This window comes from Phyllobates terribilis, unplaced genomic scaffold (genome assembly GCF_046119375.1).
Source record: "Phyllobates terribilis strain yellow unplaced genomic scaffold, ASM4611937v1 Scaffold_12__6_contigs__length_324123572, whole genome shotgun sequence".
Lineage (NCBI taxonomy): Eukaryota > Metazoa > Chordata > Amphibia > Anura > Dendrobatidae > Phyllobates > Phyllobates terribilis.
Window position 1 is genome coordinate 301,391,855 of NW_027362772.1, and position 72,089 is coordinate 301,463,943.

The 72,089-nt window shown below is 50.1% G+C and overlaps 2 protein-coding genes across 3 annotated transcripts; one reads left to right on the forward strand and one right to left on the reverse strand.

Annotated features, from left to right (window-relative positions):
- Positions 1–15,048: 15,048 nt before the first annotated feature.
- On the reverse strand, positions 15,049–35,782 carry MTHFR (methylenetetrahydrofolate reductase). 2 transcript variants are annotated; one of them, XM_073657235.1, is made up of 12 exons: positions 25,868–25,918; positions 23,667–23,899; positions 23,341–23,579; positions 22,855–22,965; positions 22,583–22,776; positions 22,241–22,491; positions 21,775–21,909; positions 21,508–21,688; positions 21,234–21,416; positions 20,207–20,308; positions 20,010–20,129; positions 15,049–17,339 (listed from the first exon to the last, which is right to left on the reverse strand). In XM_073657235.1, the coding sequence occupies exons 2-12, from the start codon at positions 23,876–23,878 to the stop codon at positions 17,142–17,144; spliced, it is 1,926 nt and encodes a 641-aa protein (XP_073513336.1). In that variant the 5' UTR covers positions 23,879–23,899; positions 25,868–25,918; the 3' UTR covers positions 15,049–17,141. The 2 variants fall into 2 exon arrangements, with proteins under 2 accessions (XP_073513336.1, XP_073513335.1); XM_073657234.1 differs by lacking the exon at positions 25,868–25,918 and adding an exon at positions 35,638–35,782 and having other exon boundaries at positions 15,054–17,339.
- On the forward strand, positions 35,738–59,162 carry CLCN6 (chloride voltage-gated channel 6). The gene is made up of 23 exons (XM_073657233.1): positions 35,738–35,959; positions 40,000–40,059; positions 42,554–42,619; positions 43,498–43,563; positions 43,953–44,019; positions 44,161–44,267; positions 44,345–44,471; positions 44,727–44,794; positions 44,989–45,047; positions 45,433–45,565; positions 45,640–45,753; positions 51,583–51,749; positions 51,825–51,951; positions 52,561–52,690; positions 52,786–52,939; positions 53,028–53,187; positions 53,567–53,673; positions 53,808–53,994; positions 55,279–55,436; positions 55,607–55,763; positions 55,837–55,944; positions 56,227–56,352; positions 57,101–59,162. Exons 1-23 carry the CDS (start codon positions 35,885–35,887, stop codon positions 57,179–57,181), a joined length of 2,604 nt encoding a protein of 867 aa, XP_073513334.1. The 5' UTR covers positions 35,738–35,884; the 3' UTR covers positions 57,182–59,162.
- Positions 59,163–72,089: the final 12,927 nt, after the last annotated feature.

Here is a 72,089-nt window from a genome sequence, read left to right on the forward strand (position 1 = left end):
ACATAGAGGGCAGTATTATAGTAGTTATATTCTTGTACATAGGAGCAGTATTATAGTAATAATATTCTTGTACATGGGGGCAGTATTATAGTAGTTACATTCTTGTACATAGGAGCAGTATTATAGTAGTTATATTCTTGTACATGGGGGCAGTATTATAGTAGTTATATTCTTGTACATGGGGGCAGCATTATAGTAGTTATATTCTTGTACATAGAGGGCAGTATTATAGTAGTTATATTCTTGTACATAGAGGGCAGTATTATAGTAATAATATTCTTGTACATGGGGGCAGTATTATAGTAGTTATATTCTTGTACATAGGGGGCAGTATTATAGTAGTTATATTCTTTACATAGGGGCAGTATTATAGTAGTTATATTCTTGTACATAGGGAGCAGTATTATAGTAGTTATATTCTTGTACATAGGGCGCAGTATTATAGTAGTTATATTCTTGTACATAGGGGCAGTATTATAGTAGTTATATTCTTCTACATAGGGGCAGTATTATAGTAGTTATATTCTTGTACATAGGGGCAGTATTATAGTAGTTATATTCTTGTACATAGGGGCAGTATTATTGTAGTTATATTCTTGTACATGGGGGCAGTATTATAGTAGTTATATTCTTGTACATAGGAGCAGTATTATAGTAGTTATATTCTTGTACATAGGGGGCAGTATTATAGTAGTTATATTCCTGTACATAGGAGCAGTATTATAGTAGTTATATTCTTGTACATAGGGAGCAGTATTACAGTAGTTATATTCTTGTACATAGGGTGCAGTATTATAGTAGTTATATTCTTGTACATAGGGTGCAGTATTATAGTAGTTATATTCTTGTACATAGGGGCAGTATTATAGTAGCTATATTCTTGTACATAGGGGCAGTATTATAGTAGTTATATTCTTGTACATAGGGGCAGTATTATAGTAGTTATATTCTTATACATTGGAGCAGTATTATAGTAGTTATATTCTTGTACATAGGGGGCAGTATTATTGTAGTTATATTCTTGTACATAGGAGCAGTATTGTAGTAGTTATATTCTTGTACATAGGGGGCAGTATTGTAGTAGTTATATTCTTGTACATAGGGAGCAGTATTATAGTAGTTATATTCTTGTACATAGGGAGCAGTATTATAGTAGTTATATTCTTGTACATAGGGGCAGTATTATAGTAGTTATATTCTTGTACATAGGAGCAGTATTATAGTAGTTATATTCTTGTACATAGGAGCAGTATTATAGTAGTTATATTCTTGTACATAGGAGCAGGCTGATGACCGGATCATACAGCTTTATATGATAATCCCGACTTATTATAATTGCCAGACCTGAAATAACAAGCACTTTCCACCTATTGTGTTCCCCCATTTCCATGTAGATTGTAAGCTTGCGAGCAGGGACCTCACTCCTGATGTAACTGTTAAACTGTCTCACCTTGTATTGAATTTATTGTTTGTACATGTCCCCGCGTAATTGTAAAGTGCTGCGGAATATGTTGGCGCTATATAAATAAAAATTATTATTATTATTATTATTGTACATAGGGGGCAGTATTATAGTAGTTATATTCTTGTACATAGGGTGCAGTATTATAGTAGTTATATTCTTGTACATAGGGAGCAGTATTACAGTAGTTATATTCTACATAGGGGGCAGTATTACAGTAGTTATATTCTTGAACATAGAGGGCAGTATTGTAGTAGTTATATTCTTGTACATAGGGAGCAGTATTGTAGTAGTTATATTCTTGTACATAGGGAGCAGTATTATAGTAGTTATATTCTTGTACATGGGGGCAGTATTATAGTAGTTATTGTAACATACCTGGCGGCGTCCTTGCATGGTGGTCCATTTCCCACTGTGCAAGAGGGCGCACTTGATCTCCTGTCCAGAATGTCTCTCTGGCTTCCCTCCATGCTGTCTGTTTGTGTCTGTTTCTGCTGCTTAAGGGCGGCGCCCGATCACTTCCTGCCTTTTGTACCTGCTGTGGGTCACACCCCTTGTGCGTCCTCAGCCTATTGCTGTCTGTCACTTGGTATATAGCTCAGCAGCTCCCTTCTATCCCTGCCTGAGCATAGTGTTTTCTTCAGTGTGTGCTTGCACTCTGAAGGTGCCAGGTCCCGTCTCTTGTCTCCTGCTTTTTGTATCAGTTCCCGTGTCTGAACTGAGTCCTGTATGTCTCCTGCCTTGCGGTATCAGCTCCCGTGTCTGAACTGAGTCCTTTCTGTGTTCTCTTGTCTGTCCTGTCTGAACACGCTCCTAGCCTGTTCCTCCTGCCTTCTAGGGGCCGATTACCTAGACCCGTTCCTGTATCTTGTCTGACCTGTCTGAACTCGCTCCTAGCCTGTTCCTCTCGCCTTCTAGTGGCCGATTTCCTAGACCCGCTCCTGTGTCTGGTCTGTCCTGTCTGAACACGCTCCTTGCCTGTTCGTTCCGCCTCTCTGGGGGCCGTATTCCCAGACCCGCTCCTGTATCCCTCTGCAGTGTCGGTCTCCTCCGTACACTCAGTTCCAGTCTGAACTCTCTCCTGTCCTTTACCTGTTTTGCCTCTATGTCCGTTCCCTTCCTTTTTCTGCAGAGTCTGAACTCGTACCTAACTCCTGCTTGTTGTCTCTGCAAGTACTGTGTGAGTATCTGGCTCTGTCTTTCCCTTCCTGTCTGTTCCGTGTGAACAGAGCCCTGTCCTCCCTGCTCAGCCTTGTCTGCACTCTAGCTGTGCTTGCCTGTAACCCTCTGCCTGTATTGTTCCTGAGTCCCGGTGTGTACTGGGTCCTATCCCGCCTGTGTTCCTACCTGCTAGTGCCTCCCTGTCTGCACTCTAGCTGTGCTTGTCTTTACCCCCCTGCCTGCATACCCGCCTGCCTGCATACCAGTCGTGCCTGCCTATACCCACCAGTCTGTGTGCCAGCCTACCAGCCTGTTCCTGTATTCCCCTGTGTGGGTCAACAGCCGTGTCCGGGGTCTGTCCTGGAGTAGCACCTGGTCCCTCTGCTCGGTTCCTCCTTGGTGCACTGGCGTCGTATGCCGTCGTGCGACCCTGGTCGGATCGGGTGAATACCTAGTCACGCCCCTCCAGGCATTCACTCTCCGGCACGGTCCAGTGGAATCACTACCAATCACACGCACACGCCGCTTAGCCCGGGCGTGTGCATAACAGCATGCTCAGGCCATGGTTCCCGTTGAGCCCCACGGCCTTCGCTCTTTGAGAAGTTTTTCCAGCGAATACATGCATTAAAATAAATAAATAAATTTTTTTCCCCCTTTAGCTGAGTTCCAGGCGAATTACGCACCCGTCCAGATGGATCTATCAGCTCTCGTTCCTGCGGATCCGCCACGTTACTATGGGGATCCAAGACAGTGTCGTGCATTTGTGGAGCAATGCATGCTACACTTTAAGGCCTACCCTCTCTATTTTCCTTCCGATTGGGCTAAAGTGGCCTTTATGATTGACTACCTAGCGGGTGATGCCTTGAAATGGGTCACCCCCCTATGGGAAGCATGGGATCCTGTCATCCTTGACCTGCAGGCCTTCCTGGTGGCCTTTCGTATGGTCTTCGAGGACCCTAACTCTGAAGCCCCTGCTGAAGCTTCACTTCCCAATATCCCGGAGCAGCCCCGACGGGTAATGTGTGTGGGTAGCGCAATAGTCCTCCAGCCCAATGAGACTACTGCCCACCCAGAATCCTCACAGGGTGACTACGCTTTCCGGAATACTTCTCTCAACCTCAAGAGGCAGTCCAGACGTGCTAGACTTAGAGGCAAGCCGTCACGCCAGGGTCTGTCCTCCCTGAGACCTCCTGACCCCAACCTTGAAGTCCCTACTGAAGCTTCATCTCCCTGTATCCCGGAGAAACCCCAATGGGTAATGTGCGTGGGTAGTGCACCAGTTCTCCTGGCCGAAGAGACTTCTGCCCATCCAGACTCCACACAGGAGAACTTCCTGCACCCGGCATCAGATGCTTCTTTCTCTTTAACCGGTGTGCATGTCCAAGGATGCTCCAAAGCTGTGGTTACCTCAGAGTCTGTGCACCTCTACTACCTGGCGGAGGATCCCCTGTTGCCTCCTGAACCCTCCGGGATACCACTCGATGACAAATGGAGAGAGACTTCTCTACACCCGGTACTCAATACTTTGTCCGCTTCGTCCTGTGAGCCTGACAATGGGTACCCCAAAGTGGTAGTTACCTCCGAGTCTCTACACCCCTCCGACCAGGCGGAGGATCTCCAGTTGTCTCCTGAACCCTTCGGGGTGCTACCTGGTAGCGAAAGGACAGAGACTCTCCTATACTCTGTACCTGATACCTCGCTCGCTTCGTCCAGTGAGTCCAACCTAGTGTACTCCGAAGCAGAGGTTACTCCTGAGTCTCTACACCCCTCCGACCAGGCGGAGGACCTCCAGTTGTGTTCAGAATCCTTCGGGGTGCCACCTGGTGGTGAATGGACAGAGACTTTCCTATATCCTGGATCTGATACCTCGCTTGCTTCGTCCAGTGAGTCCGACCTAGTGTACTCTGAAGCAGAGGTTACCCGTGAGTCTCTACACCCCTCTGACCAGGCGGAGGACCGCCAGCTGTCTCCAGAACCCTTCGGGGTGCCACCTGGTGGTGAATGGACAGAGACTTTCCTATACTCGGTACCCGATACCTCGCCTGCTTCCTCCAGTGAGTCTGACCTAGTGTACTCTGAAGCAGTTGTTTTCTCTGAGCCTCTGCACTCTTCTGACCCGGCGGAGGACCTCCAGTTGTTTCCTGAATCCTCCGGGATACCACCAGATAACAAAGAGACAGTGACTTTTCCTCATTATGTACCTGATAACCCGTCTATTTCTTCCTGTGAGCTTGACAAGATGTACCTCGAAGCAGAGATTACCCTTAAGTCTCTGTCCCCCTCCAACCCAGTGAACGACTGGTCCTCGAATTCCCTGCGGAAGATTCTGGCAGGCCTGAAGAAGAGGGGGCGTAAGGGGGGAGGTACTGTAACATACCTGGCGGCGTCCTTGCATGGTGGTCCATCTCCCACTGTGCAAGAGGGCGCACTTGATCACCTGTCCAGAATGTCTCTCTGGCTTCCCTCCATGCTGTCTGTTTGTGTCTGTTTCTGCTGCTTAAGGGCGGCGCTCGATCACTTCCTGCCTTTTGTACCTGCTGTGGGTCACACCCCTTGTGCGTCCTCAGCCTATTGCTGTCTGTCACTTGGTATATAGCTCAGCAGCTCCCTTCTATCCCTGCCTGAGCATAGTGTTTCCTTCAGTGTGTGCTTGTACTCTGAAGGTGCCAGGTCCCGTCTCTTGTCTCCTGCTTTTTGTATCAGTTCCCGTGTCTGAACTGAGTCCTGTATGTCTCCTGCCTTGCGGTATCAGCTCCCGTGTCTGAACTGAGTCCTTTCTGTGTTCTCTTGTCTGTCCTGTCTGAACACGCTCCTAGCCTGTTCCTCCTGCCTTCTAGGGGCCGATTACCTAGACCCGTTCCTGTATCTTGTCTGACCTGTCTGAACTCGCTCCTAGCCTGTTCCTCTCGCCTTCTAGTGGCCGATTTCCTAGACCCGCTCCTGTGTCTGGTCTGTCCTGTCTGAACACGCTCCTTGCCTGTTCGTTCCGCCTCTCTGGGGGCCGTATTCCCAGACCCGCTCCTGTATCCCTCTGCAGTGTCGGTCTCCTCCGTACACTCAGTTCCAGTCTGAACTCTCTCCTGTCCTTTACCTGTTTTGCCTCTATGTCCGTTCCCTTCCTTTTTCTGCAGAGTCTGAACTCGTACCTAACTCCTGCTTGTTGTCTCTGCAAGTACTGTGTGAGTATCTGGCTCTGTCTTTCCCTTCCTGTCTGTTCCGTGTGAACAGAGCCCTGTCCTCCCTGCTCAGCCTTGTCTGCACTCTAGCTGTGCTTGCCTGTAACCCTCTGCCTGTATTGTTCCTGAGTCCCGGTGTGTACTGGGTCCTATCCCGCCTGTGTTCCTACCTGCTAGTGCCTCCCTGTCTGCACTCTAGCTGTGCTTGTCTTTACCCCCCTGCCTGCATACCCGCCTGCCTGCATACCAGTCGTGCCTGCCTATACCCACCAGTCTGTGTGCCAGCCTACCAGCCTGTTCCTGTATTCCCCTGTGTGGGTCAACAGCCGTGTCCGGGGTCTGTCCTGGAGTAGCACCTGGTCCCTCTGCTCGGTTCCTCCTTGGTGCACTGGCGTCGTATGCCGTCGTGCGACCCTGGTCGGATCGGGTGAATACCTAGTCACGCCCCTCCAGGCATTCACTCTCTGGCACGGTCCAGTGGAATCACTACCAATCACACGCACACGCCGCTTAGCCCGGGCGTGTGCATAACAGTTATATTCTTGTACATAGGAGCAGTATTATAGTAGTTATATTCTTGTACATAGGGGGCAGTATTGTAGTAGTTATATTCTTGTACATAGGGGGCAGTATTATAGTAGTTATATTATTGTACATAGGAGCAGTATTATAGTAGTTATATTCTTGTACATAGAGGGCAGTATTATAATAGTTATATTCTTGTACATGGGGGCAGTATTATAGTAGTTATATTCTTGTACATAGGGGGCAGTATTATAGTAGTTATATTCCTGTACATAGGAGCAGTATTATAGTAGTTATATTCTTGTACATAGGGAGCAGTATTACAGTAGTTATATTCTTGTACATAGGGAGCAGTATTACAGTAGTTATATTCTTGTACATAGGGGGCAATATTATAGTAGCTATATTCTTGTACATAGGGGGCAGTATTATTGTAGTTCTATTCTTGTACATAGGAGCAGTATTGTAGTAGTTATATTCTTGTACATAGGGGGCAGTATTGTAGTAGTTATATTCTTGTACATAGGGAGCAGTATTATAGTAGTTATATTCTTGTACATAGGAGCAGTATTATAGTAATAATATTCTTGTACATGGGGGCAGTATTATAGTAGTTACATTCTTGTACATAGGAGCAGTATTATAGTAGTTATGTTCTTGTACGTAGGAGCAGTATTATAGTAGTTATATTCTTGTACATGGGGGCAGTATTATAGTAGTTATATTCTTGTACATGGGGGCAGCATTATAGTAGTTATATTCTTGTACATAGAGGGCAGTATTATAGTAGTTATATTCTTGTACATAGGGAGCAGTATTATAGTAGTTATATTCTTGTACATAGGGGGCAGTATTATAGTAGTTATATTCTTGTACATAGGGGCAGTATTATAGTAGTTATATTCTTGTACATAGGGGCAGTATTATAGTAGTTATATTCTTGTACATAGGGAGCAGTATTATAGTAGTTATATTCTTGTACATGGGGGCAGTATTATAGTAGTTATATTCTTGTACATAGGGGGCAGTATTGTAGTAGTTATATTCTTGTACATAGAGGGCAGTATTATAGTAATAATATTCTTGTACATGGGGGCAGTATTATAGTAGTTATATTCTTGTACATGGGAGCAGTATTATAGTAGTTATATTCTTGTACAGGGGGGCAGTATTATAGTAGTTATATTCTTGTACATAGGGGCAGTATTATAGTAGTTATATTCTTGTACATGGGGGCAGCATTTTAGTAGTTATATTCTTGTACATCGGAGCAGTATTATAGTAGTTATATTCTTGTACATAGAGGGCAGTATTATAGTAATAATATTCTTGCACATGGGGGCAGTATTATAGTAGTTATATTCTTGTACATGGGGGAAGCATTATAGTAGTTGTAATGCACACGCTCGGGCTGAGCGGCGTGTGCGTGTGATTCCACTGGACCGTGCCGGAGAGTGAATGCCTGGAGGGGCGTAACTAGGTATTCACCCGATCCGACCAGGGTCGCATGACGGCATACGACGCCAGTGCACCAAGGAGGAACCGAGCAGAGGGACCAGGTGCTACTCCAGGACAGACCCCGGACACGGCTGTTGACCCACACAGGGGAATACAGGAACAGACTGGTTAGGCTGGCGCACAGACTGGTGGGTATAGGCAGGCACGACTGGTATGCAGGCAGGTGGGTATGCAGGCAGGGGGGTACAGGCAAGCACAGCTAGAGTGCAGACAGGGAGGCACTAGCAGGTAGGAACACAGGCGGGATAGGACCCAGTACACACTGGGACTCAGGAACAATACAGGCAGAGGGGTACAGGCGAGCACAGCTAGAGTACAGAAAGGAAGGCACTAGCAGGTAGGGACACTGGCGGGATAGGACCCAGTACACACTGGGACTCAGGAACAATACAGGCAGAGGGGTACAGGCGAGCACAGCTAGAGTACAGAAAGGAAGGCACTAGCAGGTAGGGACACTGGCGGGATAGGACCCAGTACACACTGGGACTCAGGAACAGGACCACAGATGTGGCGGACAAACACAGCAGAGTGAGGCCGCCCAGAGAGATGAGCAAGAACAGGGCAGGACAAGACCGCCTGGAGCGGTGAGCAAGAGCAGAGCAGGACAAGGCCGCCAGGAGCGGTGAGCAAAGGGTCAGAGCTGAGCGAGACTGCCGGAGCAGTGAACAAGAGTAAAGCAGGACGAGGCCGCCTGGGCGGTGAGCAAAGGAGTCAGAGCAGGCTAGAACCGCCGGAGCGGTGAGCAAAGGAGTCAGAGCAGGCAAGGCTGAGCAGGGGGGACAGGGCTCTGTTCACACGGAACAGACAGGAAGGGAAAGGCAGAGCCAGATACCCACAGGGTACTTGCAGAGAAGTAGCGAGTGGACCACAAACGGGAGTACAGAGACAACAAGCAGGAGTTAGGTACAAGTTCAGACTCTGCAGAAAAAGGAAGGGAACGGACATAGAGGCAAAACAGGTAAAGGATAGGAGAGAGTTCAGACTGGAACTGAGTGTACGGAGGAGACCGACACTGCAGCGGAATACAGGAGCGGGTCTGGAAATACGGCCCCCAGAGAGGCAGGATGAACAGGCAAGGAGCGTGTTCAGACAGGACAGACAAGATACAGGAGCGGGTCTAGGTAATCGGCCCCTAGAAGGCGGGAGGAACAGGCTAGGAGCGTGTTCAGACAGGCCTGGAAATACAGCCTCCAGGATAGGCAGACAAGAGAACACAGACAGGACTCAGTTCAGACACGGGAACTGATACCGCAAGGCAGGAGACATAGACAGGACTCAGTTCAGACACGGGAACTGATGCCGCAAGGCAGGAGACAAAGACAGGACTCAGTTCAGACACGGGAACAGATACCGCAAGGCAGGAGACATAGACAGGACTCAGTTCAGACACGGGAACAGATACCGCAAGGCAGGAGACATAGACAGGACTCAGTTCAGACACGGGAACTGATACCGCAAGGCAGGAGACAAAGACAGGACTCCGTTCAGACACGGGAACAGATACCGCAAGGCAGGAGACATAGACAGGACTCAGTTCAGACACGGGAACTGATACCGCAAGGCAGGAGACAAAGAACGGGACCTGGCACCTTCAGAGTGCAAGCACACACTGAATGAAACACTATGCTCAGGCAGGGATAGATGGGAGCAGCAGAGCTATATACCAGGTGACAGACAGCAATAGGCTGAGGACGCACAAGGGGTGTGACCCACAGCAGGTACAAAAAGCAGGAAGTGATTGGGCGCCGCCCTTAAGCAGCAGAAACAGACACAAACAGACAGTATGGAGGGAAGCCAGAGAGACATTCTGGACTGGAGATCAAGTGCGTGCTCTTGCACAGTGGGAGATGGACCACTATGCAAGGACGCCGCCAGGTATGTTACAGTAGTTATATTCTTGTACATCGGAGCAGTATTATAGTAGTTATATTCTTGTACATGGGGGCAGTATTATAGTAGTTATATTCTTGTACATAGAGGGCAGTATTATAGTAGTTATATTCTTGTACATAGGAGCAGTATTATAGTAATAATATTCTTGTACATAGGGAGCAGTATTATAGTAGTTATATTCTTGTACATAGGGGGCAGTATTATAGTAGTTATATTCTTGTACATAGGGAGCAGTATTATAGTAGTTATATTCTTGTACATAGGGAGCAGTATTATAGTAGTTATATTCTTGTACATAGGGAGCAGTATTATAGTAGTTATATTCTTGTACATAGGGAGCAGTATTATAGTAGTTATATTCTTGTACATAGGGAGCAGTATTATAGTAGTTATATTCTTGTACATAGGGGGCAGTATTTTAGTAGTTATATTCTTGTACATAGGGAGCAGTATTTTAGTAGTTATATTCTTGTACATAGGGAGCAGTATTATAGTAGTTATATTCTTGTACATAGGGAGCAGTATTATTGTAGTTATATTCTTGTACATAGGAGCACTATTATAGTAGTTATATTCTTGTACATAGGGAGCACTATTATAGTAGTTATATTCTTGTACATAGGGAGCACTATTATAGTAGTTATATTCTTGTACATAGGGAGCACTATTATAGTAGTTATATTCTTGTACATAGGAGCAGTATTATAGTAGTTATATTCTTGTACATAGGAGCAGTATTATAGTAGTTATATTCTTGTACATAGGGAGCAGTATTATAGTAGTTATATTCTTGTACATAGGGAGCAGTATTATAGTAGTTATATTCTTGTACATAGGGAGCAGTATTATAGTAGTTATATTCTTGTACATAGGGAGCAGTATTATAGTAGTTATATTCTTGTACATAGGAGCAGTATTATAGTAGTTATATTCTTGTACATAGGAGCAGTATTATAGTAGTTATATTCTTGTACATAGGGAGCAGTATTATAGTAGTTATATTCTTGTACATAGGGGCAGTATTATAGTAGTTATATTCTTGTACATAGAGGGCAGTATTATAGTAATAATATTCTTGTACATGGGGGCAGTATTATAGTAATAATTTTCTTGTACATAGGAGCAGTATTATAGTAATTATATTCTTGTACATAGGGAGCAGTATTATAGTAGTTATATTCTTGTACATAGGGAGCAGTATTATAGTAGTTATATTCTTGTACATAGGGAGCAGTATTATAGTAGTTATATTCTTGTACATAGGAGCAGTATTATAGTAGTTATATTCTTGTACATAGGGAGCAGTATTATAGTAGTTATATTCTTGTACATGGGGGCAGTTTTATAGTAGTTATATTCTTGTACATAGGAGCAGTATTATAGTAATATTCTTGTACATAGGGGGCAGTATTATAGTAGTTATATTCTTGTACATAGGAGCAGTATTATAGTAGTTATATTCTTGTACATAGGGGGCAGTATTATAGTAGTTATATTCTTGTACATAGGGGGCAGTATTATAGTAGTTATATTATTGTACATAGGAGCAGGATTATAGTAGTTATATTCTTGTACATGGGGAGCAGTATTATAGTAGTTATATTCTTGTACATAGGGAGCAGTATTATAGTAGTTATATTCTTGTACATAGGAGCAGTATTATAGTAGTTATATTCTTGTACATAGGGGGTAGTATTATAGTAGTTATATTCTTGTACATAGGGGGCAGTATTATAGTAGTTATATTATTGTACATAGGAGCAGTTTTATAGTAGTTATATTCTTGTACATAGGGGGCAGTATTATAGTAGTTATATTCTTGTACATAGGGAGCAGTATTACAGTAGTTATATTCTTGTACATAGGAGCAGTATTACAGTAGTTATATTCTTGTACATAGGAGCAGTATTATAGTAGTTATATTCTTGTACATAGGAGCAGTATTACAGTAGTTATATTCTTGTACATAGGAGCAGTATTATAGTAGTTATATTCTTGTACATAGGGGCAGTATTATAGTAGTTATATTCTTGTACATAAGGTGCAGTATTATAGTAGTTATATTCTTGTACATAGGGGCAGTATTATAGTAGTTATATTCTTGTACATAGGAGCAGTATTATAGTAGTTATATTCTTGTACATAAGGTGCAGTATTATAGTAGTTATATTCTTGTACATAGGGGCAGTATTATAGTAGTTATATTCTTGTAGATAGGGGCAGTATTATAGTGGTTATGGATATTATAATACTTCCTTTTATGCAGATAGGGAATTATATTTTTTACAGCTGCTTTACATGTACCAATTTTGGATTTTAGGAATAAGATGAAACAGTTTTTGATAATGGAGAATGTTAATTTCTTAGGTTGCGTCGTTCTGGAGACATCATGAACCTCAGATCTCTGTCCTGTCCGTGACTCATAACTAATTTGCCTCTCAGCAGCTCATTTGTGTTTCGGTGTGGTGAGATCTTCGGGGGCTTTCTGTCGCCTTTGTATTCTTGCTGCTCTGAGAGTGCAGAAAACGGGGGTAATTTTAGGAAAGTGATGGATTCATCGTGTTCTATGTAAGATTGTGCCATTATCCCGAAGATGAGAATGCAATGATCAGCAGGAGGCGTGAATGGAGGATGAGCCGGACGCCGCAGCAATGGCCGGGGGGGGGTAGTAATGTGTAATCATTATTGGCCATTATGGGGGAAGGGGGGTCTTTAGTCACCTTACTCACTCACTTAAGAGGGATCTGTCATCAGGTTTTTGCCACCTAATCCAGGAGCAGCATAATTTAGAGGCAGAGACCCTGATTCCAGCAATATGTCACTTTCTGGCTGGCTTGCTGTATTTTTGATAAAAATCACAGTTTTATCAGCAGGAGATTATCACTAGAGGACTAGTAAAACTGCTGCTTGGTAGTCCTCCATATTCATGATCTCTGTATAACCCCGCCCCCTCCACTGATTGGCTGCTTTCTGTGTACACTGTACAGAGGTGGGGGGCGGGGTTATACAGAGCTCAGCATTCAGAGCACTGCTAGATCTGCAGCTGAAAAAAAAACTGGGATTTTATGGAAACTATAGCAAGCAGCCCAGTAAGTGAAACATTTCTGGATTCAGGGATTTTACTTTCACTTTAGATTTCAAAAACCTGTTGAGAAATTTCCTTTAAATTTGGAGAACCTGAAATTCTAGACTTGGCCCACAGCTTGAGGTGGCGCTATTGTAGCAGAGGAAAAAAAAAAAGACTTTTTTTTTTTCTAATATGTTTAGAGCAGCCAAACAAGTTGCTCGCCCCGTTCTGAGTATTGTGCGACTTTTTTCTTCTGCTTTAACTACACCGGGAAGTGAATTCTACAAAGGTTTCACTTTTATAGAAACAAGTGGGATTTGGTTCCTTATCTGGTGTGAATGATCCAGATGAGTGTTGACCACAGGCCTTCGATGATGCAGAGGGGTGCGGCGCCTGCACTCCAGCCTGTGGAAATATAAGCAATGCTGGGAACGGCCACAAGAGGGCGCCCAGCCCTGCAAGAGTTTTCTGGTCTCAAAGTTCTGCAAGTTTCCATTTCTCATGGTTTTCAACATCACTGCTTGCTGTCAGTAAATGAGAACATTATACTAATTCTTACAAGGGTTGGATGGTCCTGTTTGCAAAATACAAGTAAACCCACCTATAATTCCCTACACAACACAGACAGTGCAATTGCTTTCTACAATGCCACTCTCGCATCAGCTATTGACTCGCTCGCCCCACTTGTCTATGGCAGAGTGCGACAAATCAATAGACAACCCTGGCACAACAACCTCACTGAGAAGCTTTGGCAAGCGTCCAGGGTGGAGGAGCGGCGTTGGAAGAAAAACACATTCGCAAGATGACTTCACTGCATTCAAATCAGCCCTCACCTCTGCCAAACAGGCCGACTTCACAACCCTCATATCTTCCTCATCCTACAACCCCAAATAGTTATTCAGCACTTAACTCCCTTCTCCCCCCCGGCCTCCCTCATCTCGGCCGAGGACTTTGCCACACACTTTAAAAAGATCGACCAGACAAGGCAAGTCTTTATTGTTCGACCACAACCCCTTTATATACCAGACCAATGTCCTTCCCCAATAACCTCCCTCTCCAACATCACTGAATGAGAGCTCACTCGTCTCCTCTCCGTATCACAGCTCACCACTTGTGCATTTGACCCAATCCCATCCCACCTCCTCCCCAACCTCCTCCCGTCTATCAGCCAAATCCTCCTCCTTCTCCTCTCTCCTCAATGTGCACAAATCTTAACTCATCTTTCCTCCAGCTCACATATCCTCCCCACCTGATCTATCACAATAAACGACATCACACTTTCCCCTGTGCCGGCAATCCGCTCCCTCGGAGTAACCCTTAACTCTGCCCTGTCCTTCAAACTGCACCTCCAAGCTCTCGCCACCTCCTGTCGCCTCCAGCTCAAAAATATTTCCAGAATCCGTCCTTTCCTCAACCCTCAATCTAGTAAACTGCTTGTGCATGCCCTTATCTCCCGCCTCGACTACTGCAACATCCTCCTCTGTGGCCTACCTGCAAACACTCTCGCACCCCTCCAGTCCATCCTCAACTCTGCTGCGCGACTAATTCATCTCTCGCCTCGCTACTCCTCCGCTACCCGCCTTTGCAAATCCCTTCACTGGCTCCCAATTGCCAAGCGTATCCAGTTCATACTACTAACACTGACCTACAAAGCCACCCATAACCTCTCTCCTCTCACGTAACCTCCGGTCCTCCCACGACCTCCTTCACTTATTCGTTCCTCGCCCAATCGCCTCCACGACTTCTCCCGAATATCCCCCGTCCTCTGGCATTCTGTGCCTCAACACGTCCGATTATCCGCCGCATTCGGATCCTTCAGAAAACCCATCTCTTCAAGAAAGCTACAGCCTGAAATGACCACGCTGCCTCCTCACAACTGGAGCTGCTGCCTCACCAACACTGGAGCTGCTGCCTCACCAACACTGGAGCTGCTGCAACCCCCCCAACCTACTGTCTCCTTCCCCCCCCCCCGTTCCTGTAGAAAATAAGCCGCCAGAGGCAGGGACTTCTTCCCTCCGTACCAGTCTATCATTGTTAGTTTGTGTATTGTAAGTGATATCTGTATCCTGTATGTACAGCACCATGGAATCAATGGCGATATAGAAATAAATAATAATGATATAATTACTAAACCTGAGCAACAGTGACACCTGCAGGACATAAAGTGGTACTACAAGCTCCAGCCAGGGAGCAGGATCATTTTTTGGGATAAGGGCTGGGTCACTTTACCTTTCTGATTTGTTCAACCTTATTTTCTATAGGATTTGTAATACAGATTGTATTGTTTCTCTGGATGTGCGCTCCTATGTTTATAGATTCTTTATGTGTTAAAAACACATGTTAAGTAAAAACTTGTATGTATAAAACACAAATTACACACAAAAAAGGGGCAGCAAAACACAAACAAAGATGCAAAAATACACATTGTGCTCCCCCAGGACCTGATAAAAGAACCGGCCAGAGTGGACAACTTGGAGGATCTTCATCTGGAGTTAGACACCTTGTCCTCAGTAGGTTGAATAGTAAATCATCCAAAATAATCTGCCCCTCTCCTTGCAGAGTATAACCTCTATGGACATGCACCCCCCCTCCAGCAGCGTGCGTCATCTCTTCAGAGACACAGGCTAACCTTGACTGTAAGTCCTGGGGTCTCATCCATGGAAGCGGTACTATCTGCCCTAGTTCACACTTCCTTTCAGCGAGGCGTCCTGATGTGGTGGGACAAGTGGACGGATTCTCTAGATCAGAAGACTCCTTCTTCCTCTAGAGGTCAGTCGCTCTCTTCAGTGTTGTGCCTTCGTCTCACTTGAATGTTGAGATGTGATGATGGTTGCAGAACGCCACGGCTGGGAAGAGTCCTTCAAGATCGGACGGACTAGGGTGCCCTGCAGAATCAAAGTCCTTGAACTCCATCCCATCGCCTGAGGTCTAAGATTTTGGACTCAGCCTTTAACAGGTCGCCCAGACGGACTACGTTGACAACAGTGGCCAGGGAGCGGAGCAGCTGTGCTGGATCTAGCCAAGTGTCTACACTGGGTTTCAGCCCTCGCCCCAGTCCACACTCCCGTAGTGGACACTTACATGGCCGATTCCGGGGTCACATATGATTCAACACTAGAGAGCGGTCACTACACTCCGAGGTGGCCACCAAACACGGCTCCAGCTGGGGACCCCCGAATGTCAACCTAAAGTCCCATCTTTCGATCTTAAGAAGGACATTGTGCTGCGATCCTTCCACTCTCCGGGGGAAGATCCTTCCACTCTCCGGGGGAAGATCCTTCCACTCTCCGGGGGAAGATCCTTCCATCTTAGGCTGCAGCCTCCTTGCAGCACTCTGATTTCCTTTTCATTCTTCCAGTGGTTCTCAGGACTGGTGGCATCCAACGCGGCCTTCACCCATTGCATTTTGTCACCGATCTATGATGCCCCCCCACTTGCGTATCTGCATGCGTCTGCACCGGCTTGGTGAGAGCGGTGTCTTAATCTTCCAGTAGAGGCGTTCAATCAATTTTTTTTTTTACGTGGACTTTGGGTGGATTATTCTAAAATAAAAATGACATGCGTAGAGGAAAAGCTGCATGGAAGAGCAGACAATGCACTGGAAAAAGCGTCAGCGAATCCAGTATGTGTGAACACACCCTAAAGGTTATTGAATTTCTTGTAGGAGGAAGATCAGCCGTAAAAACCTTCCCAATGTCATCAGTCCAGACGTTGGATTCCAGACCCCGTACCCCTATAAGGAGGTGGACGATATATTATGTGGTCTATGTACAGAATAAAGCCACATGGGTCAACTGAGCCGCTATGGATCACACAAAGGCAATGGAGGCTGCACCGATCAGTCTTTATAAGCCAATAAAAATATCACAGTTCTTTGTACACAAGATTAAAAACCAGTTTCTGATCTTTCCTATGTGAAGATGAGCTGATCTAGGAATAGGAGCTTCTCCTACAGTATAAGGACGGCTCCGGACGGACACGGCCATAAGACAAATGAGCAACGGTATCGGGATCATCTACTGATACGACGTGATCACGGCCTCCTATAGATGAGGACGATGCTACAGCAGAGGCCGGGGGGTATAAATATGTAAGAAATCCACTGAAAAAAAAAGTGCTAAAAAAAAAAGTTCTAAAAGATATCTCAGGCACAGAAGTTCATCGATCCTCCGCTCCAACTAGTGTGATGATGGTCCAGGCGCCTGGATCCCGGGACGTCAGACTGTAGTGTCAGGATATACGGAGTAATGCATAGAGTATAGCGCCCCCTGTGGGCCAGGGGTGGACATGCTCTTCCATAATCCACGAGGTAGCGAGTGCAGTGTCGGAGGTCCTACAGTCACTGCTCTGTTGGACTATCCAGTTCTTGGAAAGTGTCCTCGATCACCTGCCACAAACAGCTCTCCAGCGGGAAGTCATTGTCCACCAAGTTCACCAGGAAGTAATTGTCATGAATGTACTGGATGATCATGCGGGACGGAGACTCCTCTTCATACAGTTTAGCCCATTGCTCGATCCACAGGGCAAAAGCTTCATCCTGCCAGACAGGAAACCATAAGAGGTGATTACTGAGCCTATTTTATACACCAGAGCTGCACTCACTATTCAGCTATAAATCACTGTGTACATTACTGATCCTGGGTTACATCCTGTATTATACTCCAGAGCTGCACTCACTATTCTGCTGGTGCAGTCACTGTGCACATAGGATCAGTAATGTATGTACACAGTGATTTATAGCAGAATAGTGAGTGCAGCTCTGGAGTATAATACAGGATGTAACTCAGGATCAGTAATGTGAGTTACATCCTGTATTATACTCCAGAGCTTCACTCACTATTCTGCTGGTGCATTCACTGTGTACATACATTACATTACTGATCCTGAGTTACATCCTGTATTATACTCCAGAGCTGCACTCACTATTCTGCTGGTGCAGTCACTGTGTACATACATTACATTACTGATCCTGAGTTACATCCTGTATTATACTCCAGAGCTGCACTCACTATTCTGCTGGTGCAGTCACTGTGTACATACATTACATTACTGATCCCGAGTTACATCCTGTATTATACTCCAGAGCTGCACTCACTATTCTGCTGGTGCAGTCACTGTGTACATACAGTGGGTATGGAAAGTATTCAGGCCCCTTTACATTTTTCACTCTTTGTTTCATTGCAGCCATTTGGTAAATTCTAAAAAGTTCTTTTTTTCCTCATTAAAGTCCACTCTGCACCCCATCTTGACTGAAAGAAAACAGAAATGTAGAAAGTTTTGCAAATTTATTAGGAAAGAAAAACTGAAATATCTCTTGGTCATAAGTATTCAGACCCTTTGCTCATTATTGAGTAGAAGCCCCCTTTTGAGCTAGTACAGCCATGAGTCTTCTTGGGAATGATGCAATAAGTTTTTCACACTGGATTTGGGGATCCTCTGCCATTCTTCCTTGCAGATCCTCTCCAGTTCTGTCAGGTTGGATGGTGAACGTTGGTGGACAGCCATTTTCAGGTCTCTCCAGAGATGCTCAATCGGGTTTAGGTCAGGGCTCTCACTGGGCCAGTCAAAAATGGTCACAGAGTTGTTCTGATGCCACTCCTTTGTTATTTCAGCTGTGTGCTTAGGGTCATTGTCTTGTTGGAAGGTGAACCTTTGGCCAAGTCTGAGGTCAAGAGCACTCTGGAAGAGGTTTTCATCCAGGATATCTCTGTACTTGGCTGCATTCATGTTTCCTTCAATTGCAACCAGTCGTCCTGTCCCTGCAGCTGAAAACACCCCCATAGCATGATGCTGCCACCACCATGTTTCACTGTTGGGATTGTATTGGGCAGGTGATGAGCAGTGCCTGGTTTTCTCCACACATACCGCTAAGAATTATCACCCAAAAGTTCTATCTTCGTCTCATCAGACCAGAGAATCTTATTTCTCATAGTCTGGGAGTCCTTCATGTGTTTTTGAGCAAACTCTATGCGGGCTTTCATATGTCTTGCACTGAGGAGAGGCTTCCGTCTGGCCACTCTGCCATAAAGGCCCAACTGGTGGAGGGCTGCAGTGATAGTTGACTTTGTGGAACTTTCTCCCATTTCCCTACTGCATCTCTGGAGCTCAGCCACAGTGATCTTGGGGTTCTTCTTTACCTCTCTCACCAAGGCTCTTCTCCCACGATTGCTCAGTTTGGCTGGGCGGCCAGGTCTAGGAAGACTTCTGGTGGTCCCAAACTTCTTCCATTTAAGGATTATGGAGGTCACTGTGCTCTTAGGAACCTTGAGTAATGCAGAAATTCTTTTGTAACCTTGGCCAGATCTGTGCCTTGCCACAATTCTGTCTCTGAGCTCCTTGGGCAGTTCCTTTGAGCTCATGATTCTCATTTGGTCTGACATGCACTGTGAGCTGTGAGGTCTTATATAGACAGGTGTGTGCCTTTCCAAATCAAGTCCTATCAGTTTAATTAAACACAGCTGGACTCCAATGAAGGAGTAGAACCATCTCAAGGAGGATCACAAGGAAATGGACAGCATGTGACTTAAATATGAGTGTCTGGGCAAAGCGTCTGAATACTTATGACTGATATTTCAGTTTTTTTTTTTTAATAAATTTGCAAAAAAATTCTACATTTCTGTTTTTTTTAGTCAAGATGGGGTGCAGAGTGTACTTTAATGATAAAAAAATGAACTTTTTAGAATTTACCAAATGGCTGCAATGAAACAAAGTGAAAAAGTAAAAGGGGTCTGAATACTTTCCGTACCCACTGTACATCCTGTATTCTACTCCAGAGCTGCACTCAATATTCTGCTGGTGCAGTCACTGTGTACATACATTACTGATCCTGAGTTACATCCTGTATTATACTCCAGAGCTGCACTCACTATTCTGCTGGTGCAGTCACTGTGTACATACATTACTGATCCTGAGTTACATCCTGTATTATACTCCAGAGCTGCACTCACTATTCTGCTGGTGCAGTCACTGTGTACATACATTACATTACTGATCCTGAGTTACATCCTGTATTATACTCCAGAGCAGCACTCACTATTCTGCTGCCTTTTTACCGATAGTTGATAGGAGCTCTGGTATTAGTGGTGTCTCTATCATAGAGGGGGCAGTTAGGTTTATGTTCACCTGGTGACCGTGTAGAGAGGATATTTTGCATTCAGTGGACACATATCTGTCCGCCCCCCTCAGTAACTCAGCGGCGCCCCCTTACCTTCCAGTACATGAAGCTGACTGGATCCACCACTGTTGGCTGTATGATCTCACGGCCGGGAAAGATGCCCCAGGTGACAGCGTTTGGCTGCAGGTCAGTGGAGTTTGTGATGTTTTTCCCCTGTAGAGATAGAAGAGTGAGTTACCGTTTTTGCCCTTTGGTCCGGACGCCGTTCTTAGCGACGGGTGGTGCCGTACCTGCACGTTCACTATGTGGTAGTTGACACGAGGTTCGTATCGTTTCAGCACTTTGATGAGAGCCGTCACCGTCTCACTGGAGGTGAAGAATTCCAAATACGCCTGTGCCGAAAAAAAAAAAAAAAAAAAGGATCATAGAAAAGCCACAGCCAAGAAGATCTGAGGAATGGCCTGAACCCACCCAATGCCAGGCAGCTGCAGCGAAAGCTGGAACATCAGATTACAGGGGTCCAAGTCCCACTCTCCTCTACTGTCAGCTCAGTCTATGGACCCCACCGGCATTTTATAGCATCTCATCCACATCAGCCCCAAAAAGAGAACACTCAGGTATCAGGGAATAATCTCTACATCTACGGGCACAATCCATAACATCTCCCATGATCACTAGAACTAATGGGGTCCTGGGGTCACACACTTTACGGCAACATCCATGTATACAGCAGGGCTGCCAACGTGAAGCTGCAAGATATTGAGCAGCTTTAAAGAGGATTATAAAATCATGGCAACTTTCTTCCAGAAACGTTGCCACCCTTATAAACAGGTTGTGTGTGGTATTGCAGTTCAGCACCAATGAAGCAGAGCTGCAGTACCAGGTACAACCTATCTACAGATGTGGTGCTGTACAACACTTATTTTTTTGCACTTTGAGGTGGGTCTGACTTCTGGGATCTCCACCAATCCAGGGCACAGAGATCCCATTGTCCTGTGTGAATGGAGCAGTAGTGCACATGCATGACCACCTCTCTATAAACCTTCATAGAAGTGGTAGCACGCATGCGCAGCCATAGACCATGGAGGAGCTGGTGTCCAGCTACTGGAGCTCCCACAAATCCCAAGAATAGAGGTCCTAAAGTCCTGTGTGAATGAAGCGGTGGTGCGCATGCACTTTCATAAACTGCAAATTACCAAGTAGTCACGCATGCGCATTAATGCACCCCTAACTAACCCCGTTTTTTGTGAATGGTTAGTGTGCCACCAATCATATATTGCACAGATGATTGATGCAGATAGTGGACCAGTGTCCTACCTTCTGGAAGACGTAGCCTCGGCTCGGTCCCCATCCCGCCACGGGGTCTGTTGAGGGTTTCCCGTTGACATTCGGCTGGGAGTTAATGGTCAGGATCCCCCTTTTATTAACTTTCTCCAGTTGGTCCTTTAGTAAATTGGTTTCTGGAGCCAGCGGGTCGTCGTTCCAAGGAAGACAAGTCACCTGGAGAGGACACAAGGCCACGTTAGATGCCACATCCACCACAAGGCTGGCCTAGTCCATAGGGTCGGGGGTTTTCGGGTCCTGACCTCACCTTGTGGCCGTTCCGGTTAGGATTTCCCGTAATGTAAGAAGTGAACACCTCGAAGACGCTCTCCTCGCTGCTCTGCTCCTCGCCCCACATCTTCAGTAACTGATCCCGAGGAGACTTGCTCTTCAAGTAGAAGAGGTAATAATCCTTCAGCTCCCCGAAGGCCGGAGAGGAAGAGTTTCCCCTAAAAAAATAAAAATCACAAAAGTCTCAGATTGATCTCCCGGGAGGATGGAGAAGACTAGCACTCTCTTTGGTCAAGATACAAACCAACGTCCATTGGGGAAGTCGTCCCACTCCTGTGTCCTGTGAATATAACTCTTCGGTCGGGAGGCCCAGAAGATCGGACGCACGTCTTCTTCCCTTCTCTTGGGGTGAGCGCTCACCGCCCAGGGCAGGGGTCGTCTGTGGAGACATAAGCCATCCACTATCACCTTATATCATAGTACTTAGGGATCCAAAAATGAATGGCAGCTCTGGATTCGGGCAGCACAGGACGGCCACTAGAGGGAGCACACTGTACGCAGATATATGGGATCATTGAACTTCAATGGATTGTCCAGTGGAAACGAGTTATCCCCGACCCCCAGGAGAGGTGATAACTTACTGGTCGGTGGGAGTCCAACCGCAATGATCGGCTGCCGGAAAAAGTAGAGCACAGCATCCCATAGGCAATGAGAGGATCGGAGGAGTCTCCGTACACTATCAGAGTAAGTCACATGCGTTGGCCACTCACCGTGGATCCTCCTGCCACAAGCCCAGCCGCCGGAGCACGTCGATGGTGGCCACCTCCCGGTTGAGAGTGTAGAAGTGTAAGCCATGCACCAGGCCGCTGTCCAGCAGCTCCCGGCACATGGACACGGCAAGGTCAATGCCGTAATTCCTGATGGCCGCGTCGTTATCTTTGATCGGCTCGATCACATCCATGATTTCTTGCGGTATTTCCAATTTGGAAAGTTTAACCAGTTGTCGTAAGGAACCGTATCCCTGTGGGAGAAGGACAAAAACGTGTTACGTAGGGGAGGGGAGAGTCATCTGACAAGTCAACACGCAAAACCAAAAAAATAGTAACAGACACCTGGATTGGAAATACTCCCGGCAGGATGGGACACGTGATGCCGATCGCCCGACAATCCTTCAGGAACTGTAGGAAGGTCTCTGACCGGAAGAACAGCTGAGTGATGATGAAGTCGGCTCCAGCGTCCACCTTCTCCTTCAGGTGTCGGAGATCAGCGTCACAGCTCTCGGCCTCGGGGTGTCCTTTAGGATAACCTGTACAGATAGAGACAGATTCCCGTTACACCGCCACTCACCTTCCACATCAATAAGATCTTACACGTAGGGAAGTACCGGCAACACAGATGTCAAAGTAGTCGTCAAATTCATTGCGGATATGCTTCACCAAATCCACCGCGTAATTAAAGCCTTCAGCTTCTTCCTCCCACTCCTCACCAAGAGGATCTAAAGCAGAAACAGGGCAGTATTATAGTAGTTATATTCTTGTACATAGGGGCAGCATTATAGTAGTTATATTCTTGTACATAGGGGCAGCATTATAGTAGTTATATTCTTGTACATAGGGGCAGCATTATAATAGTTATATTCTTGTACATAGGGGACAGTATTATAGTAGTTATATTCTTGTACATAGGGGGCAGTATTATAGTAGTTATATTCTTGTACATAGGGGGCTGTATTATAGTAGTTGTATTCTTGTACATAGGGGCAGTATTATAGTAGTTATATTCTTGTATATAGGAGCAGTATTATAGTAGTTATATTCTTGTACATAGGAGCAGTATTATAGTAGTTATATTCTTGTTATTGTTATATTACCCCCTCGAAGAGCCATTATATTTTTCAGCCCGTTGCGTTTCGCCTTCTGTAGATGAGCTGTAATCTCCTCCTTGGTTTGGGTACAACACGTCATGTGCAGAATGGTCTCCAACCCACAGAAATTCACAGCTGTACTTGCAATGATCATGGAGGATGTTTCTTTGTCAGAACCAGGGTCCCCAGCAGGGTGCCAGGTCACGTCGATGAAGAGGGGGCCCCCAGAACCCATCCGATCAAACCTGTAATGTGAGAAGAACCGGTAAGATGAATCCCGATACATCATATACCTGGAGGATCCCCCTGCAGTGCGGCCATTACTCACACACCTGGAGATGAGGTTGACCGCGCCACTTGCTGTTCGTGGTGGGAAGAACTCCAGCGAGAACCACTTGTCTCCAGCTTCAACGCGCCGGCGCATTTTATCCCGCAGATGCTCGTGCCGCTCTACGTCAAGAACCGGGGTGGAACAGCGGGAACTCTCCTTGGAGTTTTCTGTGCTGCTACAGCTGCCGCCATCAATACTGTTCGCGTTCACCATGGTGGGAACCAGAGAACAAACCTACGAGAGGTGGGGGTGGGGGATAAAAAAAAATAAAATTTTTTTTTAAAAAGTACAGTAATTTCTTAATTAGCTCTGTTCCTGGAAAAGTTAGGAAAGTTGGGTGGCCCCAAACTGCACACAACTTTTCCAAACTTTTGGAATTTCTGACAGCCTGACACTCCGGCGCTAATGATGGTGCATACAGTGATGTGATGATCGCCTGATGCAGGGGAAAGGACAATATGCCCAATCGCAGGTTCATCTCCCACACTGGTGGTGTATTAGACTTTAGCCGCTGAGTCATCACTATGCCGGGGTCCTGCGGTTCATACATGGGTGACACGCGGGAACTCTCACTGGAAGCGGAAAGTCAGGAAGCCGCATTATCTGCAGATACACCGCTGCACTGCGATAACACCAGATAATGGGCGACGCGTCCCAGCCATGGACCCGGGAAGGGGACCTCGACCCTTACATCATACGTGGCCAGGGAGCCGAGCAGGGACCGCCCGAATTCTGTGCCAATAGCCACCAATCCGAATTCTGCTTCCTGGCGGTGACCTGTGCACGGAGATCGTCCCAGACCCCTACAAAGAGCACCGAGACCCCAATACAAAAAACGGCTCAAACCTTTTTGCACAACTTTTTGGAAAAATGGAGAAGGAGCCTGGATTAATCATAATTTATGTCAAAACCTGGGGTAAATTAGGATAGAAATCTGCTCCAGCCCCAGACCGGAGACGATTCCTGCGGAGCGACTCTGCATCTCGCTCCAGCGCTCCCTTCATCAAACACTGGGGTACAAGACGATGAATTGGGGCATAAAAGGTTAATATCATACAGGCCCTTTAAGAAGGTAAAACACACCTCCATAGGAATAAAAAAAAAAAGGGAAAAGCGCTTACATAGCAATTCCGTAAAGCAATTGCTTCCATTAGATGCAGGAAGAAAACTCCATCTGGATCCAAGAAGTATGAAACCTACAAACGCGGCCCCTTGTGAGAGGTGCAGGGTGGGCATCTTGTAGGGTGCAGCTGCACTGCCAGTTGTATTGGGGAAGCTATAGGGGTCTGGGCGCACGTGGGTCCTGATTGCCAGCGACACCGCGGCCTTATAATAGAACACGCACCATCTACTCGGCTTACACAATTGGGGGTCCCAAAATGGAGCGGGTGCTATTTAAAGCGCCGGCGACATCTGATCTTTACGCCCTGACGCCTCAGCACGGAGATGTTTGCTCCTTATCTGCGGCACCAGGGACTTCTAGGAGCAGCTCTGCTCAGGTATTTAGCAGGTCGTGAAGGACAAGAGAGGAGGGAAAGGGTTAATCAAACAGCCCCTGGAGCGTTATGCAACAGACTACTTGTACTGTATCTGGGCCACAGGTGGCGGTACATTTAACCATTTGTAGTGTGAAGTAAAGTTGCCCGAGAAGACGAGGGTGGAGAGACTTACATGTTACTCGGACACCACTACGACCACCACCAGCTACCAGGAATTCACGGTGCAGGCAGCGGCACCCCCGGACCGACGCCAGCCGTGCAGGCAGCGGCACCCCCGGCCCCACGCCAGCCGTGCAGGCAGCGGCACCCCCGGCCCCACGCCAGCCGTGCAGGCAGCGGCACCCCCGGCCCCACGCCAGCCGTGCAGGCAGCGGCACCCCCGGCCCCACGCCAGCCGCGCAGGCAGCGGCACCCCCGGCCCCACGCCAGCCGTGCAGGCAGCGGCACCCCCGGCCCCACGCCAGCCGCGCAGGCAGCGGCACCCCCGGCCCCACGCCAGCCGCGCAGGCAGGGAATGAGACGTACCTGCAGACCTGACACTAGTAGTACAAGCAACAGCAGATTCTGCAAGAATTCATTGCCCCTCCGGGGTCTATTATGGGGTCTTTTGCTGCTGGTGGGAAAGGCTCGTTTAATAACAATATCTATAATATGGGCCTACAGGTGAGGTACGAGGACACCACAAGTCACAGCACAGTAATACCTGGCGGCCACGGGCTCGGAGTGACCCGATCTACAGGTACTGCTCCCCACTATATCCTGCTGGTGATATAATCACAAGTAATACAGGTGGCTGCCGGCTCCAATCACTGGGAAAAGTAGGTGAGAAGTCAGCGAGTCCTGGGGCCAAGCCAGGTGCGGTTATAGGATGACATTGTCACAGCCGGGCGAGCCTGAAAGATATGCGGCCAACAACGCGCCCACAGCGGGCACTGCGCCACTCATCAGGACGTCAATCATAGGTCTAGCTTCACATTTGTTGCCCAAACCGCTCTCCTCTCCTGTTTGCTACAATGTATCAGTGTGGAGAACAGATGCAACTGTAACAAACCATCAGCTGTGAGGCGTATTAAAGGGGCTCTCCGGTGAAAAACAGGTCATCACCAATCCATAGGAATGGTGGTAACATATTGATCAGTGGGGGCCCAACTGCTGGGACCAACGGCACTGATCGGGACTCTTTTATCCCATGCGACCTCCTCTCCATTCATTCTCTATGGTCGGGCGTCAGACCTGCTGTGCCATTTTGTAACTGGGATAAAAGTTTCACTATTGGTGCGGGTCCCAATGGTCGGACCCCCACCGATCAGCGAGCGATAAACAGGTTGTCCATCGAAAACAAGCTAAGTCTGCATGAAGACTTAGGCTGGATGTAAAGAAGACAGTTCCCATTTACTGACAGCAAGCAGAGATCTTGAGAAAGGTGGGAATTAGAACGTTCGATGATGCAAACAGGCAACATAATAATAGATACCCGACAGAACATTTTACAGACATTACTGCTCTGAGGTGCCCTCGTCACCCAAAAAGTCTGACTGCAAAGCATTTTGGTCTCATGGGAAAAAGTCATAAGTTACTTACCGGTAACGGGATTTTTCGGAGACCATGACAGCACCACAAGAGAGGGGATCCACCCACCAAGGACAGGAAACCTACAGGCTTAAAAGGGACGGCCCTCTCTCTCGCCTCAGTTTGGATTACAGAGCATTGAGAGGACCACCAGGTTAGTAGACATAGCAAACAACCATAAAAATAATATTTTAATACAACACCACTAAGTGAGAAAAGATAGTAATTAATAGATGAGGAGTGCTCCCATAAGGTGAAGGGAGGGAATATAAGGGTGCTGTCATGGTCTCCGAAAAATCCCGTTACCGGTAAGTAACTTATGACTTTATCGGTCGACCATGACAGCACCACGAGAGAATTGCAGAGATGAAGAGGACTAGGGAGGGACCACAACCTGGAGCACCCTTCTCCCAAATGTGAGGTCAGATGAAACACCCAAATCCAGTCTATAGTGCCTATAGAAGGTAGATGGAGAAGACCAGGTAGCAGCCTTACATATGTCTTCCATCAAGACCCCCATCTTCTCCGCCCACAAGGTCGCCACTGCTCAGGTAGAGTGAGCCTTCAACCTCTGTGGCGCTTCCTCACCGCTGGAGGCATAGGCTAGAGTAATAGCTTCCCTGATCCACCTAGCTATGGTGGACTTAGCAACCTTAAGCCCCTTTCTAACCCCTTGGTAGGAGATGAAGAACTATCTTTCCTGAAAGCCTGGGTGACCGAAAGGTACCTAATCGAACATCTTCTTACATCTAAGGTATGGGATTCTGCCTCTTTTTGGTTACTTGGATTAGGACAGAACGAGGGTAGGATTATTTCTTGGAGTCTATGGAAACGGGAAGCTACTTTAGGGAGATACGCTGGGCCAGTTCTAAGAATTATTCTATCGTCCAGGATCTGAGTGAAAGGTCTCGGGAGAATCCTTTGCGTTCTAACAGAGACCTCTCAAGTTCCACACCGTCAAGTGGAGGCCAGGAGCTTGAGGATGGACTATTGGACCCTGGCCGAGGAGATCCGGAATTTCGGGCAGGACCCAAGGATCGGAAATGGACATGTTCCTCAGGCATCAGAACCAGGGCCTCCTGGGCCAAAAGGGGGCGACCAGAAGGACCCTCGCCTTGTCCTCTCTGATCTTTCTTAGAACCATGGGAAGGAGATTCAATTGGGGGGGGGGGGGGGGGGGCATAGGCCAGGCTGAAATCCCAAGTTACTTGGAGAGTGTCTACTGCCAGGGGGTTTTCTCTGGGATTTAGTGAGCAAAAGAGCTCTGTCTTTCGATTTAGCCTTGTGGCAAAAGATCTACCACCGGAAGCCCCCATTTTCGGACTGTTTGGGAAAAAATATCCTGCTTTAGTTCCCATTCGCCCCGTCTCAGAGAAAAACTGCTTAAGTAGTCTGCTTTTACGTTTTCTTTTCCTTTGATGTGGAGGGCCATTAAGGAAAGGCGATGGCATTCCGAAATCTGAAAAAGATGATCCATCACTCTCATCAGTGATCCTGGACGCGTACCCCCCTGATGGTTCACATAAGCTACCGCTATCCTATTATCTGAAAGGATCTTAAGGTTCTTATCATGAAGGAAAGGCAAGAAATGATTAATCGCTTTATCCACTGCTAGCAGTTCCTTAGTGTTGGTGGAAGCTTGCATCAGTTGTAATTATTTTAGTGACTCTAAACACCCAGGGAACTTCTCGTGACAGGTTCACCATGTTCACCCACCACTGCAAGGACTCAACAGATCGGGGTGACAAGGACATTCGTCCTAAGTGCCCATTTAACAAAACCTCATTATGTAGAACGTCCCATTGTAGAACCCTGGAGTGGTATTATGCCCACAGACCCCACAAGAAGGCAAGATGACAGGGTCCCCAACAAGGACATCGCAGCTCTAACGGACATGACCGGGTTTGATAATGCTTTTTCTACAAGAATTTTAACCTTTTGTTTTTTGGCTTCCGGGAGGAAACTTATTTGAAGGTCTGAATCCAGCATAATACCCAGGAACTGCTGTATTTTTGAAGGCACTACCCTGGACTTCTCTAGATTTAGGATCCAACCCAGACTTTCCAAGATGGAGGATACCAATCTAAGATGATTATCACATTGGGAGTCTGAGTCTCCAACTATCAAGAAATCATCCAGGTAAGGGATAATTAAAATATTATGTTCCCTAACATGAGCCATGACTTCCGCTATAACCTTAGTAAATACCCGGGGGGCTATGGCCAGACCGAACGGTAAGGCTTTAAACTGGAAATGTTTAATTTCTCCATCTATGATCAAAGCCACCCTAAGGTATTTCTGGAAATCCATATGTATAGGTACATGGTAATAGGCGTCTTTTAGATCTAACACTATCATGTAACAGCCTGAAAAAAGTAACTTTATTGTAGATTCAATGGATTCCATCTTAAAGGTGGGAACTATCAAAAACTTATTAAGGGCTTTAAGGTTAATGATGCACCTAAAAGACCCGTCAGGCTTAGAAACCAAAAAGAGACGAGTAGAATCCTAGCCCCCTTTCCGCTGTCAGGGCTTCCACTAGGACCGCTTTACAAACCAAGTCCAGGACTTCCACTTGTAGAGCTGTCTGCTCTAACGCTGAGGAACGGTTTGGGGTCAAGATGAATCTCCCACGAGGAATCTGCCGAAACTAGAACCTCAGACCGGAACCTACCAGATCAAGGATCCAGTTACTAGAAGAAATTTTTGTCCAGGCAGGTAAGAAGCCCAACAGCCTCCCCCCTATCTGGGCTGCGAGTCATTGACTCGGTTTCCGGGGTTAGGAGAAGAGTCGAATAGGAGCCCTCTACCTTTCGGTCTGCGGTCTTCCCATTTCTCCTGACCCTTCTGTAGTCTTTTTCGTAGAAACCTTCTCCTATGGAAAGGACGTTTATAACCGGGAATAGACAAGCTAGGGAAACCTTTCTTTTTGTCACTAGCTTTATCCAGAAGCTCGTCCAGAACAGGCCCCAAAAGATGCTCTCCTTCACATGGAATAGTGCAGAGTCTCGTTCTTGCCTGAATATCACCTGGCCAACATTTAAGCCACAGGGCTCTACGGGCTGCGTTGAACATGGCGGCTGACCTCGCTGCCAATCTGACTGACTCCGCAAAGGTATCCGCCAGGAAGGCTGCTGCCCCCTGTAAGAGTGACCTATCTGATAAAATCTCTTTCCTGGGGGTGTTATTTCTCAGATGGGACTCAAGTTGGTCCAACCATATCATTAGGGACCTGGCGGTACAAGTAGCGGCAACCGCCGGCTTTAAGGCCCCTGCAGAAGTTTCCCAGGTTCCTTTGAGAAAGGTGTCAGCTTTCCTATCCAAAGGGTCCTTAAGAGCTCCCATATCATCAAAGGGGAGAGACGATCGTCTAGATGCCTTAGCTATAGCCACATCTATTTTTGGGGCTTTCTCCCAGGAGGAAGAAGCCGAGTCTTCAAAGGGGTATTTCCTTTTAAAGAACGGAGGAAGAATACCCTTTCTCTCTGGCCTTTTCCATTCTCTACGTATAAAGTCCTGAATTTTATCGTTAAAGGGAAAACTTCTTCTTTTCCTTTGCCCCAGCCCCCTGAACATTACATCCTGGACTGATTTTTCCGGTCTGGCCTCTGTAATACCCATGGTTGACCGAATTGCTTTAATTAAACCATCGACACCATTAAGGGGAAAACAATTCTGACCCGCACCACTGTCTGAGGAAGAGGATGAAGAGGCTGCGTCGTCCGAGTCCAACTCATAAGCCGACGACAGGGAGTCATCAGGGGCTGGGGAGATCTCACGGTCTGTATCCACCTTTCCTTTAGTTTTTTTGGAGAGGATTTTTACTAATTTCAGACCTGACCAAGGTTTTTAATCCCGAGGTCAGGCTAGGGGGGTCTACTCTGCCAGCATTTGATTTATACAGGACTGACAATTTTTTGGGATAAGAGTCGGGAAGGACACAATGCACACTGAATATGCTTGGTCTTGGAGGCACACTTCTTCCCCTATTAAAATTAGAAAGGGAGAAGGGATAGTTCACTTAGTAATGGAGTATCTCGAAGATCACTTATCCAGGTGGCTCAAAAAGGCTGGTACCGATTTGGAGGAAGGACCTTTCTCAGCCAGGGGATCATCCCTGGAGGCTGCAGATTCGTCCATCCTGCTGGAGCCGTGATGACTGGACTTAAACGCCGAACCTCATTTTCCTGAGGACCGGGCATTACCAGTAACACGAGGGCGATGCACTTTTTGGGGCTCCCCAAACAGCCGTTGAGATGGTGGAGATGGCGGCTGCTGCAGTAGCTGCTGCTGTTCATTATCAGACTCCATGATAGGGAGAATGAAGCTGGGAAGCCCCGAATAGCGGTGCCTGGGCCAGTTAAATAGCCCTTGATCCACCCCTCAGCCACCTGCTTTAATCAACTCCTTTTTTTTTTTTTCTTTTTGAACTTCCTACAGAGACACTTGGCGCCCCCTCACCGCGGTTAATACCGCACTAACATCTAGGTGCACAGTTGACCGGACTTCCAGGTTCCGGTCACGTGATCGCCCCGAGGCGCGGTGACGTCATCGGGCCACGACTTACAGGAGGAAGCCGGAAGTGCGCGCCCGCACGAGCCTCGCGCCGGGAATCTTCATACGCCGCCGGCGTTACAAGGTAGGCCCTGCTAACAGCGATGGCCTGCTACCCCAGCCCCCCCCGGATATCCAGCGCGCCGACCTCCGCCGGGTGTCGATGGGGACAACATCCCACGCAACCCGCATCATCTCCAGGGCGATGGTGGGTTTGCCACCCCAGATAGGGGCGCAGTCCCACTGCAATCCGGATCAGACTCCTCCACAGAAAGGGGCGCAAACCTGGCTGAAGCAGATGAAAGGGCTGCCACCCCAGATAGGGGCGCAGCCCCCTGCAAAATGCTGTGCCTTTCCCAGATAGGGGTGCACCCGCATAGGCAGAACGCTGGAGCTGCAGATCCCAGATAGAGGCACTGCTCGACAGCCGTCGCCATCCGGTTCTTCCACGAGCCTGTAAAAAAGGTTCCCTCCATCAAGGACAGGAAACCAAACGGAGGCGAGAGAGAGGGCCGCCCCCTTTTAAGCCTGTAGGTTTCCTGTCCTTGGTGGGTGGATCCCCTCTCTCGTGGTGCTGTCATGGTCGACCGATAAAGTAAATGTTGCATTATCTTCCATGCACACAAATGTCGCTGCCATGGCCCTTTAAAAAGGTGTAAAAATCGGCCGGGGGGGGGGACAAGACCTCAAAAAAATAAATAAATGCACACAGGAGCTCTTCGCTGGGACTTGCTCTGATTTTTAAAGGACCACGAACCCTAAAGTTGGCAGCTTATGATGGTGCAAGTGTCTTAGCACCGGAGATATAGAACAGAATGATGGAGCCTCATCCCAGCCTTGATATGGCTGATAGCATAGGACAATAGACTACATTCAACAACACAGGACATGAGACATTTACTAGCCCTTTAAGAAAGGGACCACTATGAAATTCATGCATTATTGTGGCACTTTAGTCCTCCGGACTCTGCCCTGGCATTGATGCCCGGCTCCAGCTGCCAAGTGCAACACAAAGTCCTGTTTTCATATGACAGAATTGTTTACACTGCTGCCAGCCGGGCAGGTGGGGGCGCAGCACATGACCGGCGGCCCCCGCGAGCCCTTTCCTGGCCTGAGGGTCATTATTAGACCGTTGCAGGCTGGAACCGTGCCACATTTATTAAAGAAAAAAAAAAAAAAAGTGTCAGACACTGTTCACATCTGTGATTTTCTGCTGTCACAGAAGTGACACATGTGGATCCCACCTACTGTGAAGGGGTCTGTCAATGGCGCTGCATGCAACTATGGACGCATCTGTGACTCCAGCGTAGAAGAGTTTTATCAGTCTGCAAAAATGGCGGAAACTGGTAAGTGAACGGCGCCCAAACACTGAGAACCTGCACTCGCTTAAAGGGGATGTGTAAAATAAGTCCAGCTTAACCCCTGTTGCACCAGCTGTGCCTCCGGTCTATAGCTAGAGTCAGTGCTCTTGTACGCCTACATTGGCATCACCGCTGAGCCTAGTGATTGGCTGCAGTGGTCATGTGCACTATAGTCAGGAAATGACAGCTAGCTGCAGAGAGGTAAAGAGTTAAGTAGAGGAACCCGCTGGAATACAAGTGTTGAAACTTTTTAAGTGGCGTTTTTCAAGTTCAATGGCTGGGAATATCTTCCTACTCGCTGGGGGTCCAACTGTTGGGACCCCCACTGTTCACGGAACTGCTCTGCACAGCCCCATTTGAAAGGAGCAAAGGTGGCGTACGGGTGCTGCTGCTCCATTCATTCTCTATGGGAGATAACAGAGCGCTGCACCCACCTGTCCCATAGACTATGGAGCGACGGTGCACACGGGGCTGATGTCAAGATGGGCGGAGGTCCCAGCGATCGGACCCCCAACAATAAAGAAGATATCCGCTCTCTTATCCATCGGGAATACCTTATCAGTGCATTACACCTTTGTTACAAATTACAATTGTATCCAGTCCGGAGAATGAATCACTTTATCCCCATTTCTCACACACAAGGTATCAGTCTGCAGTCCGGAGCTCACAGAGGATACAACTGTAACAAACCCTCAGCTGTGAGGAGAATACAGTCTGTACAGTCTCTGGATGGAGATAACGTTGCCCCCTAAAAAAGATCTGGGGTGCGGGGGTCTTTGTGATTTATCTAAGTAACATTTCATCTTTGTCTTGTGGAATTTGCCAACTTATTTTTGCACCAAACTCTTCAAATGGCGCAGAATCAAAAACACTAAACTCTGGTCTTTAACCGGTTTTCATCAACAGAAGTCATGTTTGTCTAAAAAGGCGCAAAATTGAAAAAGACGCCACAAACATCACCGCGGCGGGGGGGGGGGCTCGCTGCTCCGCCACAAACATCACCGCGCGGGGGGGGGCTCGCTGCTCCGCCGCAAACATCACCGCGCGGGGGGGGGGGCTCGCTGCTCCGCCACAAACATCACCGCGGTGGGGGGGGGGGGCTCGCTGCTCCGCCACAAAAATCACCGCGGCGGGGGGGGGGCTCGCTGCTCCGCCACAAACATCACCGCGCGGGGGGGGGGGCTCGCTGCTCCGCCACAAAAATCACCGCGGCGGGGGGGGGGGCTCGCTGCTCCGCCACAAACATCACCGCGGCGGGGGGGGGGGGGGGGCTCGCTGCTCCGCCACAAAAATCACCGCGGCGGGGGGGGGCTCGCTGCTCCGCCACAAACATCACCGCGGCGGGGGGGGGGGGGCTCGCTGCTCCGCCACAAACATCACCGCGGCGGGGGGGGGGGCTCGCTGCTCCGCCACAAACATCACCGCGGCGGGGGGGGGGGGGCTCGCTGCTCCGCCACAAACATCACCGCGCGGGGGGGGCTCGCTGCTCCGCCGCAAACATCACCGCGCGGGGGGGGGGGGGGCTCGCTGCTCCGCCACAAAAATCACCGCGGCGGGGGGCTCGCTGCTCCGCCACAAACATCACCGCGGGTGGGGGGGGGGGTTCGCTGCTCCGCCACAAACATCACCGCGGCGGGGGGGGGGGCTCGCTGCTCCGCCACAAACATCACCGCGGCGGGGGGGGGGGGCTCGCTGCTCCGCCACAAACATCACCGCGGCGGGGGGGGGGGGGGGGGGCTCGCTGCTCCGCCACAAACATCACCGCGGCGGGGGGGGGGGGGGGCTCGCTGCTCCGCCACAAACATCACTGCGCGGGGGGGGCTCGCTGCTCCGCCACAAACATCACCGCGGCGGGGGGGGGGCTCGCTGCTCCGCCACAAACATCACCGCGGCGGGGGGGGGGGGGGGCTCGCTGCTCCGCCACAAACATCACCGCGGCGGGGGGGGGGGGGGGGGGGGGGGGGGCGCTCGCTGCTCCGCCACAAACATCACCGCGGCGGGGGGGGGGGGGGGGGGGCTTGCTGCTCCGCCACAAACATCACTGCGCGGGGGGGGCTCGCTGCTCCGCCACAAACATCACCGCGGCGGGGGGGGGGGGGCTCGCTGCTCCGCCACAAACATCACCGCGGCGGGGGGGGGGCTCGCTGCTCCGCCACAAACATCACCGCGGTGGGGGGGGGGGGGCTCGCTGCTCCGCCACAAACATCACCGCGGTGGGGGGGGGGGCTCGCTGCTCCGCCACAAACATCACCGTGGTGGGGGGGGGGCTCGCTGCTCCGCCACAAACATCACCGCGCGGGGGGGGGGGGGGCTCGCTGCTCAGCCGCAAACATCACCGCGCGGGTGGGGTGGGGGGGGGGGCTCGCTGCTCCGCCACAAACATCACCGCGGGAGGGGCGGGCGCTGCGACGCTGCTCCACAACATTTCGTCCCTCCACGGCGGATACAGTCGCTCTGCATGGCCGTGACTGGACACCAGTTGCACCGATATCTATGGGGTCTGCAGAGTGAAACGCGTCGGCGCAGAGGAGACAGCGGCTTCACCCCCGCAGAGACGCTGACCATGTGCGCAGAGATTGGACATACAGCGCTGCAGAATATGTCAGCGATATAGAAATACATTATTAGGCCACGGCCCCCCCATCAGTATTTGGTCAGTATTTTTTCTCAGGAGTGGGAGCCTAAACCAGGTGAGGAACAATCAGAGAAAAGGTAGAATAGAAATAAGTCACCAATTCTGCATTTATCACCCACTGCTGAGAAAAAATACTGATAGTGGGGCCGGGGCCTTATTATTTACATGGAAGAAATGTGATTCTGGGGGACTACAAGCGCCAGCATGCTGCAGAGACCACTATGTGTGCATGCCGTGCTGGTGCTTGTAGCCCAGGAGCGCGTCACATTCATTCAATCTCCAACTGACCTAACATAGAGAGCAGTGACCCAGTAGAAGTACACAGGCCTTCGGCCGCCCCCCGCTCCCTCTCACCTCGCTCTCCGCTGATTTCTGTCCTCGCCGACAGCCGGGACACGGATTAAACCTCTCGTGACGTCATCGGCAGCAGCAGGCAGCTCGCGACACCGTAGCACCGCCTTCTTAGGGGCGGAGTGTTCTGGACCTCGCGAGCTGGCCACGTGAGCAGGCCTGGGCGTGTCCTGCGGGAGCCTCTAGCGGGGACTACTAGGGACTGTGGTCATGTGACAGCCGCTGTGTGAAAGGAGGGGGTCAAAGAAAGATGGCGACGTGCGGGGGCTCCGGGTGCTGCTGCTGTTGCTGCGGGGACCGGGAGAGCCGCACCCCGGAGGAGCTGGTGAGGCCCGGGGAGCGGGACATTGCTGACAGGAGGCGGGGCTGTGACTGCCGCCATGTATTGCCATGGTGATGGATCCCTTTGTCATCCTCATCCCACATAACGGCCAGAGAGCTGCCCGTGACATCCCATAACCTGCCCCGCCGTGACATCCCATAACCTGCCCCGCCGTGACATCCCATAACCTGCCCCGCCGTGACATCCCATAACCTGCCCCGCCGTGACATCCCATAACCTGCCCCGCCGTGACATCCCATAACCTGCCCCGCCGTGACATCCCATAACCTGCCCCCCGTGACATCCCATAACCTGCCCCCCGTGACATCCCATAACCTGCCCCGCCGTGACATCCCATAACCTGCCCGCCGTGACATCCCATAACCTGCCCCCCGTGACATCCCATAACCTGCCCCCCGTGACATCCCATAACCTGCCCCCCCGTGACATCCCATAACCTGCCCCCCGTGACATCCCATAACCTGCCCCCCGTGACATCCCATAACCTGCCCCCCGTGACATCCCATAACCTGCCCCCCGTGACATCCCATAACCTGCCCCCCCGTCACATCCCATAACCTGCCCCCCGTCACATCCCATAACCTGCCCCCCCGTCACGTCCCATAACCTGCCCCCCGTCACGTCCCATAACCTGCCCCCCGTCACGTCCCATAACCTGCCCCCCGTCACGTCCCATAACCTGCCCCCCGTCACGTCCCATAACCTGCCCCCCGTCACGTCCCATAACCTGCCCCCCGTCACGTCCCATAACCTGCCCCCCGTCACGTCCCATAACCTGCCCCCCCGTCACGTCCCATAACCTGCCCCCCGTGACATCCCATAACCTGCCCCCCGTCACGTCCCATAACCTGCCCCCCCGTCACGTCCCATAACCTGCCCCCCCGTCACGTCCCATAACCTGCCCCCCCGTCACGTCCCGTAACCTGCCCCCCCGTCACGTCCCGTAACCTGCCCCCGTCACGTCCCGTAACCTGCCCCCGTCACGTCCCGTAACCTGCCCCCCGTCACGTCCCGTAACCTGCCCCCCGTCACGTCCCGTAACCTGCCCCCCGTCACGTCCCGTAACCTGCCCCCCGTCACGTCCCGTAACCTGCCCCCCGTCACGTCCCGTAACCTGCCCCCCGTCACGTCCCGTAACCTGCCCCCCGTCACGTCCCATAACCTGCCCCCCGTCACGTCCCATAACCTGCCCCCCGTCACGTCCCATAACCTGCCCCCCGTCACGTCCCATAACCTGCCCCCCGTCACGTCCCATAACCTGCCCCCCGTCACGTCCCATAACCTGCCCCCCGTCACGTCCCATAACCTGCCCCCCGTCACGTCCCATAACCTGCCCCCCGTCACGTCCCATAACCTGCCCCCCGTCACGTCCCATAACCTGCCCCCCGTCACGTCCCATAACCTGCCCCCCGTCACGTCCCATAACCTGCCCCCCGTCACGTCCCATAACCTGCCCCCCGTCACGTCCCATAACCTGCCCCCCGTCACGTCCCATAACCTGCCCCCCGTCACGTCCCATAACCTGCCCCCCGTCACGTCCCATAACCTGCCCCCCGTCACGTCCCATAACCTGCCCCCCGTCACGTCCCATAACCTGCCCCCCCGTGACATCCCATAACCTGCCCCCCCGTGACATCCCATAACCTGCCCCCCCGTGACATCCCATAACCTGCCCCCCCGTGACATCCCATAACCTGCCCCCCCGTGACATCCCATAACCTGCCCCCCCCCCGTCACATCCCGTAACCTGCCCCCCATCACATCCCATAACCTGCCCCCCCCGTCACATCCCATAACCTGCCCCCCCGGTCACAAGTCGCCGTTTTGCACCCAGGAGTTATGGCGCCGCCCCAGCGCGCCCAGGAGTTATGGCGCCGCCCCAGCGCGCCCAGGAGTTATGGCGCCGCCCCAGCGCGCCCAGGGGTTATGGCGCCGCCCCAGCGCCCCCAGGGGTTATGGCGCCGCCCCAGCGCCCCCAGGGGTTATGGCGCCGCCCCAGCGCCCCCAGGGGTTATGGCGCCGTCCCAGCGCCCCCAGGGGTTATGGCGCCGTCCCAGCGCGTCCAGGAGTTATGGCGCCGTCCCAGCGCCCCCAGGGGTTATGGCGCCGCCCCAACGACCCCAGGGGTTATGGCGCCGCCCCAGCGCGCCCAGGAGTTATGGCGCCGCCCCAGCGCTCCCAGGAGTTATGGCGCCGCCCCAGCGCCCCCAGGGGTTATGGCGCCGCCCCAGCGCCCCCAGGGGTTATGGCGCCGCCCCAGCGCCCCCAGGGGTTATGGCGCCGTCCCAGCGCCCCCAGGGGTTATGGCGCCGTCCCAGCGCGCCCAGGAGTTATGGCGCCGTCCCAGCGCCCCCAGGGGTTATGGCTGCGCCCCCAGGAGTTATGGCGCCGTCCCAGCGCGCCCAAGAGTTATGGCTGCGCCCCCAGGAGTTATGGCGCCGGCCCAGCGCCCCCAGGACTTAAGGGGCCGCCCAAGCGCCCCCAGGGGTTATGGCAGCGCCCCCAGGGGTTATGGCGCCGCCCCAGCGTCCCCAGGGGTTATGGCGCCGTCCCAGCGCCCCCAGGGGTTATGGCGCCGTCCCAGCGCGCCCAGGAGTTATGGCGCCGTCTCAGCGCCCCCAGGAGTTATGGCAGTTCCCCCAGGGGTTATGGCGCCGTCCCAGCGTGCCCAAGAGTTATGGCTGCGCCCCCAGGAGTTATGGCGCCGACCCAGCGCAATGATCAGTGTCCCAAACGATATTACTGTGCCCCCAAAAGTACTGTAACTGTGCAGCCAGAATTCCCTCATCTGTCATGGTGCTGCCCCAGAAGGCCTCCAGCAGAGCCATGGGAGGGTGTCCCCCTGTGGTAATAGTGACCCCACAAGAGCCGGCAGTAAAAATAATTCTCCCTGGAGTACTATAGTACTGGAGTTAGTAATAATGCTCCCCAAAAGTGTCCCCTAGTAGTGGTGCCCCCAATAGTAATGACGCCCCCCAGGTGCCCTCTTCAGTCCTGTGACTCAGCTGCAGGGAGCACGGTGTTGTCATCATCACTTTATCATTGGCCTCCAGATCTAACAGACGACAGTCACGTGATTTGTGTTCACGATGTTCCCCCTCTTGCTGACACAGTGATCATTTAATTGTAGTATTGACAGGGTTAAATTGTTAGGTTTGTCTCCCCCTTAATTATTCCCAAAATCCTTTACAGTTCAATTTTTGAGATTATTTCTGTGACTGTACTGACCAGGAAGGGCGCTAGAGAGGAAGCCGTGTATCGTGTTGTGGGGGTCTTGATACATTGAGTTATATTGACGCGGACCCTGACAGTCCACATAACGACTATTAAACTGGCTGCCACTGGATTAGTGTCCTAGCTCTCGTGTGGGCTGTCATGTGGCCGTCCCCAGCTCAGTACAAGTGGGCACTTGGACAGGAGTATCACTACGGAAGAACTATGCACAGGATGGACAGAGGTACACGCCGGATAGGGGGTCACCTACTGACCCAGCAATCGCCCCTTGCCCCAGCAATTCTAAGAAAGGGGCTGAGGTCGGGCTTGTAAACCCCAGCACCATGGGACCACCAGAGACAGTAGCATGCAGAGTTCATATATTTCCAGCAGTCCCATAGACTCGACTGTGCAGGGCCCCATTCTCGGGATCAGTGGGGTCCCAGCGATTCACCCCCCTCAGTGATCAGTAAGTCACTCTCTATCCTATGGCTCGGGGCTATCTTACAATTGTGGTACAACCCTATTAAAGAGATCAGTGAGGTTTCTTTGAAAACAACTGAGCGACCAGGTGACCACTACTAGATTCCCATTGCTTCCAAAATGGCTTCATATGATTTTGTTTTTCTGTCTTCAGTAGGAAGGACAGCTCTGAAGCACAAACTGCTGTTCTAATAAGTAAAATACTTTGTAGACATACAGAGGACGTTGTTTTTTGTTTTGTTTTGTGTTTCTTATATATGTTTATTAACTATTTTTTGGAAGACTTCTCCTGATTTTAACTTTTACCTTTTATGTTTGTCTTTCAGACCATTTTAGGGGAAACACGTGAAGAAGATGAGGAGATCTTACCCCGAAAAGATTATGAAGTAAGGATGTCTGATTAATTGAAGACACATAGGCGTGCCATTTCCTTGTATACAGCTTAGAGTAGGCACTTGGCACAAGACTATAGCTACTCCTAGGTTCAGAGTGTCTCTCTCAGTAATATAGGTTGGAAGTGAGGTCTGTGTGTCTCTCCCAGTAATATAGGCTGGATGCGAGGTCTGTGTGTCTCTCCCAGTAATGTAGGCTGAATGTGAGATCTGTGTGTCTCCCAGTAATATAGGCTGGATGTGAGATTTGTGTGTGTCTCCCAATAATTTAGGCTGGATGTGAGGTCTGTGTGTCTCCCCCAGTAATATAGGCTGGATGTGAGGTCTGTGTGTCTCCCCCAGTAATATAGGCTGGATGTGAGGTCTGTGTGTCTCCCCCAGTAATATAGGCTGGATGTGAGATCGGTGTGTGTCTCCCCCAGTAATATAGGCTGGATGTGAGATCTGTGTGTCTCTCCCAGTAATATAGAATGGATGTGAGCTGTGTGTGTCTCTCCCAGTAATATAGGCTGGATGTGAGATCTGTGTGTCTCTCCCAGTAATATAGAATGGATGTGAGCTCTGTGTGTCTCTCCCAGTAATATAGGCTGGATGTGAGGTCTGTTTGTCTCTCTCAGTAATATAGGCTAAATATGAGGTCTGTGTGTCTCTCCCAGTAATATAGGCTGGATGTGAGCTCTGTGTCTCTCTCCCAGTAATATAGGCTGGATGTGAGCTCTGTGTCTCTCTCCCAGTAATATAGGCTGGATGTGAGCTCTGTGTCTCTCTCCCAGTAATATAGGCTGGATGTGAGCTCTGTGTCTCTCTCCCAGTAATATAGGCTGGATGTGAGCTCTGTGTCTCTCTCCCAGTAATATAGGCTGGATGTGAGATCTGTATCTCTCCCAGTAATATAGAATGGATGTGAGCTCTGTGTGTCTCTCCCAGTAATATAGGCTGGATGTGAGGTCTGTTTGTCTCTCCCAATAATATAGGCTGGATGTGAGATCTGTGTGTGTCTCCCAGTAATATAGGCTGGATGTGAGATCTGTGTGTGTCTCCCAGTAATATAGGCTGGATGTGAGATCTGTGTGTCTCTCTCAGTAGTATAGGCTGGATGTGAGCTCTGTGTGTCTCTCCCAGTAATATAGCCTGGATGTGAGATCTGTGTGTGTCTCTCCCAGTAATATAGGCTGGATGTGAGCTCTGTGTGTCTCTCCCAGTAATATAGGCTGGATGTGAGCTCTGTGTGTCTCTCCCAGTAATATAGGCTGGATGTGAGCTCTGTGTCTCTCCCAGTAATATAGGCTGGATGTGAGCTCTGTGTGTCTCTCCCAGTAATATTACCTGGATGTGAGCTCTGTGTGTCTCTCCCAGTAATATTACCTGGATGTGAGATCTGTGTGTGTCTCCCAGTAATATAGGCTGGATGTGAGATCTGTTTGTCTCTCCCAGTAGTATAGGCTGGATGTGAGCTCTGTGTGTCTCTCCAAGTAATATAGGCTGGATGTGAGATCTGTGTGTCTCTCCCAGTAATATAGGCTGGATGTGAGATCTGTGTGTCTCTCCCAGTAATATAGGCTGGATGTGAGCTCTGCTCATCTCTCCCAGTAATATAAGCTGGATGTGAGCTCTGTGTGTCTCTCCCAGTAATATAGGCTGGATGTGAGATCTGTGTGTCTCTCCCAGTAATATAGGCTGGATGTGAGATCTGTGTGTCTCTCCCAGTAATATAGGCTGGATGTGAGATCTGTGTGTCTCTCCCAGTAATATAGGCTGGATGTGAGATCTGTGTGTCTCTCCCAGTAATATAGGCTGGATGTGAGCTCTGTGTGTCTCTCCCAGTAATATAGGCTGGATGTGAGCTCTGTGTGTCTCTCCCAGTATTGTAGGCTGGATGTGAGTACTGTGTGTGTGTCCCAGTAATATAGGCTGGATGTGAGGTCTGTGTGTCTCTCCCAGTAATATAGGCTGGATTTGAGCTCTGTGTCTCTCTACTGGTAATATAGGGTGGATCTGAGGTCTGCGAATATCTAGGATGTTTCTCTCTTTATTGACTCCTATATCTGCACAGCTTCTATCCTGCACTTATTTTCCCTTCATGTGTTTTCTGCCCATCTGCAGCATGTTTTCTCTGCCCTCCCTGAGACTATGCATGCTTCCCTCCTTCCTGATATCTCTTAACACTGTGAGAAGAGAAGGGGAAAGCAGCCAGAGTGGGCTGAGCCGGAAATTTGCTTAACTATGTATTTAGGAAGCAAGCGAACAATAAATACAATTCTGTGAGAAGACATACGTAGTGTATAACTCCATCTTCAGCATGCATTATCTGTGGGAGCTGCACAGAAAGCCGATCCATATTGTTCAATGATCAGTCTAAACAGATTTGTGCAGCGTCTTTCCCTCTTCCTCAGGCTCCTCGTTCTCTTCCATCGAGGCCCCGGTTGCTGTCATGTCTTCATCTTCTGTATTGTATTCAGTAATCTGCCTTATTCCCTCTGTGCTGCAGAGTTTGGACTACGATCGATGCATCAATGACCCCTACCTGGAAGTGTTGGAATCCATCACGCACAAGGTAATGTGATGAGGAGAAGCAGCGCTGCCTATGTATAATCCATACCATCCATCCGGGGTGATGTGAGGACGAGCATAGGTGGAGGTGGAGGTCCGCCTGCATGAACCCCCTTCACCGATTAATCAAGGCGCTGGCACCCTGTACCAATGTATCACTAGTCTTTAGATGGGTTGTAAGTGTCTGGGAGTCCGACCGGTCCTGAGAGGGGGGCGTCAGGATTTCTCCCTGTGAATGGGTTGATAGTCGGACCACTGCCCCAATCATCTATAGTTATGACGGAGTACAAGAACGGATCGGCGGTGAACACACGTCTGCCCGTACCCCATCTAAAACTGAGGACGCCATTCTCAGAACTTCTTCATTTTCGGCACGCGTGTCCTATTTTTTTTTTTAGGCTTTGTTAACCAACAAAAAATAAAGGTGCAAAATATGTCTCACAAAAATAATTACTTTATTAATATAAAGAAACACATATAGTAACAAAATTTAGATTAAAAGCACATACATACATTATTTGGAGGGCTAGAATCACAGTATAGCCAGACAAAATGAAGAAGAACTTGCCTAATGTGACTGTCAGAAACCTCCTTAGTGGTGCAGCCCCATCGCCCCGACGCGCGCTTCATCACGGGGGGGGGGGTGTTATGGCAGGAGCAGGAGAGTAAGTATATATAGGTGGGCTTAATCAGCCAAGAACCAATGAGAAATATCAGTATAGGTTTACACTGATACATTGTGACGCACCCTCATCACAATGAGCAGGACTAGGTCAGCAGGGGGTTGCCACCATTGCATGCAGTGATCTCGCATTTGTTATACTGTGATTCAGCTTTCTTTCATTCATTCTTTGTTCTTCTGTTTTTCCGCTCCGTTGACAGAAGTCCCGGCGGTACGAGGCGCTGCGGTGGATCATGGTGTTTGCTATCGGCGTGTGCACAGGACTGGTAACGTTAATCGCTTCTTCTTTTTCAGTGTTTATTTATTTTTTTTTTTTTTTACTGTTTGCACTGATTTCCTGATGGGTATGATCTGGGGCTGGCTCTTTTACACCACATAAGAGCAGAGATGCAGTATAAAGTATGGGAAAGACAACAGCGGCCTGAACCTCTGATAAGGGGATGGAGAAAGATTTCAGATTGAATGCTATAGACAATGCAGCAAGAGCGAGCCACTGATCATAGCTGCCCCCTAATGGGAAGTGAGCATCTGTATGGGATATGTGGGGTTAATCTAGTCACTCTGACAGTGGGGAGTCCGTAGATATGAGGACCCCCTTAATATGGGCCGGGTCGGTCACGTTCTCCTCTTTTGACGTCTCTTTCTCTCTCCGCAGGTCGGCCTGTTTGTGGATTACTTTGTTCGCCTCTTTTCTCGGTTTAAGTTCAGCGTGGTACAAGGCTGTATCCTTCCCCGAGGTGCCGCTATATTGTGCAGCATTATGTCTGCGGACCCCCATGGTTTTATATACACGGCGGGCCTCTTGTGTTAAAGGGTCAGTGTCACCCAGTGCAGCCGCAGAGGTTTCCTTAACCCGGCGCCAGCTGTGGAGGAGTGCACGGACCGGGGATGTCTTGCCCTCTCTCTGCTGGAGCTTCTTGGATTTAACTTGACTTTTGCCTTCATTGCGACATTATTCGTCCTCATACAGGTAATTTCTCATAAGCCGTGAAGTATCGGGGGGCTCTGAGGAGCGTAGGGTCCTAACCAAGGCTTTCTGTTCTGCAGCCCGTGGCCGCCGGGTCTGGAATTCCTGAGATCAAGTGTTACCTGAATGGTGTAAAGGTCCCAGGGGTCGTCCGGCTCAGGACACTCGTCTGCAAAGCTCTGGGGGTCTTGTTCAGTGTGTCTGGAGGTAAGGACATTGGGGTCTTTTGGATAACTCAGGGAGCAGATTATAATACTCCATGTCAGTCAGCTGCATCAAAAGCTGGACAGATATCGGGGCAGATTTACCAAACTATTGAAGCCAGAATTTTGCTTTGCGCCACATTTAATGTGTTGTGCTTAGGACGGGTCCTCAGTAGGACATGTTCCCATATACACATTTCTCTGCGTCCTACACTGATATTTCTATATATAACGCTCCATGACGTTCCTATATTTTCAGGACTTTTTGTAGGAAAGGAAGGACCGATGATTCACAGCGGGGCCGTTGTGGGGGCCGGGCTGCCGCAGGTGAGATCCTCCGGACATTACTTTTATGTCTGTCCATTTCAGGGAAGCTCAATGCTACCAGACAATGTAATGACGGCCAGAGGTGATCGCGATCGTATCCTTAAAGGGGTCCTCCGGCGTCGCTCACTTCTTCATTAGTTGTGATGATGGAGAACCCCTTTAATGTTACTGACACCTCTGTATTCCCTGTTTAGTTCCAGAGTATCTCCCTGCAGAAGATCCGCTTTGACTTCCCTTACTTTCGCAGTGACAGGTGAGGTGTTAATAGTTTTGGCTGGGGGGTCTTGCTACTTGGGGTCTTTTGTATCCGTGGACAGCTGTGCAGCACAAAACCAATCCCTTAATAATAATTATATCTTGACCGGCCCCCAAGTGACTATCTGCTGCCTGTTGGGGTACCCCGATATCCTATAAGGGACCCCACTATGACCCAGGTCAGACAGCCACATTACAGTATGGCTCCAGCGTTGGTGGTCGTGTTATACAGTCGCCCTTTTTATTTGGATGGGTGCTGTGTAATCCTACATGCAACGATCGGCAGCCCAAGGATTGCTGTGTGTCCTCTGCCCCCCCCATACCTGGGCGATCTCACCTGCTCCCACCCTGGAAGATGCTGATGTCCTTTGCTGTGTCTCCAGGGACAAGAGGGACTTTGTGTCGGCCGGAGCGGCTGCGGGGGTGGCGGCTGCTTTCGGTGCTCCAATCGGGGGGACGCTGTTCAGTTTGGAGGAAGGATCGAGCTTCTGGAATCAGGGACTTACATGGAAGGTGGTGAGTAAGACGCGTCCGGTGTATATATGTATACATATATATATATCTGATTCACCAGTCTCTTTCCTCTCCAGCTCTTCTGCTCCATGTCCGCCACATTTACATTGAATTTCTTCCGATCTGGGATCCTGTTTTCAAGCTGGGGATCGTTCCAGGTTCCAGGACTGCTGAATTTTGGGGAATTCAAGGTGTGTATTATACTAGTGGCATCATTATCTGTAAGTACTTAAAGCAGATGTTATACAAAGTATTTGTTACTATAATTTATAGAATTTACACACATCCTATACCGTTATCCCTGTATTCCCAGATCTTGAGTTACATCCTGTATTATACCCCAGAGCTGCACTCACTATTCTGCTGGTGCAGTCACTGTGTACATACATTACATTACTGATCCTGAGTTACATCCTGTATTATACTCCAGAGCTGCACTCACTATTCTGCTGGTGCAGTCACTGTGTACATACATTACATTACTGATCCTGAGTTACATCCTGTATTATCCTCCAGAGCTGCACTCATTATTCTGCTGGTGCAGTCACTGTGTACATACATTACATTACTGATCCTGAGTTACATCCTGTATTATACTCCAGAGCTGCACTCACTATTCTGCTGGTGCAGTCACTGTGTACATACATTACATTACTGATCCTGAGTTACATCCTGTATTATACTCCAGAGCTGCACTCACTATTCTGCTGGTGCAGTCACTGTGTACATACATTACTGATCCTGAGTTACCTCCTGTATTGTACTCCAGAGCTGCACTCACTATTCTGCTGGTGCAGTCACTGTGTACATACATTACATTACTGATCCTGAGTTACCTCCTGTATTATACTCCAGAGCTGCACTCACTATTCTGCTGGTGCAGTCACTGTGTACATACATTACATTACTGATCCTGAGTTATATCCTGTATTATACTCCAGAGCTGCACTCACTATTCTGCTGGAGCAGTCACTGTGTACATACATTACTGATCCTGAGTTACCTCCTGTATTGTACTCCAGAGCTGCACTCACTATTCTGCTGGTGCAGTCACTGTGTACATACATTACATTACTGATCCTGAGTTACCTCCTGTATTATACTCCAGAGCTGCACTCACTATTCTGCTGGTGCAGTCACTGTGTACATACATTACATTACTGATCCTGAGTTATATCCTGTATTATACTCCAGAGCTGCACTCACTATTCTGCTGGTGCAGTCACTGTGTACATACATTACTGATCCTGAGTTACCTCCTGTATTGTACTCCAGAGCTGCACTCACTATTCTGCTGGTGCAGTCACTGTGTACATACATTACATTACTGATCCTGAGTTACCTCCTGTATTATACTCCAGAGCTGCACTCACTATTCTGCTGGTGCAGTCACTGTGTACATACATTACATTACTGATCCTGAGTTATATCCTGTATTATACTCCAGAGCTGCACTCACTATTCTGCTGGAGCAGTCACTGTGTACATACATTACATTACTGATCCTGAGTTACATCCTCTATTATACTCCAGAGCTGCACTCACTATTCTGCTGGTGCAGTCACTGTGTACATACATTATATTGCTGATCCTGAGTTACATCCTGTATTATACTCCAGAGCTGCACTCACTATTCTTCTGGTGCAGTCATTGTGTACATACATTACATTACTGATCCTGAGTTACATCCTGTATTATACTCCAGAGCTGCACTCACTATTCTGCTGGTGCAGTCATTGTGTACATACATTACTGATCCTGAGTTACATCCTGTATTATACTCCAGAGCTGCACTCACTATTCTGCTGGTGCAGTCATTGTGTACATACATTACTGATCCTGAGTTACATCCTGTATTATACTCCAGAGCTGCACTCACTATTCTGCTGGTGCAGTCACTGTGTACATACATTACATTACTGATCCTGAGTTACATCCTGTATTATTCTCCAGAGCTGCACTCACTATTCTGCTGGTGCAGTCACTGTGTACATACATTGCATTACTGATCCTGAGCTACATCCTGTATTATACCCCAGAGCTGCACTCACTATTCTGCTGGTGCAGTCACTGTGTACATACATTACATTACTGATCCTGAGTTACATCCTGTATTATACTCCAGAGCTGCACTCACTATTCTGCTGGTGCAATCACTGTGTTACATACATTACATTACTGATCCTGAGTTACATCCTGTATTATACTCCAGAGCTGCACTCACTATTCTGCTGGTGCAGTCACTGTGTACATACATTACATTACTGATCCTGAGTTACCTCCTGTATTATACTCCAGAGCTGCACTCACTATTCTGCTGGTGCAGTCACTGTGTACATACATTACATTACTGATCCTGAGTTATATCCTGTATTATACTCCAGAGCTGCACTCACTATTCTGCTGGTGCAGTCACTGTGTACATACATTATATTACTGATCCTGAGTTACCTCCTGTATTATACTCCAGAGCTGCACTCACTATTCTGCTGGAGCAGTCACTGTGTACATACATTACATTACTGATCCGGAGTTACATCCTCTATTATACTCCAGATCTGCACTCACTATTCTGCTGGTGCAGTCACTGTGTACATACATTATATTACTGATCCTGAGTTACATCCTGTATTATACTCCAGAGCTGCACTCACTATTCTGCTGGTGCAGTCATTGTGTACATACATTACATTACTGATCCTGAGTTACATCCTGTATTATACTCCAGAGCTGCACTCACTATTCTGCTGGTGCAGTCACTGTGTACATACATTACTGATCCTGAGTTACATCCTGTATTATACTCCAGAGCTGCACTCACTATTCTGCTGGTGCAGTCATTGTGTACATACATTACATTACTGATCCTGAGTTACATCCTGTATTATACTCCAGAGCTGCACTCACTATTCTGCTGGTGCAGTCATTGTGTACATACATTACATTACTGATCCTGAGTTACATCCTGTATTATACTCCAGAGCTGCACTCACTATTCTGCTGGTGCAGTCACTGTGTACATACATTACATTACTGATCCTGAGTTACATGCTGTATTATCCTCCAGAGCTGCACTCATTATTCTGCTGGTGCAGTCACTGTGTACATACATTACATTACTGATCCTGAGTTACATCCTGTATTATACTCCAGAGCTGCACTCACTATTCTGCTGGTGCAGTCACTGTGTACATACATTACATTACTGATCCTGAGTTACATCCTGTATTATACTCCAGAGCTGCACTCACTATTCTGCTGGTGCAGTCACTGTACATACATTACATTACTGATCCTGAGTTACATCCTGTATTATCCTCCAGAGCTGCACTCACTATTCTGCTGGTGCAGTCACTGTGCACATACATTACATTACTGATCCTGAGTTACATCCTGTATTATACTCCAGAGCTGCACTCACTATTCTGCTGGTGCAGTCACTGTGTACATACATTACTGATCCTGAGTTACATCCTGTATTATACTCCAGAGCTGCACTCACTATTCTGCTGGTGCAGTCACTGTATATACATTACATTACTGATCCTGAGTTACCTCCTGTATTATACTCCAGAGCTGCACTCACTATTCTGCTGGTGCAGTCACTGTATATACATTACATTACTGATCCTGAGTTACATCCTGTATTATACTCCAGAGCTGCACTCACTATTCTGCTGGTGCAGTCGCTGTGTACATACATTACATTACTGATCCTGAGTTACATCCTGTATTATACTCCAGAGCTGCACTCACTATTCTGCTGGTGCAGTCACTGTATATACATTACATTACTGATCCTGAGTTACATCCTGTATTATACTCCAGAGCTGCACTCACTATTCTGCTGGTGGAGTCACTGTATATACATTACATTACTGATCCTGAGTTACATCCTGTATTATACTCCAGAGCTGCACTCACTATTCTGCTGGTGCAGTCACTGTGTATATACATTACATTACTGATCCTGAGTTATATCCTGTATTATACTCCAGAGCTGCACTCACTATTCTGCTGGTGCAGTCACTGTGTACATTCATTACATTACTGATCCTGAGTTACATCCTGTATTCTACTCCAGAGCTGCACTCACTATTCTGCTGGTGCAGTCACTGTGTATATACATTACATTACTGATCCTGAGTTATATCCTGTATTATACTCCAGAGCTGCACTCACTATTCTGCTGGTGCAGTCACTGTGTACATACATTACATTACTGATCCTGAGTTACATCCTGTATTATACTCCAGAGCTGCACTCACTATTCTGCTGGTGCAGTCACTGTGTACATTCATTACATTACTGATCCTGACTTACATCCTGTATTATACTCCAGAGCTGCACTCACTATTCTGCTGGTGCAGTCACTGTGTACATTCATTACATTACTGATCCTGAGTTACATCCTGTATTATACTCCAGAGCTGCGCTCACTATTCTGCTGGTGCAGTCACTGTGTACAGACATTACATTACTGATCCTGAGTTATATCCTGTATTATACTCCAGAGCTGCGCTCACTATTCTGCTGGTGCAGTCACTGTGTACAGACATTACATTACTGATCCTGAGTTATATCCTGTATTATACTCCAGAGCTGCACTCACTATTCTGCTGGTGCAGTCACTGTGTACAGACATTACATTACTGATCCTGAGTTACATCCTGTATTATACTCCAGAGCTGCACTCACTATTCTGCTGGTGCAGTCACTGTATATACATTACATTACTGATCCTGAGTTACCTCCTGTATTATACTCCAGAGCTGCACTCACTATTCTGCTGGTGCAGTCACTGTATATACATTACATTACTGATCCTGAGTTACATCCTGTATTATACTCCAGAGCTGCACTCACTATTCTGCTGGTGCAGTCACTGTGTACATACATTACATTACTGATCCTGAGTTACATCCTGTATTATACTCCAGAGCTGCACTCACTATTCTGCTGGTGCAGTCACTGTGCACATACATTACATTACTGATCCTGAGTTACATCCTGTATTATACTCCAGAGCTGTACTCACTATTCTGCTGGTGCAGTCACTGTGTATATACATTACATTACTGATCCTGAGTTACATCCTGTATTATACTCCAGAGCTGCACTCACTATTCTGCTGGTGCAGTCACTGTGTATATACATTACATTACTGATCCTGAGTTACATCCTGTATTATACTCCAGAGCTGCACTCACTATTCTGCTGGTGCAGTCACTGTGTACATTCATTACATTACTGATCCTGAGTTACATCCTGTATTATACTCCAGAGCTGCACTCACTATTCTGCTGGTGCAGTCACTGTGTATATACATTACATTACTGATCCTGAGTTACATCCTGTATTATACTCCAGAGCTGCACTCGCTATTTTGCTGGTGCAGTCACTGTGTACATTCATTACATTACTGATCCTGAGTTACATCCTGTATTCTACTCCAGAGCTGCACTCACTATTCTGCTGGTGCAGTCACTGTGTACATTCATTACATTACTGATCCTGAGTTACATCCTGTATTATACTCCAGAGCTGCGCTCACTATTCTGCTGGTGCAGTCACTGTGTACAGACATTACATTACTGATCCTGAGTTACATCCTGTATTATACTCCAGAGCTGCACTCACTATTCTGCTGGTGCAGTCACTGTGCACATACATTACATTACTGATCCTGAGTTACATCCTGTATTATACTCCAGAGCTGCACTCACTATTCTGCTGGTGCCATCACTGTGTACATACATTACATTACTGATCCTGAGTTACATCCTGTATTATACTCCAGAGCTGTACTCACTATTCTGCTGGTGCAGTCACTGTGTACATACATTACATTACTGATCCTGAGTTACCTCCTGTATTATCCTCCAGAGCTTCACTCACTATTCTGCTGTGCACATACAATCCTCCTCCAGCTCTCGGTTATCCTCGGGGTCTCGCTCCCCTTTAGGAGTCTCCACAGTCCTCGTCACCTTTCTTATGTGATGTTTATGCTCCTTCCACAGTGCTCGGACTCTGATAAGAAGTGTCACCTGTGGACGGTGGTGGACTTGGCCTTCTTCATTATAATGGGGGTGGTCGGGGGGCTGCTTGGAGCCACATTTAACTGCTTGAATAAAAGACTAGCGAAATACCGGATGAAGAACGTGCACCCCAAGCCGAAGCTGATCAGGTACCGGTGCCGCGCAGTCACCGTCCAGCACATACCCCAGTGTACCACGCCATGACACCGCTCCTTCTTTTCCAGAGTCTGTGAGAGTCTCTTGGTCTCTTTAGTCACCACCGTCATTGTCTTTGTGTCATCGATGGTTCTGGGGGAATGTCGCTCACTGTCTCCCCCTACTGACTGGAATAACAGCAGCATCGCAGTACAGGTACTCCATCATTATTCATATGGACAAGATCGGGGTTCTTATGTTTATCCTTCTCATTCTCAGCCTTTCCTCTCATTCTGCACAAAGTGTCACCTGATATCTAGGTGTAGGCCCCCAGGTATCTTGACACAGGCCCCCAGGTATCTTCATGTCTTTGGCACAGGCCTCCTACCCCCCTCCCACCAGATATCTTGGTGTCGGCCCCTTAGGTGTATTATCGAGGACCCCCTGGGTTTCTTGGCGTTGGCCCTGAACAGCTCCCTCCCCATCATTCTCAGTACGGACCCCCCATGTATCTGAGCGCTGGCCTCTGTCCATCTTCTCCCCCTGATATATCGGCACAGGTGAACCCCGCGTCCCCCCTCCTGATATCTCATCGCTCATAGAATAGCTGGGACCCCCACAAAACCACCCAAATGGGGGTCCCCTGCTGTGATGGAGTCATGCATGGTCTATTGGACAGATGAGGACAGCGGAGCGCCGTCCGCAGGGCTGGAGATCAGCCAGTTCTATTTCTCCTCCACTCACATCCAGAGCAGTTTTCAGAAGTTGCTGCTCGCTCCCCTGGAAGCAGCCGCTGATTCTCCCCCCATTTCTTTGTCGCCTCAGGTCTCTTCTTCTGATGAAGTCAATTCCAGCATCAAGACCTTCTTCTGTCCTAACAACACCTACAACGACATGGCGACGCTGTTCTTCAACCCCCAGGAGTCGGCCATCTTGCAGCTCTTCCACCAGGACGGTCAGTGTGTGCAGAGCGCTGGTCCTCCGCCACGTCGGTGCTGGGGGGGCCGTGTGCAGTGGTGTGAAGGCTCGTGTCCGTCTCTTGTGTTCCAGGCACTTTCAGTCCGGTCACTCTGTCTTTCTTCTGCTGTATGTACTTCCTCCTGTCCTGCTGGACGTACGGGCTGTCCGTCCCTAGCGGCCTCTTCGTCCCCTCCTTGCTCTGCGGCGCTGCCTTTGGTCGCTTGGTTGCAAACCTCCTGAAAAGGTAGAGCACAGCACAGCAGCAGCAGCCGCGAGGTTTCGCCTTGTCCCGACGCGTCTTCAGTCGGTAACTTTCTGCGTTTCTGTCCTAGTTACCTGGGTCTGACTCACATCTACTCCGGAACGTTTGCCCTGATCGGAGCGGCCGCCTTCCTGGGCGGCGTGGTGCGGATGACCATCAGCCTCACGGTCATCCTTATCGAATCCACTAATGAGATCTCCTACGGATTACCGATCATGATCACCTTGATGGTGAGGAGCGACGCTGCGTCATCATAAATCATGACTATGCTCTAGTCACATCCGAAGCTGCATTCAGAATTTTACCGCACTGAGAGATCTGACAGCAGCTTCTGATGTGACTTGGGCTTTACACAATCTAGGCCGCTTACAAGATTAGAATAATATGGTGCGCAGTTCCAAAATGTAGCACCACCCAATGTCCACAGGTTGTGTCTGGTATTGCAGCTCAGCTCTAAATGGAACTGAGCTGCAGTATCACAACCTGTACACAGGGTGGCGCTGTTTTTAGAACTGTTTTCAAGGATTTGACATGACCCTATGTGGTTCCCCTACTATTTTTTTTCTGTCATTTTATGGCTCAATCACCGAGAAATGTATTTATTTTCAGGTCGCTAAGTGGACCGGGGATTTCTTCAACAAAGGCCTCTACGATATTCACGTGGCGCTGAGGGGCGTCCCCCTGCTGGAGTGGGAGACGGAGGAGGAGACGGACAAGTAAGGGGCCGCTTATGATGGGAGTTGTAGTCCTAATGCAGAGGTGTCGGCCCGTTTTTGGTTCTGATCTGGTGGGGGGGGGAACGCTGCTGGGAGAATTTCCCCATTGTTAACATTAACTTATGTGCCCGTAGATTGAGGGCCTGTGACATCATGGAGCCCAACCTGACCTACGTGTACCCCCACACCCGGATCCAGTCCTTGGTCAGCATCCTGCGGACCACCGCCCATCACGCCTTCCCCGTAGTGACCGAGAACCGAGGGAACGAAAAGGAGTTTATGAAGGGAAACCAGCTGATCAGCAACAACATCAAGTATAAGGTGGAGAACCTGACCGGGGTCACGGGCGGCCTTATTATACCCAAATCTCTGCTTGCTGGCAGTGAATGACAACACCCTCGGCTACAGTGTCTTCCTTCCGGCTGAATTATGGGATATCCTGAGGATAATAGATGGGAATACCCAGTGCGCTCATGTACACGTATGTCGCATGTCGTGTCTCCACCTTTGACGCAGGCTTCAGCAATTGAGCCCGCAACTTTCCGGGGACATGACAGCTGATCTGATCAATGCGCCCCTAACAGTCGCAGGTGGAATCACAATCCACCCTCAGATGTTAAATGCCGCTGTCAATCTCTGACAGCGGCATTTAACATGATCAAGCCGGAAGCGCATCACTGGCGCCGACCATCGGCGACTCCGTCACATGATTGCAGGTCGCCGATGGGTTGGCAAGACAACCTGGGGTCTGCAGGAGACCCCTGCGGTTGTCATTGCCGATCTGCTATGAGCGCCGCCCAGTGGTCGGTGTTCATGTGTAGCAGAGGCGATCAGAACATCGCAGCTTCCAGTCTCCCATGGAAACTATTGAAGCAAGTAAAAAGTAGAAAAAAAGTTTTTAAAAATATAAAAAAAAAAATATAAAAGTTTAAATCACCCCCCTCTCACACTATTCAAGCTAAAACAATAAAAAAAAATCACATATTTGGTATTGCTGCGTTCAGAATCGCCCGATCTATCAGTATATATAAAAATAATTAATCAGGTTGATAAACGGCGTAACAAGAAAAAAAAATCAAAACTCCAGAATTACGTTTTTTTTGGTGTCCGCAACATTGCAATAAAGTGCAATAACATGCAATCAAAACATCGTATCTACCCCAAAACGGTAGCAATAAAAACGTCAGCTCGGCGCGCAAAATATAAGCCCTCGCCCGGCCCCAGATCCCGAAAAATGGAGACTCTACGGGTCTCGGAAAATGGCGACATTTGTTTTTGTTTTTTAAACAAATTTTGGATTTTTTTTTGCACCACTCCAATAAAAAAGAACCTATACATGTTTGGTGTCTACGAACTCGTAATGACCTGGGGAATAATAATGGCAGGTCAGTTTTAGCATTTAGTGAACGCGGTAAAAAAAAAAACCACGGCCATATGTTATGGCTCTGGGAAGAGAAGGGGAGCAAAAAACGAAAACGCGAAAATGGAAAAGGGCTGCAGTGTGAAAGGGGTTAACACTAGACCTTCCCTTTATGATGAGGTTAGGACTCGCCTGAGCTGGAGATGAAGGCCGCTATCATCCAGACTATCGTCCTTCTTTTCCAGAAGTCCAGCATCCTGACCCGCGCCGGCGAGCAGAGGAAGAGGAGTCAGTCCATGAAGTCTTACCCGTCCAGCGAGCTGCGGAACATGTGCGACGAGCAGCTGGCTGCGGAGGAACCGGCCGAGAAGGAGGACATGCTGCAGCAAATGCTAGAGCGGAAGTAAGGAAATGTCCGCCGACGCCTCCCCACGTGGTGGCGAGTGTGGCCGCGTTCATCCTGTCCTTCCTGATGCAGGACTGCAGCGATGAGTAGGGGGGGGATGTCCTGCTGTGAGCCATTAATGGTGGTCATGAGAACCGTTATAACTCACGGCGTTGCTGTGCCTCCAGGTACACCCCGTACCCGAACCTGTACCCCGACCAGTCCCCCAGCGAGGAGTGGACCATGGAGGAGCGCTTCCGGCCCCTGACGTTCCACGGCCTCGTCCTGCGCTCGCAGCTGGTCACATTATTAGTGAGGGGCGTCTGTTACTCTGAGACGCAGTCGGTAAGTCTCGTCGCTCCTGCGCCCGTCTGTGACGCCATCTTGGGTTACTGTTTATGACCTTTCCGTTTTCTAGAGCGCCAGCCAGCCGCGCCTCTCCCACGCCGACATGTCGGAGGATTATCCCCGCTACCCCGACATCCACGATGTCAACCTGACCCTCCTCAACCCGCGAATGATTGTGGTAAGACACAGACGCCCCCCCACTGCAGGGAGGAGAACACGAGGGTCCGGCAATTAATGATCCTATAAATATCAGGTGCACTCCTATATCCTATGTCCCTGCCAGGAGAGCGGGACAGGAGTTATCTGCACAGCCATATGCTTTACTGCCACCAGGTGGCACTGTGCTACACACAGAAGCCTCTCCAGAAGGGGGCGCCGCTTTCTCTATTCAGGCAGCAGGAAATATTGGCACAATGTCGTCTTTGCCCTTCTTCTGTGACTCCCTTTCTTTGTGTCGCAGGACGTCGCTCCCTACATGAACCCATCACCCTTCACGGTGTCACCGAACACCCACGCCTCCCAGGTGTTTAACTTGTTCAGAACCATGGGCCTGCGGCACCTGCCCGTGGTGAATGCGGTGGGAGAGGTAAGTGATCGTGGGGAGGAGGGGGTAACTTTTACTTGTTTGCTATGGACGGAGGGTACAGGCGTCGAGGGTGACCGATCATGGTGGTCTCTCATATCAGGGTGTAGGGTGGGCTCTCGTTTAGTGTCTCAAGGCGGAGGTCCACCACACAGCTGACGACCACTCGTTAAGACCACCCATGGGTGAGCAGCCAATAACGGAGCTCAGTCGCTGTACCCCCGCGCTGCAGACCATAAAAGACTGGGAGCAGTGGCGGAGACTCTGCTTTAGACCCGGGGAGGGTGAATACAGCACACGTGGTTTTGATAAAATGCACCTTGGGAACGCTATTTTCCTATCATTGGAAAAAAAAAACTTAGACCTGATTAGGCTGGTGTTTTTACTGTGAAACCCTTGTCAGAATGGCTGAATGATACTGATATGCTCATAAAATCACCAGTTTAATTATCCGGGGCAAATTTTATTATAGGGCAGGAAAACGTTCAAAAGGGATTATACGGGTCTGAGTGTGTCATGAATTTAATATTGTATCGTAAAATCTGGTGACGGATCCACTTTCCTGGAGGAAATAAAACGCACAGAATAACGGGAAAGTTGGTTTGCTCATGTATTCCAAAATCCAGAGGACGCCTTTAATTTGTGCACTTTAGTCCGGAGCGCTTTTATTTTTATTTTTTTTAATCCTGCAGTACCTGATTTTGAACAGTAGGCGGCAGCAAACTCCTGTGTAATCGATTTCCCTCCGCAGATCGTGGGAATCATCACGCGGCACAATTTAACCCACGAATCCCTGCAAGCGCGGCTGCGGCAGCACTACATGACGTCCTGATGCCGCCGTCCTGCCTGAACTAGGAACTCGTCAAGTAACTGGAACCCCAGGTCCGGGCGGGCCGAGCTTTCCAAAGACTCCTCGTGGGACCTCCGCCATAATGGATTCTTGTACTCGCTCCAGCACTCCTGACCCTGCACCTTCAGTTACCTCCATTTACAAGGACTGTGATGTCTCCTGGGAGAAAGTTACAATCTGCTCCAGCCTTAAAGGGACGCGACGCCCTCTAAAAGTCCCGCACACCCTGCAGCAGCTACCGCCGTAGCCAATGGCTTCCAGCCATATCCGCAGAGCCGTCATTCCCGCCTGTATGCAGCCGTCTCCGTCTCATCAGTACAGGATCTGGTATACAAACAGTCATTCCTCAATCATTGCAAAACTACAACTCCCATCCTGTGGCATGCTGGGAGTTGTAGTTTTGCAGCAGCTGTAGCGTCCCGGGCGCTGCTCTATGGACTGATGAGCACGGAGGAGCCTGAACCAGTCATGTGCATGAATCATGGCTCAGACCTGGATGTTTTGTGATGGGGCATTTTGCACACTGTTCTTAAAGGGGAAGTCCACGTCCATTGTCACCTGTACGCACGGCGTCCATGCTGTCGCTGCACTATGAGACGTCCTTGGCTTATTGTACCGGGTGACACCCGCGTTCTCCGTCGCCTCCCGCTGTGACTCCAGGCCATTTTCTGAGCCCTGTACATGATGCATTCCTGCGGCCCCTGCGTTCATACATTCCCCTAATCTTGGGCATTCTGGAATCTGTAGTTCAGTAAAGCCTGGATTTTGTCCTCCCGTTAAAGGGGTTGTCCAGGACTTTTACGTTGAAGGCCTATTGACGTCCAACCCCTTTAAATGTTTCCAGCAAGTCTCTGGGCCCAGACTGAGAACACTTCAAAAGGGTATTCTCACCTCGGTCGGTGCTGCTATCACTGGGGGTCTGGTCTCTGGGACCACCACCCATACTGGAAATAAAGGGACCCCAGTGCTGTGTCCCCTTCACAAGTTCTCCAGGCTGGGAGCGCCGCTCTGCAGGATACTACAGCCAGTCCCATTCACCCACATGAAGCCATTCTGCGGCGGACGGCTGCCACTTCCCGTGCAGAACTGATCGTGGGGGTCTGAGGACTGGGAATTCACTTATGACACCCTTTAACCCATTGGTGGCCGCACATTTCACGGGCTCCTCTGCCGCTTTTCTGGTCATGGGAACAGAGATGTCGGACTCTTCCCGGCTGTTAGATATAGTCAGAGATATGCGATGGCGTCTGATCCCCACCAGTTATCGCTCCTCACTTCCTCTGGCGGTGCGGTCCGGGGGGGTGACTTTCCGTAATGTCTGTGACCGGAGCTGCGAGCTCTCCAGGCCGCGGCGGACGCCATTGATGGATTTGTCGCTTTTCAGACCAGCGCTTTTTTTTTTTTTTTTTTTTCTTTATAATGGCAGAACATTTATTTTTTGCTTAAATGTCACAGAGATCCGTCATCCTGCCCTGGTGCCGCCTTCCGCTGCGCCGGCATTGTTTTCCGTGCTGCTAATGTAAAGGGTCAGATTTTTTTATATATATATATATATATATATATATATATATATATATATATATATATATATATATATGGTAATTTTGTGCAATGGAGACGGAGAGATATTAACCCTGACGATACTGGAAATCCTATCACAACGGGGGGTCCCAAAGTCGCCTGTGTGAATGGAGTGGTGGTCCTGTCACACAGGATCTGTGGGGGTGATCCAGGTGCTGTTACGTGCTCCCCCCCCCCCCCCCGGTCTCGTGGCCGCCCCCCGTCCTCGCCGCTCTCTCGTGTAACCATGTAGTGATCATAACCTACCACTAATTACTCGTTTGCACTGATCGTCCTTCTCATCGTTCGCTCGTTTCCTCGTGTAGATTTATTTTTGTATTTAATTTAATTTGCGATTCTTCAGTGTTTCCACCGCTCGTCTCAATAAAAATCATAAAACTACCGTCTCCAGCTCTGGATCTGCGTCCTGTACCCCGGCGCCCGCTCTGCGGCTGTGACGCTTCTCTCCAAACCCAACCAGAAATGTATCGTCCTAATAAACCTCCCGTAACTTCTGCGCTTCACTCCTGATGATTCTTGGCTTTTCTTCTCCATTCACATCCTCAGCGGCACATGATGGCCTGGGGAGGGGAGGCGCGTGATGGCCTGGGGAGGGGAGGCGCGTGATGGCCTGGGGAGGGGAGGCGCGTGATGGCCTGGGGAGGGGAGGCGCGTGACGGCCTGGGGAGGGGAGGCGCGTGACGGCCTGGGGAGGGGAGGCGCGTGACGGCCTGGGGAGGGGAGACGCGTGACGGCCTGGGGAGGGGAGACGCGTGACGGCCTGGGGAGGGGAGACGCGTGACGGCCTGGGGAGGGGAGACGCGTGATGGCCTGGGGAGGGAAGGCGCGTGATGGCCTGGGGAGGGGAGATTCGTGATGGCCTGGGGAGGGGAGATTCGTGATGGCCTGGGGAGGGAAGGCGCGTGATGGCCTGGGGAGGGGAGATTCGTGATGGCCTGGGGAGGGGAGACGCGTGATGTCCTGGGGAGGGGAGGCGCATGATGGCCTGGGGAGGTGAGGCGCATGATTGCCGGGGGAGGGGAGGCGCGTGATGGCCTGGGGAGGTGAGGCGCATGATTGCCGGAGGAGGGGAGACACATGATGGCTGGGGGAGGGGAGACTTGTGATGGCCTGGGGAGGGGAGACGCGTGATTGCCAGGTGAGGTTAGGGACATGATGGTCGGAGGAGGTGAGGCGTGTGATGGTCAGGGGAGGTGAAATAAGGGGAAGAAGAAAGAACCACATAAGGATGCGCACACCTACCAAGTAATCTTTATTCAAAACATATATATACATACATATAAAAACATGTAAAATACAGGTGACCTTGACTCGGTGGTTACAATGTTAATCCAATGATAAATATTACAAAACCTCTAGAGACGAGAATTCAATTTGCACCAATATAACCGCAGTAAGCAGAGGGCCGGGATTAAGGTACAGGTGTCCATGTAAGAAATTGTGAAGGGGAATTTGCTTAATTCCCCTGATGAAGCCGCACTTGACATGGCGATACGTCTTATGTATAACAGTGCGCTGTTGTAGCTCCCTGACTTTCCAGGGTCAGTAGAGACCCCTTTGGGCTTATTCATGCCGTCTCCTTATGTCTCACTATTCTGTCTGCACCTCGAGGCGCCTGGATTGGGATTCTGTAGATTCACCCTCCTCTAATCATTAGGATTACACAGGCAGCCGCTCCTATACTATTAGATGTACGTACCATAGCGATGGGCGTCCTCTCGGGGTTTCCATGCTCGTGGTTATTTTTATATTCTCAGGATATTCTGTGTTTTTTGCATGAATTGTTATTTTTTTCTACAAGTCCTTATTACTTTGATCTCTTTATGGATCAGCCCTATATAATAATAACTGCAATCCCGGCCCTCTGCTTACTGCGGTTATATTGGTGCAAATTGAATTCTCGTCTCTAGAGGTTTTGTAATATTTATCATTGCATTAACATTGTAACCACTGAGTCAAGGTCACCTGTATTTTAAATGTTTTTATATGTATGTATATATATGTTTTGAATAAAGATTACTTGGTAGGTGTGCGCATCCTTATGTGGTTCTTTCTTCTTCCCCTTATTGTACTTCAGTTATCCACATGACGTAGCATCCCTGTCTAAATGGATATAGTTATAATTGTGGTGCACTCTGCGTACAAATGTACTTGGCCGAAGGAGGTGAGACACATGATGGTCGAAGGAGGTGAGACTCATGATGGTCGAAGGAGGTGAGACTCATGATGGTCGAAGGAGGTGAGACTCATGATGGTCGAAGGAGGTGAGACTCATGATGGTCGAAGGAGGTGAGACTCATGATGGTCGAAGGAGGTGAGACTCATGATGGTCGAAGGAGGTGAGGCAATTGATGCTCAGGAGGAGGTGAGGCGCTTGATGGTCGGGGGAGGTGAGACACATGATGATCGGAGGAGGTGAGACTCATGATGGTTGAAAGAGGTGAGGCGCTTGATGGTCGGGAGGAGGTGAGGCGCTTGATGGTCGGGAGGAGGTGAGGCGCTTGATGGTCGGGAGGAGGTGAGGCGCTTGATGGTTTAAGGAGGTGAGGCAATTGATGTTTGGGAGGAGGTGAGGCGCTTGATGGTCGGGAGGAGGTGAGGCGCTTGATGCTCGGAGGAGGTGAGACATGATGGTCGAAGGAGGAGAGGCAATTGATGGTCGGGAGGACGTGAGGCGCTTGATGGTCGGGAGGAGGTGAGGCGCTTGATGGTCGGGAGGAGGTGAGGCTTGATGGTCGGAGGAGGTGAGACACATGATGGTCGGAGGAGGTGAGACTCATGGTCGAAGGAGGTGAGACTCATGGTCGAAGGAGGTGAGACTCATGGTCGAAGGAGGTGAGGCGCTTGATGGTCTGGAGGAGGTGAGACACATGATGGTCGGTTGGGGGAGGTGAGATCCTTGATGGTCGGGGGAGGTGAGGCACTTGATGGGCGAGGTGAGGCACGTGATGGTCATGGGAGGTGAGGCATTGAACAGCCTCCACTGCTTCTATTCACTGACAGCAATCAGAGATCTTTAAACAATCAAAGCTATGAAATCGACTATTCTTTGTTTCAGCATCTGTGAAAATCTCTGCTTACTGTCAAAGACTGAAAATGTTTATATTCTCAAGCTGTCCCAGGACGGGGGAGCAGAGGTAATGACCACAGAGCTGACATTACAGCAGAACAGAGGAGCAGAGGTAATGACCACAGAGCCGACACTACATCAGACCTGGGGAGCAGAGGTAATGACCACAGCCGCAGAGCCGACACTACATCAGACCTGGGGAGCAGAGGTAATGACCACAGCCGCAGAGCCGACACTACATCAGACCTGGGGAGTAGAGGTAATGACCACAGAGCCGACACTACATCAGACCTGGGGAGCAGAGGTAATGACCACAGCCGCAGAGCCGACACTACATCAGACCTGGGGAGCAGAGGTAATGACCACAGCCGCAGAGCCGACACTACATCAGACCTGGGGAGTAGAGGTAATGACCACAGAGCCGACACTACATCAGACCTGGGGAGCAGAGGTAATGACCACAGAGCCGACACTACATCAGACCTGGGGAGCAGAGGTAATGACCACAGAGCCGACACTACATCAGACCTGGGGAGCAGAGGTAATAACCACAGAGCCGACACTACATCAGACCTGGGGAGCAGAGGTAATGACCACAGAGCCGACACTACATAAGGACGGGGGAGCGGAAGTAATGACCACAGAGCCGACACTACATCAGACCTGGGGAGCAGAGGTAATGACCACAGAGCCGACACTATATAAGGACGGGGGAGCAGAGGTAATGACCACAGAGCCGACACTACATCAGACCTGGGGAGTAGAGGTAATGACCACAGAGCCGACACTACATCAGACCTGGGGAGAAGAGGTAATGACCACAGCCGCAGAGCCGACACTACATCAGACCTGGGGAGCAGAGGTAATGACCACAGCCGCAGAGCCGACACTACATCAGACCTGGGGAGTAGAGGTAATGACCACAGAGCCGACACTACATCAGACCTGGGGAGCAGAGGTAATGACCACAGCCGCAGAGCCGACACTACATCAGACCTGGGGAGCAGAGGTAATGACCACAGAGCCGACACTACATCAGACCTGGGGAGCAGAGGTAATGACCACAGAGCCGACACTACATCAGACCTGGGGAGCAGAGGTAATGACCACAGAGCCGACACTACATCAGACCTGGGGAGCAGAGGTAATGACCACAGAGCCGACACTACATAAGGACGGGGGAGCGGAAGTAATGACCACAGAGCCGACACTACATCAGACCTGGGGAGCAGAGGTAATGACCACAGAGCCGACACTATATAAGGACGGGGGAGCAGAGGTAATGACCACAGCCGGAGAGACCACACTACATCAGACCTGGGGAGCAGAGGTAATGGCCACAGCCGCAGAGCCGACACTACATCAGACCTGGGGAGCAGAGGTAATGACCACAGCCGCAGAGCCGACACTACATCAGACCTGGGGAGCAGAGGTAATGACCACAGCCGCAGAGCCGACACTACATCAGACCTAGGGTGCAGAGGTAATGACCACAGCCGCAGAGCCGACACTACATCAGACCTGGGGAGCAGAGGTAATGACCACAGAGCCGAAATTACATCAGACCTGGGGTGCAGAGGTAATGACCACAACTGCAGAGCTGACACTACATCAGACCTGGGGAGCAGAGGTAATGACCACAGTCGCAGAGCCGACACTACATCAGACCTGGGGAGCAGAGGTAATGACAACAGAGCTGACACTACATAAGGACGGGGGAGCGGAGGTAATGACCACAGAGCCGACACTACATAAGGACGGGGGAGCGGAGGTAATGACCACAGAGCCGACACTACATCAGACCTGGGGTGGAGAGGTAATGACCACAGCCGCAGAGCCGACACTACATAAGGACGGGGGAGCAGAGGTAATGACCACAGAGCCGACACTACATCAGACCTGGGGAGCAGAGGTAATGACAACAGAGCCGACACTACATCAGACCTGGGGTGCAGAGGTAATGACCACAGCCGCAGAGCCGACACTACATCAGACCTGGGGTGCAGAGGTAATGACCACAGCCGCAGAGCCGACACTACATCAGACCTGGGGTGCAGAGGTAATGACCATAGAGCCGACACTACATAAGGACGGGGGAGCGGAGGTAATGACCACAGAGCCGACACTACATCAGACCTGGGGAGCAGAGGTAATGACCACAGCCACAGAGCCGACACTACATCAAACCTGGGGAGCAGAGGTAATGACCACAGAGCCGACACTACATCAGACCTGGGGAGCAGAGGTAATGACCACAGAGCCGACACTACATCAGACCTGGGGAGCAGAGGTAATGACCACAACCGCAGAGCCGACACTACATCAGACCTGGGGAGCAGAGGTAATGACCACAACCACAGAGCTGACACTACATCAGACGTGGGGAGCAGAGGTAATGATCACAGAGCCGACACTACATAAGGACGGGGGAGCGGAGGTAATGACAACAGAGCCGACACTACATCAGACCTGGGAAGCAGAGGTAATGACCACAGAGCCGACACTACATAAGGACGGGGGAGCAGTGGTAATGACCACAGAGCTGACACTATATCAGACCTGGGGAGCAGAGGTAATGACCACAGAGCCGACACTACATCAGACCTGGGGAGCAGAGGTAATGACCACAGAGCCGACACTACATAAGGACGGGGGTGCAGAGGTACTGACCACAGAGCCGACACTATATCAGACCTGGGGAGCAGAGGTAATGACGACAGAGCCGACACTACATCAGACCTGGGGAGCAGAGGTAATGACCACAGAGCCGACACTACATCAGACCTGGGGAGCAGAGGTAATGACCACAGAGCCGACACTACATCAGACCTGGGGAGCAGAGGTAATGACCACAGAGCCGACACTACATCAGACCTGGGGAGCAGAGGTAATGACCACAGCCGCAGAGCCGACACTACATCAGACCTGGGGAGCAGAGGCAATGACCACAGAGCCGACACTACATCAGACCTGGGGAGCAGAGGTAATGACCACAGAGCCGACACTACATCAGACCTGGGGAGCAGAGGTAATGACCACAGAGCCGACACTACATCAGACCTGGGGAGCAGAGGTAATGACCACAGACGCAGAGCCGACACTACATCAAACCTGGGGAGCAGAGGTAATGACCACAGCCGCAGAGCCGACACTACATCAGACCTAGGATGCAGAGGTAATGACCACAGCCGCAGAGCCGACACTACATCAGACCTGGGGTGCAGAGGTAATGACCACAGCCGCAGAGCCGACACTACATCAGACCTAGGGTGCAGAGGTAATGACCACAGCCGCAGAGCCGACACTACATCAGACCTGGGGAGCAGAGGTAATGACCACAGCCGCAGAGCCGACACTACATCAGACCTGGGGTGCAGAGGTAATGACCACAACCGCAGAGCCGATACTACATCAGACCTGGGGAGCAGAGGTAATGACCACAGAGCCGACACTACATAAGGACGGGGGAGCGGAGGTAATGACCACAGAGCTGACACTACATCAGACCTGGGGAGCAGAGGTAATGACCACAGAGCCGACACTACATCAGACCTGGGGAGTAGAGGTAATGACAACAGAGCCGACACTACATCAGACCTGGGGAGCAGAGGTAATGACCACAGAGCCGACACTACATCAGACCTGGGGAGCAGAGGTAATGACCACCGAGCCGACACTACATCAGACCTGGGGAGTAGAGGTAATGACCACAGAGCCGACACTACATCAGACCTGGGGAGCAGAGGTAATGACCACAGAGCCGACACTACATCAGACCTGGGGAGCAGAGGTAATGACCACAGAGCCGACACTACATCAGACCTGGGGTGCAGAGGTAATGACCACAGCCGCAGAGCCGACACTACATCAGACCTGGGGAGCAGAGGTAATGACCACAGAGCTGACACTACATCAGACCTGGGGAGCAGAGGTAATGACCACAGAGCCGACACTACATCAGACCTGGGGAGCAGAGGTAATGACCACAGAGCCGACACTACATCAGACCTGGGGAGCAGAGGTAATGACCACAGCCGCAGAGCCAACACTACATCAGACCTGGGGAGCAGAGGTAATGACCACAGCCGCAGAGCCGACACTACATCAGACCTAGGGTGCAGAGGTAATGACCACAGAGCCGACATTACATCAGACCTGGGGTGCAGAGGTAATGACGACAACTGCAGAGCCGACACTACATCAGACCTGGGGAGCAGAGGTAATGACCACAGCCGCAGAGCCGACACTACATCAGACCTGGGGAGCAGAGGTAATGACCACAGAGCCGACATTACATCAGACCTGGGGTGCAGAGGTAATGACGACAACTGCAGAGCCGACACTACATCAGACCTGGGGAGCAGAGGTAATGACCACAGCCGCAGAGCCGACACTACATCAGACCTGGGGAGCAGAGGTAATGACCACAGAGCCGACATTACATCAGACCTGGGGTGCAGAGGTAATGGCGACAACTGCAGAGCCGACACTACATCAGACCTGGGGAGCAGAGGTAATGACCACAGCCGCAGAGCCGACACTACATCAGACCTGGGGAGCAGAGGTAATGACCACAGAGCCGACATTACATCAGACCTGGGGTGCAGAGGTAATGACGACAACTGCAGAGCCGACACTACATCAGACCTGGGGAGCAGAGGTAATGACCACAGAGCCGACACTACATCAGACCTGGGGAGCAGAGGTAATAACCACAGAGCCGACACTACATCAGACCTGGGGAGCAGAGGTAATGACCACAGCCGCAGAGCCGACACTACGTCAGACCTGGGGAGCAGAGGTAATGACCACAGCCGCAGAGCCGACACTACATCAGACCTAGGGTGCAGAGGTAATGACCACAGAGCCGACACTACATCAGACCTGGGGAGCAGAGGTAATGACCACAGAGTCGACACTACATCAGACCTGGGGAGCAGAGGTAATGACCACAGAGCCGACACTACATCAGACCTGGGGAGTAGAGGTAATGACCACAGCCGCAGAGCCGACACTACATCAGACCTGGGGAGCAGAGGTAATGACCACAGCCGCAGAGCCGACACTACATCAGACCTAGGGTGCAGAGGTAATGACCACAGCCGCAGAGCCGACACTACATCAGACCTGGGGAGCAGAGGTAATGACCACAGAGCCGAAATTACATCAGACCTGGGGTGCAGAGGTAATGACCACAACCGCAGAGCTGACACTACATCAGACCTGGGGAGCAGAGGTAATGACCAGAGTCGCAGAGCCGACACTACATCAGACCTGGGGAGCAGAGGTAATGACAACAGAGCTGACACTACATAAGGACGGGGGAGCGGAGGTAATGACAACAGAGCTGACACTACATAAGGACATGGGAGCAGAGGTAATGACAACAGAGCCGACACTACATAAGGACGGGGGAGCGGAGGTAATGACCACAGAGCCGACACTACATCAGACCTGGGGTGGAGAGGTAATGACCACAGCCGCAGAGCCGACACTACATAAGGACGGGGGAGCGGAGGTAATGACCACAGAGCCGACACTACATCAGACCTGGGGAGCAGAGGTAATGACCACAGAGCCGACATAACATCAGACCTGGGGTGCAGAAGTAATGACCACAGCCGCAGAGCCGACACTACATCAGACCTGGGGTGCAGAGGTAATGACCACAGCCGCAGAGCCGACACTACATCAGACCTGGGGTGCAGAGGTAATGACCACAGAGCCGACACTACATAAGGACGGGGGAGCGGAAGTAATGACCACAGAGCCGACACTACATCAGACCTGGGGAGCAGAGGTAATGACCACAGCCACAGAGCCGACACTACATCAGACCTGGGGAGCAGAGGTAATGACCACAGAGCCGACACTACATCAGACCTGGGGAGCAGAGGTAATGACCACAGAGCCGACACTACATCAGACCTGGGGAGCAGAGGTAATGACCACAGCCGCAGAGCCGACACTACATCAGACCTGGGGAGCAGAGGTAATGACCACAACCACAGAGCCGACACTACATCAGACGTGGGGAGCAGAGGTAATGACCACAGAGCCGACACAACATAAGGACGGGGGAGCAGAGGTAATGACAACAGAGCCGACACTACATCAGACCTGTGAAGCAGAGGTAATGACCACAGAGCCGACACTACATAAGGACGGGGGAGCAGTGGTAATGACCACAGAGCTGACACTACATCAGACCTGGGGAGCAGAGGTAATGACCACAGAGCCGACACTACATAAGGACGGGGGTGCAGAGGTAATGACCACAGAGCCGACACTATATCAGACCTGGGGAGCAGAGGTAATGACCACAGAGCCGACACTACATCAGACCTGGGGAGCAGAGGTAATGACCACAGAGCCGACACTACATCAGACCTGGGGAGCAGAGGTAATGACCACAGAGCCGACACTACATCAGACCTGGGGAGCAGAGGTAATGACCACAGCCGCAGAGCCGACACTACATCAGACCTGGGGAGCAGAGGCAATGACCACAGAGCCGACACTACATCAGACCTGGGGAGCAGAGGTAATGACCACAGAGCCGACACTACATCAGACCTGGGGAGCAGAGGTAATGACCACAGAGCCGACACTACATCAGACCTGGGGAGCAGAGGTAATGACCACAGCCGCAGAGCCGACACTACATCAGACCTAGGATGCAGAGGTAATGACCACAGCCGCAGAGCCGACACTACATCAGACCTGGGGTGCAGAGGTAATGACCACAGCCGCAGAGCCGACACTACATCAGACCTAGGGTGCAGAGGTAATGACCACAGCCGCAGAGCCGACACTACATCAGACCTGGGGAGCAGAGGTAATGACCACAGCAGCAGAGCCGACACTACATCAGACCTGGGGTGCAGAGGTAATGACCACAGTCGCAGAGCCGACACTACATCAGACCTGGGGAGCAGAGGTAATGATCACAGAGCCGACACTACATAAGGACGGGGGAGCAGAGGTAATGACAACAGAGCCGACACTACATCAGACCTGGGGAGCAGAGGTAATGACCACAGAGCCGACACTACATAAGGACGGGGGAGCGGAGGTAATGACCACAGAGCCGACACTACATCAGACCTGGGGAGCAGAGGTAATGACCACAGAGCCGACACTACATCAGACCTGGGGAGTAGAGGTAATGACAACAGAGCCAACACTACATCAGACCTGGGGAGCAGAGGTAATGACCACAGAGCCGACACTACATAAGGACGGGGGAGCAGAGGTAATGACCACAGAGCCGACACTACATCAGACCTGGGGAGCAGAGGTAATGACCACAGAGCCGACACTACATCAGACCTGGGGAGTAGAGGTAATGACCACAGAGCCGACACTACATCAGACCTGGGGAGCAGAGGTAATGACCACAGCCGCAGAGCCGACACTACATCAGACCTAGGGTGCAGAGGTAATGACCACAGCCGCAGAGCCGACACTACATCAGACCTGGGGAGCAGAGGTAATGACCACAGAGCCGACATTACATCAGACCTGGGGTGCAGAGGTAATGACGACAACTGCAGAGCCGACACTACCTCAGACCTGGGGAGCAGAGGTAATGACCACAGTCGCAGAGCCGACACTACATCAGACCTGGGGAGCAGAGGTAATGACAACAGAGCTGAAACTACATAAGGACGGGGGAGCGGAGGTAGTGACAACAGAGCCGACACTACATCAGACGTGGGGAGCAGAGATAATGATCACAGAGCCGACACTACATAAGGACGGGGGAGCGGAGGTAATGACCACAGAGCCGACACTACATAAGGACGGGGGAGCAGAGGTAATGACCACAGAGCCGACACTACATAAGGACGGGGGAGCAGAGGTAATGACCACAGAGCCGACACTACATCAGACCTGGGGAGCAGAGGTAATGACCACAGAGCCGACACTACATCAGACCTGGGGAGCAGAGGTAATGACCACAGAGCCGACACTACATCAGACCTGGGGAGCAGAGGTAATGACCACAGAGCCGACACTACATCAGACCTGGGGAGCAGAGGTAATGACCACAGCCACAGAGCCGACACTACGTCAGACCTGGGGAGCAGAGGTAATGACCACAGCCACAGAGCCGACACTACATCAGACCTAGGGTGCAGAGGTAATGACCACAGAGCCGACACTACATCAGACCTGGGGAGCAGAGGTAATGACCACAGAGTCGACACTACATCAGACCTGGGGAGCAGAGGAAATGACCACAGAGCCGACACTACATCAGACCTGGGGAGCAGAGGTAATGACCACAGCCGCAGAGCCGACACTACATCAGACCTAGGGTGCAGAGGTAATGACCACAGAGCCGACACTACATAAGGACGGGGGAGCAGAGGTAATGACCACAGAGCCGACACTACATCAGACCTGGGGAGTAGAGGTAATGACAACAGAGCCAACACTACATCAGACCTGGGGAGCAGAGGTAATGACCACAGAGCCGACACTACATAAGGACGGGGGAGCAGAGGTAATGACCACAGAGCCGACACTACATCAGACCTGGGGAGCAGAGGTAATGACCACAGAGCCGACACTACATCAGACCTGGGGAGCAGAGGTAATGACCACAGAGCCGACACTACATCAGACCTGGGGAGTAGAGGTAATGACCACAGAGCCGACACTACATCAGACCTGGGGAGCAGAGGTAATGACCACAGCCGCAGAGCCGACACTACATCAGACCTAGGGTGCAGAGGTAATGACCACAGCCGCAGAGCCGACACTACATCAGACCTGGGGAGCAGAGGTAATGACCACAGAGCCGACATTACATCAGACCTGGGGTGCAGAGGTAATGACCACAGTCGCAGAGCCGACACTACATCAGACCTGGGGAGCAGAGGTAATGACCACAGAGCCGACACTACATCAGACCTGGGGAGCAGAGGTAATGACCACAGAGCCGACACTACATCAGACCTGGGGAGCAGAGGTAATGACCACAGCCGCAGAGCCGACACTACATCAGACCTGGGGAGCAGAGGTAATGACCACAGCCGCAGAGCCGACACTACATCAGACCTGGGGAGCAGAGTTAATGACCACAGCCGCAGAGCCGACACTACATCAGACCTGGGGAGCAGAGGTAATGACCACAGCCGCAGAGCCGACACTACATCAGACCTGGGGAGCAGAGGTAATGACCAAAGCCGCAGAGCCGACACTACATCAGACCTGGGATGCAGAGGTAATGACCACTGCCGCAGAGCCGACACTACATCAGACCTGGGATGCAGAGGTAATGACCACTGCCGCAGAGCCGACACTACATCAGGTCTGGGGAGCAGAGGTAATGACCACAGCCACAGAGCCGACACTACATCAGACCTGGGGAGCAGAGGTAATGACCACAGCCGCAGAGCCGACACTACATCAGACCTGGAGTGCCGAGGTAATGACCACAGCCGCAGAGCCGACACTACATCAGACCTGGGGAGCAGAGGTAATGACCAAAGCTGCAGAGCCGACACTACATCAGACCTGGGGAGCAGAGATAATGACCACAGCCGCAGAGCCGACACTACATCAGACCTGGGGAGCAGAAGTAATGACCACAGCCGTAAAGCCGACACTACATCAGACCTGGGGAGCAGAGGTAATGACCAAAGCCGCAGAGCCGACACTACATCAGACCTGGGGAGCAAAGGTAATGACCACAGCCGCAGAGCCGACACTACATCAGACCTGGGGAGCAGAGGTAATGACCACAGCCGCAGAGCCGACACTACATCAGACCTGGGGTGTAGAGGTAATGACCACAGCCGCAGAGCCGACACTACATCAGACCTGGGGAGCAGAGGTAATGACCACAGCCGCAGAGCCGCCACTACATCAGACCTGGGGAGCAGAGGTAATGACCACAGCCGCAGAGCCGCCACTACATCAGAACTGGGGTGCAGAGGTAATGACCACAGCGGCAGAACCGACACTACATCAGACCTGGGGAGCAGAGGTAATGACCACAGACGCAGAGCCGACACTACATCAGACCTGGGGAGCAGAGGTAATGACCAAAGCCGCAGAGCCGACACTACGTCAGACCTGGGGAGCAGAGGTAATGACCACAGCCGCAGAGCCGACACTACATCAGACCCGGGGAGCAGAGGTAATGACCACAGCCGCAGAGCCGACACCACATCAGATGTGGGGAGCAGAGGTAATGACCACAGCCGCAGAGCCGACACTACATCA

Coding starts and splice junctions, on each gene's coding strand:
- MTHFR (XM_073657235.1), bottom strand. CDS start 23,878: ATGGTGAACGCGAACAGTATTGATGGCGGCAGCTGTAGCAGCACAGAA. Junction 21,417..21,507: donor CTAACCGGAACGGCCACAAG/GTGAGGTCAGGA, acceptor TGTCCTCTCCAG/GTGACTTGTCTTCCTTGGAA. Junction 17,340..20,009: donor TCAGCTTCATGTACTGGAAG/GTAAGGGGGCGC, acceptor CCTGTCTGGCAG/GATGAAGCTTTTGCCCTGTG.
- CLCN6 (XM_073657233.1), top strand. CDS start 35,885: ATGGCGACGTGCGGGGGCTCCGGGTGCTGCTGCTGTTGCTGCGGGGAC. Junction 40,060..42,553: donor TACCCCGAAAAGATTATGAA/GTAAGGATGTCT, acceptor TCTGTGCTGCAG/AGTTTGGACTACGATCGATG. Junction 45,048..45,432: donor CCTTACTTTCGCAGTGACAG/GTGAGGTGTTAA, acceptor CTGTGTCTCCAG/GGACAAGAGGGACTTTGTGT.